Source organism: Rhinopithecus roxellana, chromosome 7, assembly GCF_007565055.1.
Source record: "Rhinopithecus roxellana isolate Shanxi Qingling chromosome 7, ASM756505v1, whole genome shotgun sequence".
NCBI lineage: Eukaryota > Metazoa > Chordata > Mammalia > Primates > Cercopithecidae > Rhinopithecus > Rhinopithecus roxellana.
In genome coordinates this window covers 20,187,037-20,259,125 of record NC_044555.1, presented here as the reverse complement: position 1 = coordinate 20,259,125, position 72,089 = coordinate 20,187,037, and the positions used below count along the sequence as shown (strand labels likewise).

The 72,089-nt window shown below is 39.4% G+C and overlaps 1 protein-coding gene across 5 annotated transcripts; it reads right to left on the bottom strand.

Annotated features, from left to right (window-relative positions):
• Positions 1-30,967: 30,967 nt before the first annotated feature.
• Positions 30,968-71,054, bottom strand: LOC104656747 (ras-related GTP-binding protein B). Of its 5 annotated transcripts, XM_030934517.1 has the most exons (11): positions 70,293-71,054; positions 69,358-69,391; positions 66,444-66,543; positions 61,335-61,418; positions 59,358-59,424; positions 56,920-57,142; positions 38,923-39,018; positions 36,608-36,730; positions 34,190-34,281; positions 32,796-32,911; positions 30,968-31,878 (listed from the first exon to the last, which is right to left on the bottom strand). In XM_030934517.1, exons 1-11 carry the CDS (start codon positions 70,382-70,384, stop codon positions 31,781-31,783), a joined length of 1,125 nt encoding a protein of 374 aa, XP_030790377.1. In that variant the 5' UTR covers positions 70,385-71,054; the 3' UTR covers positions 30,968-31,780. The 5 variants fall into 5 exon arrangements, with proteins under 5 accessions (XP_030790377.1, XP_030790376.1, XP_030790373.1 ...); XM_030934516.1 differs by lacking the exon at positions 61,335-61,418 and having other exon boundaries at positions 70,559-71,054; XM_030934512.1 differs by lacking the exon at positions 61,335-61,418 and having other exon boundaries at positions 31,350-31,878.
• Positions 71,055-72,089: the final 1,035 nt, after the last annotated feature.

The window sequence follows — 72,089 nt, the reverse complement described above, 5'->3', positions numbered from 1 at the left end:
CCTGTTTGCAGATGACATGATTGTATATTTAGAAAACCCCATCATCTCAGCCCAAAATCTGCTTAAGCTGATAAGCAACTTCAGCAAAGTCTCAGGATACAAAATTAATGTGCAAAAATCACAAGCATTCTTATACACCAGTAACAGACAAACAGAGAGCCAAATCATGAATGAACTTCCATTCACGATTGCTTCAAAGAGAATAAAATACCTAGGAATCCAACTTACAAGGGATGGAAAAGACCTCTTCAAGGTGAACTACAAACCACTGCTCAGTGAAATCAAAGAGGACACAAACAAATGGAAGAACATACCATGCTTATGGATAGGAAGAATCAATATCGTGAAAATGGCCATACTGCCCAAGGTAATTTATAGATTCAATGCCATCCCCATCAAGCTACCAATGAGTTTCTTCACAGAATTGGAAAAAACTGCTTTAAAGTTCATATGGAACCAAAAAAGAGCCCGCATTTCCAAAACAATCCTAAGTCAAAAGAACAAAGCCGGGGGCATCACGCTACCTGACTTCAAACTATACTACAAGGCTACAGTAACCAAAACAGCATGGTACTGGTACCAAAACAGAGATATAGACCAATGGAACAGAACAGAGTCCTCGGAAATAATACCACACATCTGCAGCCATCTGATCTTTGATAAACCTGAGAGAAACAAGAAATGGGGAAATGATTCCCTATTGAATAAATGGTGCTGGGAAAATTGGCTAGTCATAAGTAGAAAGCTGAAACTGGATCCTTTTCTTACTCCTTATACGAAAATTAATTCAAGATGGATTAGAGACATAAATGTTAGACCTAATAACATAAAAGTCCTAGAAGAAAATCTGGGTAATACCATTCAGGACATAGGCATGGACAAGGACTGCATGTCTAAAATACCAAAAGCAACAGCAACAAAAGCCAAAATTGACAAATGGGATCTAATTAAACTAAAGAGCTTCTGCACAGCAAAAGAAACTACCATCAGAGTGAACAGGCAACCTACAGAATGGGAGAAAACTTTTGCAATCTACTCATCTGACAAAGGGCTGATATTCAGAACCTACAAGGAACTCAAACAAATTTACAAGAAAAAAACAAACAACCCCATCAAAAAGTGGGCAAAGGATATGAACAGACATTTCTCAAAAGAAGGCATTCATCCAGCCAATAGACACACGAAAAAATGCTCATCATCACTCGCCATCAGAGAAATGCAAATCAAAACCACAATGAGATACCATCTCACACCAGTTAGAATGGAAATCATTAAAAAGTCAGGAAACAACAGGTGCTGGAGAGGATGTGGAGAAATAGGAACACTTTTACACTGTTGGTGGGATTGTAAACTAGTTCAACCATTTTGGAAAACAGTATGGCGATTCCTCAAGGATCTAGAACTAGAAGTACCATATGATCCAGCCATCCCATTACTGGATATATACCCAAAGGATTACAAGTCATGCTGCTATAAAGACACATGCACACCTATGTTTATTGTGGCACTGTTCACAATAGCAAAGACTTGGAATCAACCCAAATGTCCATCAGTGACAGACTGGATTTAGAAAATGTGACACATATACACCATGGAATACTATGCAGCCATAAAAAAGGATGAGTTTGAGTCCTTTGTAGGGACATGGATGCAGCTGGAAACCATCATTCTCAGCAAACTATCACAAGAACAGAAAACCAAACACCGCATGTTCTCACTCATAGGTGGGAACTGAAGAATTAGATCACTTGGACTCGGGAAGGGGAACATCACACACTGTGGCCTATCATGGGGAGGGGGGAGGGGGGAGGGATTGCATTGGGAGTTGTACCTGAGGTAAATGACGAGTTGATGGGTGCTGACGAGTTGATGGGTGCAGCACACCAACATGGCACAAGTATACATATGTAACAAACCTGCATGTTATGCACATGTACCCTAGAACTTAAAGTACAATAAAAAAAATAATAAAAATAAAATAAAAAAATAAAAAATAAAAATTAAATTAAACTAAAAAATCCCATTTCTTTTGGGAGGACCCAGGGAAATATAAGGATGCCAGTTACTGTACAAAGCCCATGATTGAGGATAGGTAGTAGGGGATGTGTTAGAAAAGTAAGAAATAAGACAGTCCTCTGCTTGAGGGAAGGATTCTGTCTTAAGATCTTGGAAATGTAATGGCCTAGATGATGACCTTCTTTGATGCTTCTCTTCAGAACAAAAGGCAGTACTATGAGAAAACCCTAGTCCAGGGGTTCAATAATTATGTTCAGGAGTACTCGAAGCACCTAGAGACCGAAACTGCAGCGGACTAATGAGGCCAGGATCTTGACATTCAGTGACTGTCTCCAGGAATGGGGTTGGGATGAGAAGTGACAAAAAGGCATTTCTGTAAAATATAGTCTTTACAAATTTTTGCTCACATACCCACCCTAAAACCAGAGCTCTCTACTTTAGCTATTAGATTTACCTGGGGAGCTATAAAAACTTCTGGTGCTCAGGCTGTAAAACATATCAATTCCATCAGAAACTCTGGAAGTGGGTCCCAGTCATTCATAAGTTTTGAAGCTCCCCAGGAAACTCCAAAGTGAACGCAAGGATGAGAATCATTACAAAAAAATTTGCAAACTATACAGGCCCTCATAGAATTTTAGGTCGACATCTAAAAATGTTTAAAATAATTTTAAATACTTGCAAAAGATATAATTTTGGGTGTGGTATAAATGTTGACATTTTAAAGTTGTTACTTCATGCTTTTGACTTTCACTAAGGGAACTAAATACCACAGAATATTTTCTTCCCATAAGTTATTGGCGTACAACTGGTATTTGTTTACATGAGTAAGTTCTTTAGTAGTAACTTGTGAGATTTTGGTGCACCCATCACCCGAGCAGTATACACTGCACATATTTGTAGTCTTATCCCTCACCCCGCTATCACTCTTCCCTCCAAGTCCCCAGAGTCCATTGTATCATTCTTATGCCTTTGTGTCCTCATAGCTTAGCTCCCACATTTCAATGAGAACATACAATGTTTGGTTTTCCATTCCTGAGTTACTTCACTTAGAATAATAGTCTCCAATCTCAGCCAGGTCACTGCAAATGCTGTTAATTCATTCCTTTTTATGGCTGAGTAGTATTCCATCATATATGTATCATATATGTATATATATATATATATATATATATATATATATATCACGGTTTATCTACTTGTTGATTGATGGGCATTTAGGTTGGTTCCACGATCTTGCAATTGTGAATTGTGCTGCTGTAAACATGTGTGTGCAAGTATCTTTTTCAAATAATGACTTCTTTTCCTCTGGGTAGATACCCAGTAGTGGGATTATTGGATCAAATGGTAGTTCTACTTTTAGTTCTTTAGGGAATCTCCACACTATCTTCCATAGTGGCTATACTAGCTTATGTTCCCACCAGCAGTGCAGAAGTGTTCCTGATCACCGCATCCACGACAACATCTAGTGTTTTTTGATTTTTTTATCATGGCCATTCTTGCAGGAGCAAGGTGGCATCACACTGTGGTTTTGATTTGCATTTCCCTGATCATTAGTGATGTTGAGCATTTTTCCATATGTTTATTGGCCATTTGCATATCTTCTTTTGAGAATTGTCTACTCATGTTCTTAGCCCACTTTTTGATGGGATTGTTTGCTTTTTTTCTTACTGATTTGAGTTCGTTGTAGATTCTGGATATGAGTCCTTTGTCAGATGTATAGATTGTGAAGATTTTCTCCTACTCTGTGAGTTGTCTGTTTACTTTGCTGATATTTCCTTTTGCCATGCAAATGCTTTTTAGTTTAATTAGATCCCAGCTATTTATTTTTGTTTTTATTGCATTTGCATTTGGGTTCTTGGTCATTAAATCCTTGCCTAGGCCAATGTTTTGAAGGGTTTTTCCAATGTTATCTTCTAGAATTTTTATAGTTTCCGGTCTTAGGTTTGAGTACTTAATCCATCTTGAGTTGGCTATTGTATAAGGTGAGAGATGAGCATCCAGTTTCATCCTCCTACGTGTTGCTAGAAAATTATCCCAGCACCATTTGTTGAAAAGGGTGTCCTTTCCCCAGTTTATGTTTTTGTTTGCTTTGTCGAAGATTAGTTGGCTGTAAGTATTTCAGTTTATTTCTGGATTCTCTATTCTGTTCCATTGGTCTATGTGCCTATTTTTATACCAGTACCATGCTGTTTTGGTGACTATGGCCTTATAGTGTAGTTTGAAATCAGGTAGTATGATGCCTCCAGATTTGTTCTTTTTGCTTAGTCTTGCTATGGCTATGTGGGCTCTTTTTTGCTTCCATGTGAATTTTAGAATTTTTTTTTCTAATTTTGTGAGGAATGATGGTTGTATTTTGATGGAGATTGCATTGAATTTGTAGATTACTTTTGGCAGTATGGTAATTTTCACAATACTGATTCTACCTATCCATGAGTATGGGATGTGTTTCCATTTGTTTGTGTCGTCTATGATTTCTTTCAGAAGAAACATTTTAAATAACACTATGGCTTATGGAGGTGTCATTGAATAGGCAGGCTCATGACCTTCTTATGTGTTGGTGGGGATATGATTTGCTTGGAAAGCAATTTAATACTAAATTTAAAGAGCTTTAAAAATGTTTCTATCCTTTGATCCAGCCATTTCACTTCAAGAAATCTGCACTAAGAAGGTACATTTAGATAGACAAAGATTTTTGTTCAAACAATGTTCATTTCTGTGTATTAAATTTCTGTGGTGGAACTGGAGGCCATCACCCTTAGCAAACTAATGCAGGAACAGAAAACCAAATACCACATGTTCTCACTTATAAGTGGGAGCTAAATGATGACAACACATGGACACAAAGAGGGGAACAAAAGACACTGGGGCCTACTTGAGGGTGGAGGGTTGGGGGAGGGAGTGGATCAGAAAAGGTAACTACTGAGTACTAGGCTTAGTACCCGGGTGATGAAATAATCTGTACAACCAACTCCTATGACACAAGTTTACCCATATAACAAACCCACATATGTACCCCTGAACCTAAAATAAAAGTAAAAAGAAATTAAGCTGCTTTTATATACAAATTGTCCATTTACCATGCCCCTCCTTAAGTGGGAGTGACCCCACAGCACTAAAAACTTCTTCTCTTGAGAAGCTGAACTGAGTAATACTAAAAGCCAATTAGATAAGCTGATACTTCAATAAAAGTTTCACTGCAGGCTACCAGGAAAATGCCTTATTTCTTTTAGCAGTAGACAATCCCTGCTAAAGAGGCCCCAGGCTATAGATGTGAGGGCAAGAGCCAGGAATGTGAGAGCCCTGTGCTACCAGCATACTCTGACGGATGGAGCTCCAAAGCACTGTGGGATGATAATAAATAACTTTCATAAGTACTTTTCTTGTGTTAACTCTTTTAATCCTCAAATTACTCTAGGAAGTAGGTACTGTTATTGTCTCCATTTTAAGATGAGGCTAAAACCAAGAGATGTGAAGTGACTTGCCAACATCACACATCTATTCAGCCTTAGGCACTCCATCCCCAGAGTCACTGTTCTTAACCATTTTCCTTCCTACATTTTTATGCCAAATAGCATAAGAGAAATAACGCAAGTTTTGGATTTGGAAGGATATGGTTTGGAATTTCACTTCATGGCTCTGTGACCTGGTGCAAGTTACTCTGCCTCTCTGAGCTTCTATTTTCTCATCTTTAAAATGGGAGATATTTAAGATCCCTATATCATAGGATTGTTGTGAAGATAAAATGAAATCACATATTTGCTTATGAAATAAATGTTAGTTCTCCTTCCCATCACTGCTCCTACTTAAATTACCCAGCACAGCCCCATTGAAGCAACCTATCAAGGTTTCCAGATGGGAGCCTTGTATTGTTTGCCCAGGGGAGTCAGGCTAAGGTCAGATCACCATTCTCCACACATAAGGCATAATCCATAGAATTTGTGTCTGGAATGAGAAATGTTACATGGCAATCACACTGACTCTTGACTGATCGCCACTCTCTCAGCCCACACTCCAGTTGCTTTTCTAGATCTTTCTATTTGGCAGTGAGAAGCTTGTCAGTCCTCTGAGCCAAAGCTAAGCCATCATATCCCCTGTGACCTGCACATACACATCCAGATGGCTGGTTGCTGCCTTAACTGACGACATTCCACCACAAAAGAAGTGAAAATGGCCTCTTCCTGCCTTAACTGATGACATTACCTTGTGAAATTCCTTTTCCTAACTCATCCTGGCTCAAAAGCTCCCCCACTGAGCACCTTGTGACCCCCCAGCCCTGCCCACCAGAGAACAACCCCCTTTGACTGTAATTTTCCTTTACCTACCCAAATCCTATAAAAAGGCCCCACCCCTATCTCCCTTCACTGACTCTCTTTTCGGACTCAGCCTGCCTGCACCCAGGTGAAATAAGCCATGTTGCTCACACAAAGCCTGTTTGGTAGTCTCTTCACACGGATGCCCATGACAAAGCTGGTCCCTGGTTCCAAGACAGTGGGAATGGAATAGAGGAGATCACTTCCTTGGTCAATTAGATGACAGCCTTTTAAAACACTTTGCCTCAGGATATTACTGAACATACTACAGTAATTCTATAATTACTGTGCAGTTATTATAAATGTGTGTATGAGTGTGTTTGTGTGCATTTGCTAAAGGGATTATAGACCTCTCTTACATGCAGATACACACCAAATATTGATCCCTATATACCTTGCCAGACACACTGAAAAGTATCTAAAAGGGAGTGGAACATGGTCATTAGGGATCCAGAAAAAAATATATAGAAAAGTGTTTTACTGAACTGCAGAGAGATCTAAAGATTTAGGCAGAATACCATAGCATATAAGTAGCAATGTTGGAATTTGAAACCATGATGCCTTGGCCCTCCAAGTGGCACACTGAGCTTGGGAACTGACACAGAAATGCATTTTCTTAGGTTCTCAGGTGATATTTACCTGTCCCTTGAATGGCCACAAGGTTTCTCCATTCTTGCTGAAAGGACTTAAAGGACAATCCTCAGCGGAAGCTATGAAAGTATAGTATCTTGCACCCCCCAAATCACCAAGGAAAATTCAAGCTGGAAAACTTCTTAGGGCAAACTCGCCTCCCATTCTATCCAAAGTCACTCCTCTGCTCACTGAGATAAATGCATATCTGGTTGTTTCCTTTGGAAAGGCTAATCAGAAACTCAAAAGAATGCAACCATTTGTGTCTCAACTGTGATCTGGAAGCACCCTCCCAGCTTCCAGTCTTTCTACCATTGCTTCAAGATGTCCCACCTTTCCAGACCAAATTAATATACTTCTTACATATACTGATTGATGTCTCATGTCTCCCTTAAGTGTAGAAAACCAAGCTGTGTCCCAACCACCTTGGGCACATGCCTCAGGATTCCCTGAGGCTGTGTCATGGGTATATCCTCAACCTTGGCAAAATAAACTTTCTAAGTTAACTGAGACCTGTCTCAGATTTTCTGGGTTCACAAAGCACAAAGCACTTGGTCAGAATGTCCAGGACTGCACAACATCCAAGAGCTGGGACCATCAGCACCTCCCTCTGTCTGAGCAAGCCCAAAGGGATAGCACAGAACGAAAAGAAGGCCCAGATCAGAACAGGTGACTTATCTGTAAGATCAGTTGGAAGCCTTGAAATGCGAAGTAATGTTGACACAGAGAGATCCTGGTGCTTTTTTAAAAAAAAGAGTAAGCCATGGCCTACTCCAAAAGACATAAGGAGCCAGTCTATCAGAACATATTCCCCTGCCCCAGCCCTTTCCTGACTGCTGTCTATTGGGACAGCTGTTTCTAACAGGTACTCAGTCTATTCTCTGCTTTCCTCCTGTACTTCATAAGTGCCTGCAGTTTTTCTAGTCACTTTGCTGAGGTTATCAATGAGTAAACCATATAATCCTTGTTTTAATAGCCTTCCAATCCTCACACAGTAAAATGTTTATGCATTACTAGGGCCAAGCCTCGACAACTTCCATCTGTCATATTTTTTATTCTGATTTTGGACATAATTTTTTGAAACTATCTGACAGAACACAAAAACCAGGACAGAACCAAAACTGAGAATGACAAACTGCAAAAGAACAAGATTAGGCAACAAATGGCTCTTCTAAATGAATAGGTTCTGTTTCTCCCTACAGGTTCAGCATCCCCCATGCTTCACAAAGTAGTCTGAGAATATGTCTGGTATTACTTATTCTCTGGCCAGGTTTGTCTAATTTCACTTTTTAAAGTCATGGAGGCATATATATTTGGATAAAGAATAAGGGTAAATCAGACTACACTTGAGTGCACAATAGAATACACAGCAGAAAATACAGACCACTAATTGTGCGTTGAACATTTATTGAAAGCCTACTACTTGCTAGGCACTATGTTAGTACTAAAGATACAACAGTAAGCAAACAGGCATAATTCCTGTACTTATCAAGCACAAAGATAAATGTAAGAGATAGATTTTAATCAAATAATCACATTAAATGAATGTATAATTATGTCACAGGTATGAATCTTATTCCACAAAGTTAGATACCTAAGAAATGTCATATATCTTTTATTTTCTTTAAATAAAAGAGCACCCCATCCCATGACCCATCCTATCAAACTGGTAGGAACATCAACACAAATCATTAGTAATGCACCTCATCTACATTCCATGCTCTCCTTCAGCATTGCATAAAGGTATAATACACCTTTAATTAATTAATTCAGCCTCCTAATGCACATTAACAAAGCCCCTGCTAGACTCTGTTCCATAATGGTAAACCTGTATGATCACTTGATATTAACATTTTAGGGAATGATCATGGATTTGTTTCCAGACTTGGAAAATCTGAGGTGCCTTGAAAATAATCCCAGTGGAGATATCATGTAAGCATTTGCACATATTACATAGGCAGTTGTAGAGATCATATAGGCATTTGGAAGGCTTAGCATATAATGGAATTTGAAGCATATAAACTTGTCCACGTAAACAGTATAGCTGAGAGAGGCCTTTCCTTTTTTGCAAAGGATACTGAGAAGAGCAGCCAAAGAGGTGGGGGCAACTATGCTATCAAGAAAGGGAACAGAGTGTTCCAAAAAGAAGTGAGTGCTCAGTTGGCTGAACAGGAACAGCTACGGTATGCAGCAGCTCCCAGCATGATCAACGCAGAAGATGGGTGATTTCTGCATTTCCAACTGAGGTACGTGGCTCATCTCATTGGGACTGGTTGGACAGTGGGTGCAGCCCAAGGACCGCAAGCCAAAGCAGGGCGGGGCATCATCTCATCCGGGAAGCACAAGGGGTCGGGGGATTTCCCTTTCCTAGCCAAGGGAAACCGTGACAGACTGTACTGGGAAAATTGGGACACTCCCACCTTAATACCATGCTTTTTCAATGGTCTTAACAAACAGCACATGAGGAGATTATTTCCTACACCTGGCTTACCAGCTCCCATACCCACGGAGCCTTGCTCACTGCTAGTGCAGCAGTCCAAGATGGAACTGTGAGGTGGCAGCCTGGCTGGGGGAGGGACATCCGCCATTGCTGAAGCTTGAGTAGGTAAACAAAGTAGCTGAGAAGCTGGAACTGGGTGGAGCCCATGGCAGCACAATGAGGCCTGCCTGCCTCTGTACACTCCACCTCTGGGGGCAGGGCATAGCTGAACAAAGGCAGCAGAAACTTCTGCAGACTTAAACGTCCCTGTCTGACAGCTCTGAAGAGAGCAGTGGTTATCCCAGCACAGTGTTTGAGCTCTGAGAATGGACAGACTGCCTCCTCAAGTGGGTCCCTGACCCCCATGTAGCCTAACTGGGAGACACTTCCCAGTAGGAGCTGACAGACACCTCATACAACCAGGTGCCCCTCTCAGACAAAGCTTACAGAGGAAGGATCAGGCAGCAATATTTGCTGTTCTTCAGCCTCCACGAGTGATACTCAGGCAAACAGGGTCTGGAATGGACCTCCAGCAAACTCCAGCAGACCTGCAGCAGAGGGACCTGACTGTTGGAAGGAAAACTAATAAACAGAAAGGAATAGCATCAACATCAACAAAAAGGTCATCTGTAGGTCACCATCATCAAAGACCAAAGGTAGATACAACCACAAAGATGGGGAGAAATCAGAGCAGAAAAACTGAAAATTCTAAAATTTTCTAAAATTCTAAAATTCTAAAAACCAGAGCGCCTCTTCTCCTCCAAAGAATAGCAGCTCCTTGGCAGCAACAGAAGAAAGTTGGACTGAGAATGACTTTGACAAGTTGACAGAAGTAGGCTTCAGAAGGTCGTAATAACAAACTTCTCTGAGCTAAAGGAAGATGTCCAAACCCATCGCAGGGAAGCTAAAAACCTTGAGAAAAGGTTAGACAATGGCTAACTAGAATAAACAGTGTACAGAAGACCTTAAATGACCAGATGGAACTGAAAACCATGGCACAAGAACTACACGATGCATACACAAGCTTCAGTAGCTGATTCAACCAAGTGGAAGAAAGGGTATGAATGACTGAAGATCAAATTAATGAAATGAAGTGAGAAGAGAAGTTTAGAGAAAAAAGAGTAAAAAGAAACGAACAAAACCTCCAAGAAATATGGGACTATGTGAAAAGAGCAAATCTACATTTGACTGGTGTACTGGAAAGTGACGGGGAGAATGGAACCAAGCTGGAAAACACTCTTCAGGATATTATCCAGGAGAACTTGTCCAACCTAGCAAGGCATGCCAACATTCACATTCAGGAAATACAGAGAATATCACAAAGATACTTCTCGAGAAGAGCAACCCCAAGACAACTAATTGTCAGATTCACCAAGTTTGCAACGAAGGAAAAAATGTTAAGGGCAGCCAGAGAGAAAGGTCAGGTTACCCACAAAGGGAAGCCCATCACACTAACAGCAGATCTCTCAGCAGAAACTCTACAAACCAGAAGAGAGAGGGGCCAATATTCAACATTCTTAAAGAAAAGAATTTTCAACCCAGAATTTCATATCCAGCCAAACTAAGCTTCATAAGTGAAGGAGAAATAAAATCCTTTACAGACAAGCAAATGCTGAGAGATTTTGTCACCATCTGGCCTGCCTTACAAGAGCTCCTGAAGGAAGCACTAAACATGGAAAGGGACAAGCAGTACCAGCCACTGAAAAACTTGCCAAACTGTAAAGACCATCAATGCTAGAAATAAACTGCATCAGCTAATGGGCAAAATAACCACTTAACATCATAATGATAGGATAAAATTCACACATAACAATATTAACCTTAAATGTAAATGGGATAAATGCCCCAATTAGAAGACACAGACTGGTAAATTGGATAAAGAGTCAAGACCCATCAGTCTGCTGTATTCAGGAGACCCATCTCACGTGCAGAGACACACATAGGCTCAAAATAAAGGGATGGAGGAAGATCTATCAAGGAAATGGAAAGCAAAAAAAAAAAGTAGGGATTGCAATCCCAGTCTGTGATAAAACAGACTTTAAACCAACAAAGATCAAAAGAGACAAAGAAGGCCATTACATAATGGGAAAGGGATCAATTCAACAAGAAGAGCTAACTATCCTAAATATATATGCACCCAATACAGGAGCATCCAGATTCATAAAGGAAGTCCTTAGATACCTACAAAGAGACTTAGACTACCACACAAAAATAATGGGAGACTTTAACACCCCACTGTCAATATTTGACAGATCAATGAGACAGAAGGTTAACAAGGATATCCAGGAACTGAACTCAGTTCAGCACCAAGCAGAACTAATAGACATCTATAGAACTCTCCACCCAAAATTAACAGAATATATACATTCTTCTCAGCAAGACATCATATTTATTCCACAACTGACCACACAGTTGGAAGTAAAGTACTCCTCAGCAAATGTAAAAGAACAGAAATCACAACAAACTATCTCTCAGACCACAGTGCAATCAAATTAGAACTCAGGATTAAGAAACTCACTCAAAACCACACAACTACATGGAAACTGAACAACCTGCTCCTGAATGACTACTGGGTACATACAGAAATGAAGGCCAAAATAAAGATGTTCTTTGAAACCAATGAGAACAAAGACACAACATACCAAAATCTCTGGGACACATTTAAAGCAGTGTGTAGAGGGAAATTTATGGCACTTAGTGCCCAAAAGAGAAAGCAGGAAAGATCTAAAATCAACACCCTAACATTACAATTAAAAGAACTAGAGAAGCAAAAGCAAACAAATTCAAAAGCTAGCAGAAGGCAAGAAATAACTAAGAGCAGAACTGAAAGAGACAGAGACACAAAAATCCCTTCAAAAAATCTATGAATCCAGGAGCTGGTTTTTTGAAAAGATCAACAAAATAGATAGACTGCTAGCAAGACTAATAACGAAGAAAAGAGAGAAGAATCAAATAGATGCAATAAAAAATGATAAAGGGGGTATCACAAATGATCCCACAGAAATACAAACTACCATCAGAGAATACTACTAACACCTCTGTGCAAATAAACTAGAAACTCTAGAAGAAATGGATGAATTCCCAGACACATACACCCTCCCGAGACTAAACCAGGAAGAAGTTGAATCCCTGAATAGACCAATAACAGGCTCTGAAGTTGAGGCAATAATTAATAGCCTACCAATCAAAAAAAGTCCAGGACCAGATGGATTCACAGCCAAATTCTAGCAGAGGTACAAAGAGGAGCTGGTATCATTCCTTCTGAAACTATTCCAATCAATAGAAAAAGAGGGAATCCTCCCTAACTCATTTTACGAGGCCAGTATCATCCTGACACCAAAGCCTGGCAGAGACACAACAAAAAAAGAGAATTTTAGTCCAATATCCCTCATGAACATCAATCCAAAAATCCTCAATAAAATATTGGCAAACCAAATCCAGCAGCACTTCAAAAAGCTTATCCACCATGATCCAGTCGGCTTCATCCCTGGGATGCAAGGCTGGTTCAACATATGCAAATCAGTAAACAATGCATCATATAAACAGATCCAAAGACAAAAACCTTCCAACCCAAATGTCCATCAGTGACAGACTGGATTAAGAAAATGTGGCACATATACACCATGGAATACTATGCAGCCATAAAAAAGGATGAGTTTGTGTCCTTTGTTGGGACATGGATGCAGCTGGAAACCATCATTCTCAGCAAACTATGGCAAGAACAGAAAACCAAACACCGCATGTTCTCACTCATAGGTGGGAACTGAACAATGAGATCACTTGGACTCGGTAAGGGGGACATCACACACCGGGGCCTATTATGGGGAGGTGGGAGGGGGGAGGGATTGCATTGGGAGTTATACCTGATGTAAATGACGAGTTGATGGGTGCTGACGAGTTAATGGGTGCAGCACACCAACATGGCACAAGTATACATATGTTACACACCTGCACGTTGTGCACATGTACCCTAGAACTTAAAGTATAATAATAATTTTTTAAAAAGACAAAAACCACATGATTATCTCAATAGATGCAGAAAAGGCCTTAGAGAAAATTCAACAGCCCTTCATGCTAAAAATTCTCAATGAACTAGGTAGTGATGGGATGTATCTCAAAATAATAATAGCTATTTATGACAAACCCACAGCCAATATCGTACTGAATGGGCAAAAACTGTAAGCATTACCTTTGAAAACTGGCACAAGATAGGGATGCCCTCTCTCACCACTCCTATTCAACATAGTGTTGGAAGTTCTGGCCAGGGCAATCAGGCAGAAGAAAGAAATAAAGGGTATTCAATTAGGAAAAGAGGAAGTCAAATTGTCCCTGTTTGTAGATGACATGATTGTATATTTAGAAAATGCCATCATCTCAGCCCAAAATCTCCATAAGCTGATAAGCAACTTCAGCAAAGTCTCAGGATACAAAATCAATGTGCAAAAATCACAAGCATTCCTATACACCAGTAACAGACAAACAGAGAACCAAATCATGAGTGAACTCCCATTCACAATTGCTTCAAAGAGAATAAAACACCTAGGAATCCAACTTACAAGGGAAGTGAAGGACCTCTTCAAAGAGAACTACAAACCACTGCTTGACAAAATAAAAGAGGACACAAACAAATGGAAGAACATTCCATGCTCATGGATAGGAAGAATCCATGCTCATGGATAGGAAGAATCAATATTATGAAAACAGCCATATTGCCCAAGGTAATTTGTGGATTCAAAGCCATCCCCATCAAGCTGCCAATGACTTTCTTCATAGAACTGGAAACAACTATTTTAAATTTCGTATGGAACCAAAAAAGAGCCCACATTGTCAAGACAATCCTACGCAACAAGAGCAGAGCTGGAGGCATCATGCTACCTGACTTCAAACTATATTACAAGGCTATAGTAACCAAAACATCATGGTACTGGTACCAAAACAGAGATAGAGACCAATGGGACAGAACAGAGGCCTCAGAAATAACACGACACATCTACAACCATCTGATCTTTGAAAAGCCTGACAAAAACAATAAATGGGGAAAGGATTCCCTATTTAATAAATGGTGCTGGGAAAACTGGCTAGCCATATGTAGAAAGCTGAAACTGAATCCCTTCCTTACATCTAATACAAAAATTAATTTAAGATGGATTAAAGACTTAAATGTTAGACCTGAAACCATAACAAACCCTGGAAGAAAACCTAGGCAATACCATTCAGGACATAGGCATGGGCAAGGACTTCATGTCTAAAACAGCAAAAGCAATGGCCACAAAAGAACAAAAGCCACAAATGAGATCTAATTAAACTGAAGAGCTTCTGCACACCACAAGAAACTGCCATCAGAGTGAACAGGCAACCTACAGAATGGGAGAAAGTTTTTGCAATCTACCCATTTGACAAAGGGCTAATATACAGAATCTACAAAGAACTTAAACAAATTTAAAAGAAAAAATCAAACAACCCTATCAAAAAGTGGGCAAAGGATCTGAACAGACACTTCTCAAAAGAAGACATTTACATGGCAAATAAACATAAAAAAAGTTCATCATCACTGGTCATCAGAGAAATGCAAATTAAAACCACAATGAGATACCATCTCACACCAGTTAGAATGGCAATCATTAAAAAGTCAGGAAACAACAGGTGCTGGAGAGGATGTGGAGAAATAGGAATGCTTTTACACTGTTGGTGGGAGTGTAAACTAGTTCAACCACTATGTGTGGTGATTCCTCAAGGATCTACAACTAGAAATACCATTTGACCCTGCAATTCCATCACTGGGTATATACACAAAGGATTATAAATCATGCTACTATAAAGACACATGCACACGTATGTTTATTGTGGCACTATTCACAATAGCAAAGACTTGGAACCAACCCAAATGTCCATCAATGATAGACTGCATTAAGAAAATGTCACACATATACACCCTGGAATACTATGCAGCCACAAACAAGGATGAGTTTATGTCCTTTGCAGGGACATGGATGAAGCTATAAATCATTCTCAGCATACAAAAACCAAACACCACATGTTCTCACTCATAGGTGGGAAATGAACAATGAGAACACTTGGACACAGGGTGGGGAACATCATACACTGGGGCCTTTCGTGGACTGGGGGAATGGGGGAGGGATAGCATTAGGAGAATTACCTAATATAAATGACAAATTAATGAGTACAACATACCAAGAATGCACATGTATACATATGTAACAAACTTGCATGTTGTGCACATGTACCCTACAAAGTATAAAAAAAAAACATTAAAAAAAAAGAAAGACCTCTGGGGACAGTGCACAGCTGAAGACCAACAGGGGAAGCAGCGGGGGCCGGTGCAGACGCGAACAACTCTGTCTGACAGTTTTGGGGAGAGCCGTGGATCTCCCAACGCGGAGGTTGAGATCTGAGAACGGACAGACTGCCTGCTCAGGTGGGTCCCTGACCCCTGAGTAGCCTATCTGGGAGACATCCCCCACTAGGGGCAGTCTGACACCCCACACCTCACAGGGTGGAGTACACCCCTGAGAGGAAACTTCCAAAGGAAGAATCAGACAGGTACACTCACTGTTCAGCAATATTCTATCTTCGGCAACCTCTGCTGCTGATACCCAGGCAAACAGGGTCTGGAGTGGACCTCAAGCAATCTCCAACAGACCAACAGACAGTCCTTCTGACTGTCAGAAGGAAAACTATCAAACAGGAAGGACACCTATACCAAAACGCCATCAGTACGTCACCATCATCAAAGACCAGAGACAGATAAAACCACAAAGATGGGGAAGAAGCAGGGCAGAAAAGCTGGAAATTCAAAAAATAAGAGCGCATCTCCCCCTTCAAAGGAGCGCAGCCCATCGCCAGCAATGGATCAAAGCTGGTCAGAGAATGACTTTGACGACATGAGAGAAGAAGGCTTCAGTCCATCAAACTTCTCAGAGCTAAAGGAGGAATTACGTACCCAGCGCAAAGAAACTAAAAGTCTTGAAAAAAGAGTGCAAGAATTGACAGCTAGACTAATTAATGCAGAGAAGATCATAAACGAAATGACAGAGATGAAAACCATGACACGAGAAATACGTGACAAATGCACAAGCTTCAATAACCGACTCGATCAACTGGAAGAAAGAGTATCAGCGATTGAGGATCAAATGAATGAAATGAAGCGAGAAGAGAAACCAAAAGAAAAAAGAATAAAAAGAAATGATCAAAGCCTGCAAGAAGTATGGGATTATGTAAAAAGACCAAATCTACGTCTGAATGGGGTGCCTGAAAGTGAGGGGGAAAATGGAACCAAGTTGGAAAACACTCTTCAGGATATCATCCAGGAGAACTTCCCCAACCTAGTAGGGCAGGCCAACATTCAAATTCAGGAAATACAGAGAACGCCACAAAGATACTCCTCCAGAAGAGCAACTCCAAGACACATAATTGCCAGATTCACCAAAGTTGAAAAGAAGGAAAAAATCTTAAGGGCAGCCAGAGAGAAAGGTCGGGTTACCCACAAAGGGAAGCCCATCAGACTAACAGCAGATCTCTCGGCAGAAACTCTACAAGCCAGAAGAGAGTGGGGGCCAATATTCAACGTGCTTAAAGAAAAGAATTTTCAACCCAGAATTTCATATCCAGCCAAACTAAGTTTCATAAGTGAAGGAGAAATAAAATCCTTTACAGATAAGCAAATGCTTAGAGATTTTGTCACCAGCAGGCCTGCCTTACAAGAGACCCTGAAGGAAGCCCTAAACATGGAAAGGAACAACCGGTACCAGCCATTGCAAAAACATGCCAAAATGTAAAGACCACCGAGGCTAGGAAGAAACTGCATCAACTAACGAGCAAAATAACCAGTTAATATCATAATGACAGGATCAAGTTCACACATAACAATATTAACCTTAAATGTAAATGGACTAAATGCTCCAATTAAAAGACACAGACTGGCAAACTGGATAAAGAGTCAAGACCCATCAGTCTGCTGTATTCAGGAGACCCATCTCACATGCAGAGACATACATAGGCTCAAAATAAAGGGATGGAGGAAGATCTACCAAGCAAATGGAGAACAAAAAAAAGCAGGGGTTGCAATCCTAGTCTCTGATAAAACAGACTTTATACCATCAAAGATCAAAAGAGACAAAGAAGGCCATTACATAATGGTAAAGGGATCAATTCAACAGGAAGAGCTAACTCTCCTAAATATATATGCACCCAATACAGGAGCACCCAGATTCATAAAGCAAGTCCTTAGAGACTTACAAAGAGACTTAGACTCCCATACAATAATAATGGGAGACTTCAACACTCCACTGTCAACATTAGACAGATCAACGAGACAGAAAGTTTACAAGGATATCCAGGAATTGAACTCATCTCTGCACCAAGCGGACCTAATAGACATCTATAGAACTCTCCACCCCAAATCAACAGAATATACATTCTTCTCAGCACCACATCACACTTATTCCAAAATTGACCACATAATTGGAAGTAAAGCACTCCTCAGCAAATGTAAAAGAACAGAAATTATAACAAACTGTGTCTCAGACCACAGTGCAATCAAACGAGAACTCAGGACTAAGAAACTCAATCAAAACCGCTCAACTACATGGAAACTGAACAACCTGCTCCTGAATGACTACTGGGTACATAACGAAATGAAAGCAGAAATAAAGATGTTCTTTGAAACCAATGAGAACAAAGATACAACATACCAGAATCTCTGGGACACATTTAAAGCAGTGTGTAGAGGGAAATTTATAGCACTAAATGCCCACAAGAGAAAGCAGGAAAGATCTAAAATTGACACTCTAACATCACAATTAAAAGAACTAGAGAGGCAAGAGCAAACACATTCAAAAGCTAGCAGAAGGCAAGAAATAACTAAGATCAGAGCCGAACTGAAGGAGATAGAGACACAAAAAACCCTCCAAAAAATCAATGAATCCAGGAGTTGGATTTTTGAAAAAATCAACAAAATTGACAGACCGCTAGCAAGACTAATGAAGAAAAGAGAGAGGAATCAAATAGACGCAATAAAAAATGATAAAGGGTATATCACCACCGACCCCACAGAAATACAAACAACCATCAGAGAATACTATAAACGCCTTTTCGCAAATCAACTAGAAAGTCTAGAAGAAATGGATAATTTCCTGGATACTTACACTCTCCCAAGACTAAACCAGGAAGAAGTGGAATCCCTGAATAGACCAATAGCAGGCTATGAAATTGAGGCAACAATTAATAGCCTACCCACCAAAAAAAGTCCAGGACCAGATGGATTCACAGCTGAATTCTACCAGAAGTACAAGGAGGAGCTGGTACCATTCCTTCTGAAACTATTCCAGTCAATAGAAAAAGAGGGAATCCTTCCTAACTCATTTTATGAGGCCAACATCATCCTGATACCAAAGCCTGGCAGAGACACAACAAAAAAGATAATTTTAGACCAATATCCCTGATGAACATCGATGCAAAAATTCTCAATAAAATACTGGCAAACTGGATTCAGCAGCACATCAAAAAGCTTATCCACCATGATCAAGTGGGCTTCATCCCTGGGATGCAAGGCTGGTTCAACATTCGCAAATCAATAAACGTAATCCAGCATATAAACAGAACCAAAGACAAGAACCACATGATTATCTCAATAGATGCAGAAAAGGCTTTTGATAAAATTCAACAGCCCTTCATGCTAAAAACGCTCAATAAATTCGGTATTGATGGAACGTACCTCAAAATAATAAGAGCGATTTATGACAAACCCACAGCTAATATCATTCCGAATGGGCAAAACCTGGAAAAATTCCCTTTGAAAACTGGCAGAAGACAGGGATGCCCTCTCTCACCACTCCTATTCAACATAGTCTTGGAAGTTCTGGCTAGGGCAATCAGGCAAGAGAAAGAAATCAAGGGTATCCAGTTAGGAAAAGAAGAAGTCAAATTGTCCCTGTTTGCAGATGACATGATTGTATATTTAGAAAACCCCATCGTCTCAGCCCAAAATCTCCTTAAGCTGATAAGCAACTTCAGCAAAGTCTCAGGATACAAAATTAATGTGCAAAAATCACAAGCATTCTTATACACCAGTAACAGACAAGCAGAGAGCCAAATCAGGAATGAACTTCCATTCACAATTGCTTCAAAGAGAATAAAATACCTAGGAATCCAGCTTACAAGGGATGGAAAGGACCTCTTCAAGGAGAACTACAAACCACTGCTCAGTGAAATCAAAGAGGACACAAACAAATGGAAGAACATACCATGCTCATGGATAGGAAGAATCAATATCGTGAAAATGGCCATACTGCCCAAGGTTATTTATAGATTCAATGCCATCCCCATCAAGCTACCAATGAGTTTCTTCACAGAATTGGAAAAAACTGCTTTCAAGTTCATATGGAACCAAAAAAGAGCCCGCATTGCCAAGACAATCCTAAGTCAAAAGGACAAAGCTGGAGGCGTCACGCTACCTGACTTCAAACTATACTACAAGGCTACAGTAACCAAAACAGCATGGTACTGGTACCAAAACAGAGATATAGACCAATGGAACAGAACAGAGTCCTCAGAAATAATACCACACATCTACAACCATCTGATCTTTGACAAACCTGAGAGAAACAAGAAATGGGGAAAGGATTCCCTATTGAATAAATGGTGCTGGGAAAATTGGCTAGCCATAAGTAGAAAGCTGAAACTAGATCCTTTCCTTACCCCTTATACGAAGATTAATTCAAGATGGATTAGAGACTTAAATGTTAGACCTAATACCATAAAAACCCTAGAAGAAAATCTAGGTAGTACCATTCAGGACATAGGCATGGGCAAGGACTTCATGTCTAAAGCACCAAAAGCAACGGCAGCAAAAGCCAAAATTGACAAATGGGATCTAATTAAACTAAAGAGCTTTTGCACAGCAAAAGAAACTACCATCAGAGTGAACAGGCAACCTACAGAATGGGAGAAAATTTTTGCAATCTACTCATCTGACAAAGGGCTAATATCCAGAATCTACAAAGAACTCAAACAAATATACAAGAAAAAAAACAAACAACCCCATCAAAAAGTGGGCAAAGGATATGAACAGACTTTTCTCAAAAGAAGACATTCATACAGCCAACAGACACATGAAAAAATGCTCATCATCACTCGCCATCAGAGAAATGCAAATCAAAACCACAATGAGATACCATCTCACACCAGTTAGAATGGCAATCATTAAGAAGTCAGGAAACAACAGTTGTTGGAGAGGATGTGGAGAAATAGGAACACTTTTACACTGTTGGTGGGATTGTAAACTAGTTCAACCATTATGGAAAACAGTATGGCAATTCCTCAAGGATCTAGAACTAGATGAACCATATGACCCAGCCATCCCACTACTGGGTATATACCGAAAGGATTATAAATTAGTCTACTACAAAGACACATGCACACGTATGTTTATTGCGGCACTATTCACAATAGCAAAGACTTGGAATCAACCCAAATGTCCATCTGTGACAGACTGGATTAAGAAAATGTGGCACATATACACCATGGAATACTATGCAGCCATAAAAAACGATGAGTTTGCATCCTTTGTAGGGACATGGATGCAGCTGGAAACCATCATTCTTAGCAAACTATCACAAGAAGAGAAAACCAAACACCGCATGTTCTCACTCATAGGTGGGAACTGAACAATGAGATCACTTGGACTCGGGAAGGGGAACATCACACACTGGGGCCTATCATGGGCAGGGGGGAGGAGGGAGGGATTGCACTGGGGAGTTATACATGATATAAATGATGAATTGATGGGTGCTGACGAGTTGATGTGTGCAGCACACCAACATGGCATAAGTATTCATATGTAACAAACCTGCACGTTATGCACATGTACCCTAGAACTTAAAGTATAATAAATAAAAAAAAAAAAAAAAAAAAAAACCTATACTGCATATTATGTTTATAAAAAATAAAAAAAGAAAGAAAAAAAAGAAAAAGTGAATGCTCACCAGAGCCAGATATTGCTTTAATAGTCAAAGAAGATGAATACCAAAACGTGTCCATTGAATTTCATGGTATGGATGTCATTGGTGATCTTAACAAGAGCTATTTTGGTGGAATGGTGAGGACAGAAGCCAGAATGGAGTAGGTAGAGGAATGAATGAGAGTTGAGGAAACAGAATTGTTTTTTAATAAAACTATAAATAAGCTAGCAACTTAATAACAACGGCTTTTAAAAATAATTATGCAAGTTATCTTTTGATCTTTTTCAGTGTATACACTTAGGTGTAATTAGTATTTTCAACTCCCTGAAAGTCTTAGACTTAGTAACTGGTCATTTTCCTCTGGTACAAATTTGAATTATACAAAATCAAGTCACCCTCCCCTCTTGAAAATAACCAGCATCCCTAATCTTTTTTTTTTCTCTGTACTTGTTGTTACATAGGCAGCACTCTTATCAAGTGAGAAAAAGAATTCTTTGTGAAAAACAGTTATCAAGGAAACTTAACAAAATTGAAAGGGATTAACTTGTGTTGTGAGACAAAGCATAGGAAATACATAACTCAACAGAAATGAATCCAGAAAATAGCCAGGCACTTAAATCAACATTCTCACTTTTACAGTTCTAGAATTTTTAAGATTTCTGATGACACCCCCTCATAAATGCCAAGAGTCAGTTAAGCATATCTCCATTTATCAACTCAATTCATAGACATAATTATAAGCAGCAGCTTGTGGCAAAATCTATTTTCCTACAACAACATCCATTCTTCCCTTGCTCCTTAGTAACAAAACATTATTTCATTTGGGGAGGCAATGTACCTAAGTAAAAGATGGCAGCCGGGCACAGTGGCTTACTCCTGTAATCCCAATACTCTGACAAGCTGAGGCAGGTGGATCACTTGAAGTCAGGAGTTTGAGACCAGCCTGGCCGACATAGTGAAACCCCACCTCTACTAAAATACAAAAATTAGCTGGGTGTGGTGGCGCGTGCCTGTAGTCCCAGCTACTTCAGAGGCTGAGGCATGAGAATCGCTTGAACCCAGGAGGCAAAGGTTGCAGTGAGCCGAGACTGCGCCACTGCACTCCAGCCTGGGCGACAGAGTGAGACTCCGTCTCAATAAATACATAAATAAAATAAAAGATGACATTTCTGAATCTCCCTTGTAGGTACATATGATCATGTCACTAGATTCTGGACAGTGAGATATGAATGAGTGCTGTATGTGGTTTTCAGGAAGTCTGCTAAAATATTCTGTTAGCTGAAATGTGGATGTGATGGCTCGAGTTTAAATAGCCATATTGGACCATGAGGTAACATTTTAAAGATAACAAAGCAACAAGCTAGAAGGAGCCTGAGTCTCTGATTTTACCATACAGCCAAGTCTTAGAGGATCTATCTCCAAACTTCTATTATTTGAGGAAAAAAAAAAGTCTTATTTAAGCTACTCCATTTTGGGTTTAATCCTAGACAATATGATACTCTACTGTATTCCATTAAGTTGCTGCATTGGATGTACATCTTTAATCCACTGTTAGGTATTTGAAATGTTCCTATTGTTTGCTATTATTTATAATGCAGCATTAGTCACATTTTTAAAAATTTCCCTCTAAAACCACATATACTTTGGGTATTTTCTTAGGATATCTTGCCAAAAAGGAATCATCACCACATCAAAGGGTAAGAAAAATTTTGTAATATTATTTTTGCCAGATCCCTTGTCAGCAAGGACCGATTTGGAGCTTTCAGCAATATGCAAAGTATATTTCAGCAATATGCTGACAATAGCCCTGTCATTTTTTGCATTTGAATGGTACATAATAGTACCTTAAAATGTATTTTTGATAGCTGCACAGGCAATGCATTTTTTTCTACTTCAGGATCTACTTTGTGTATCGCCTCATGCATTCTCCCCTACTTGAAAGGAAGCTCCCTAATGAGGCTGAAGCAAAGCCAGTGAATCTTTGACTTCCCTAGTATATTAGTTTTTATTTCTGTGTAACAAATTACACTAAAACTGAATGGCTTAAAACAATAAGCATTTATCATTTCACAGTTTCTGCAGGTCAAGAAACTAGGTGAGGCTTAGCTGAGTGTCTCTGCCTCAAGGATTCAAGACCTCTTACAATCTGGCAATCAAGGTGTTGGCTGGGGCTCTGGTCTCATCTGAAGGTTATACTGAGGGAGGATCTGCTTCCAAGCTCACTTATGTGGTTACTGGAGGAATTCAACAACCTTGTGAGCTACCGGACCGAGGGTCTCAGCTTCTTGCTAGTTGTTGGTCAGAGGCCATCCTCAGTTCCTCAGTTCTTAACGTTGAACATGCAAGAAAAGGTAAGCTAGACAGAAGCCAGAGTCTTTTTGTAACCTAATCTAAGTGACATCTCATCATTTTTGCAAAATTCTGTTTGTCATAAGAGAGTCACTAAATCCAGTCTACACTTAAGGGGAAGGGAAAACACAAATGCATGGAGACTGCCTATCACAACTACTGAGGGTCCTGGAGTAAGCATTTGTTTTAATTTGTAAACTGTCAAGTAAAATTTGGATATTAAACAGAGGTGACCATTTAGATTGTTTACCTACTCTAACTTTTACGTGTGTCATACATTATTTGTCCTTTTGGTGTTTTTTTTCTATATAGCTAAATTTACTTTAATAAATATATTTATTATATATTTTAAATAACCACTCTGTTATAACAATTTTAAGTTGAAATTTCTACTTGATGATCATGTGGAATACTTGCAATGTGTGGTTTGCCAAGTCTATTTAGAATGACTGATGTTCATAAGTTATGATCAGCCTGAAATTTTCATTTGTGGTAAAGTTATTTTGGGGTTTGGGGATCAAACCTTATTTGTCTCATCAAGCTAGACAGCACAGCATCCTTTTCTGTATTTTGAAATAGTACAATACAGGATTAACTCTTCTTGAAACAGCTGGAAAAAATTCATCAGGGTCTATTTGTGACACAAAGAGATGTGGAATTCCTTAGTAACATTTTCATATAATCTTTATTTGCTAATGATTATTCATATTCTCCAGCTGCAATGTCCAACATGGCAGCCACTAGTCACATCTGGCTATGTTCATTTAACTTTAATTAAAATTAAATAAAAAATTATTTGCTTAGTTTTGTTAGCCACATTTCAAGTGTTCAATAGCCACATGTGCTGAGTGGCTACCATAGTGAACAGCACAGATTAGAAAATTTCCATTTCCATCATCACAGAGACCTCTATTGGACAGTGCTGTCTTAGAGCAAGTTTGTATGGAAGGTATAGGTAAGGCTGGCTTGGAATCAGAACCGGGTTTAAGTGCGAACTACGTTCTTCACTAATTTGTGACACTGGATAAATCACAACCCTGTTGATGCTCACTTGCCTTATCTATAAAACTGTCCTACTACCTTTCATATCCATTTCATAAGATTCTTGGGAAGAACAACAAAGACAATGTATGAGAAACTAATGTGAGAACCATAAAATATATTCACAAGACAGAATTATAAGTTTAGAGAGATTTTTGATTAAAGTACAAATTGATCTCTTCATACAAAATAAAGAAATAACAATACCCATTTCATAGGGCTGCTGTGACAGTTAAGTGAGTGAATACATGTAAGAACAATTAGATCTTATGCCTGGCACGTCTTATCAGATCAGTAAATATTATTTGCTATTCTTGTTGTAGGCATTCAGCCACTCAATATTAAGGACATATACAGGCCTGAAAGTAAGCTTAAGGAGTTATCCATTTCAATCCCTCACTTTTTCAGAAAATGGCAATATAGTTTTGCATTGCTTAATGATGATATGTTCTGGGAAATGGGTCGTTAGACAATTGTGTTATTGTGCAAACATCATAGAGTATACTTATACAAACCTAGGTGGTATAGCCTAGTACACACCTAGGCTATGTAATATAGCCTATCACTCCTAGGCTACAAACCTGTACAGCATGTGACTGTACTCAATATTGTAGGCAATTATAACACAATGGCAGGTAATGTGTCATGCTACAGTGTTAGATGGCTACAATGCCACTAGGCAATAGGAATTTTTCAGCTCCATTGTAGTCTTAGGAAGCTACCATCATATATGTGATCTGTTTAACCAAAATGTCATTATGTGGCGCATGACTGTATATGTTCAAGAGTCTGAGATTCTACATCAGCTATCTATTCTAATGCTTGTGGCAAGCTATTTCCTCCTTTCTTTATAAATTTTAAATAACTATTTAATTATTTTCTTTATCTACACTCACCGTTGAGTTGATCTCATCCAATGTCAAAACTAAATTTGAATCTGTAGCTCAACCTCTCCTCTGAGTTTGACACTCATGCATCACACTCATATTCATACTCATACTCAGCAACTCCATCTGTGTATTACAGGTATCTCAAGCTTACCATACCATGTGCAAAACTCCCAACCCTTGTTTTCTTCCTTAAGCCAGGTTCTCCCTCAACATTCTCAGTTTCAGGCAGCTTCATTAATCCAGTTGCTCAAGCCAAAAACGTTGAAGTTATCTGATTCCTCTTTCTCCTACACACTTCATTAAGAAATCCTGTTGATGTGACATTAGAAACTTAGCAAGAATCCTACCACTTCTCATCACTTCCTCTGGTACCATTCTGACCCAAGCCAAGCCACCATCATCTCTCACTTATTACTTTAATAGTTGTATTAGTCAAGGTTCTCCAGAGGGACAGAAACAACAGGAGATACACACACATACACACACGTACTCCCCTGTGTATATGTGTGTATGTGTATACACACATACATATGCTCCCTCGTGTGTGTATATATGCTCCCCCCACACACGGGGGAGCACATTAGGGAAAATTGGCTCACACAGTTACAAGGTGAAGTCCCACAATAGGCTATCTGCAAGGTGGGGAAAGAGAGAAGCCAGTAGCATGGCTCAGTCTAAGTCTGAAAGCCTCAAAACCAGGGAAGCTGACAGTGCAGCCCTCAGCCTGAGGCCAAAGGGCCAAGAGCCCCCTGGGAAGCTGCTGGTGCAAGTTCTAGAGTCCAAAGGCCAAAGAACCAGGAGTCTGATGTCCCAGGGCAGGAGGAAAGGAAGCCAAGCATCGGGCATAGCATGGGAAGCAAGAGAACAAGCAGACTCAGTAAACAAGCTGCTTTTATCCCCCTTCTTCCGCCTGCTTTGTTCCAGCAGTACTGGCAGCCAACTGGATGGTGCCCCCCCAACACTGAAGGTGTCTTCCTCTCCCAGTCCACTGACTCAAGTGTCAATCTCCCCTGGCAACACCCTCACAGACACACCCAGAAACAATACTTTACCAGATATCTAGGCATCCCTCAATCCAGTCAAGTTGATACCTAATATTACATAACACAATAGCGTCTTCACTGGTCTCCCTGCTTTTACTCTTATCTCCAAATTGTCTATTCTTTAGCTGTGATCTTTTTTAAAAAGTAAGTCTGATCACATCACCCCTCTGCTCAAAACTTTCTAGTGGCTTTCCCATCTTACTGATAGTAAACACAAATATCCTTACAATTGCTTAAAGGGTCCTACACAGTCTTCTCTCCCACCCCATGTCTATCTAATTCCTCACCTTAATCTCCTATTCTTCTTACCACTCTTACCTCCACATTGGCCTTGCTGCTGCCTCTCTAATATTCTGAGAATCCTCCCACCTCAGGGACTTTGCACTTGCTGTTTTCTCTGCCTAAAATGTCTTTTTTTTTTTTTTAAACGTGCTATACACATGGCTCTCTCTCACATTTTATTCAGTTCTTTGTTCAGATGTCATCTCATGTTAGAGGCTATCTCTGATCTCCCTAACTAAATAAATCCCTGTTTTAGTTTCTCTGATGGTTAATTTTACATGTTGACTTGACTAGGCTGCAAGGTGCCCAGATTAAATATCTAGTGAAATATTATTTTAGGTGTGTCTGTCAGGGTGTTTTTAGATGAGACTAACATTTGAATGGGTAGACTGAGTAAAGCAATTGCCCTCTCTAATGTGGGTGGGCCTCATCCAATCAGCTGAAGGCCTGAATAAACAAAAAGGCTGACTCTCCCATTACTAAGAGGGAATTTCTCCTGCCTGACTGCCTTGAGCCAGGACATCAGTCTTTTCCTGCATTCAGACTTGAACTGAAACACTGGTTCTTTCTGAGTCTCAAGCCTACTAGCTTTTGAACTGGAACTTATATTATCAGTTCTCCTGGTTCTCTGGCCATTGGACTCAGACTGTAACTACATCATTGGCTCTCCTGGGTCTTTAACTTGCTGACTGCAGATCTTTGGACTTCTCAGCCTCCAGAATCATGTCAGCCAATTTCTAATACATTTTTACACACACACACACACACACACACACACACACACACACACATACACATACATACACCCTATTGGTTCTGTTTCTCTGGAGAACCCTGATTAATATAGTTTCCTATTGCTTCTCTAACAAATTACCACAAACATAGTGGCTTAAAACAATAAAAATTTATTATGTTATAGTTCTGGATGTCAGAAGTCTGATGTGGGTTTCACTGGGCTAAAATCCAAATGTCAGCAGGGCTCTGTTTCTTTCTTGAGACTCTAGGTAAGAATCAGTTTCCTTGCCTTTTCCAGCTTCTAGTGTGATTGCTCACATTTCTTGGCTCATGGCCCCCTACCTCCATCTTCAAAGCAAAGAACAGCAAATTGAGTCTTTCTCACAGCAAGTCATTCTGACACTGACTCTCTTACCTCCCTCTTCCACATTTAAAGGGCCCTTATGATTACATTAGGCCATTTGGATAAACCTGGATGATCTCCTTATGTTGGGGGCAGTTGATTAGTAACCTAAATTCCATCTGCAACCTGACTTCCTCATTGCCATGCAACATATTCATAGGTCCAGAGATTAGGATGTAATCCTCCATGGGGCCATTATTCTGCATGCCCCAGCCCCTTCCCACATTACTGCTTAAGTTTTCTTCATATATCTGTCTTTCCTAATATATTATGTTTACTTAATTGGTTGTCTGTCTCCTCTTCCTAGAATATGAACTCCATGAGTACAAGGGCTTTATTTTGTTCACTCTCATATCCTGGGCTTCAAAAACAGTGTCTGAAACATAGTAAGTATTGAAAAAATATCTTTTGACTAAATTAATGAGGCCAGAAATTTTATTAGTGAGGGCTACAGGAGGGCCCTAACCACTTCTTGCTTTATATAATGAAGAGTCAGGAATTTGAGCAGGAAATATTAAACTCCCTATACAAGGCACTGTTGGGAGAGACCTAAAAATGTTGTAAAGTTACACACTTTCTCCCTCCTATTTTTATTAATAAATGGCCCCAGAGAAGTAGAGGCTATAACTGCTTACAGTACCCAATTCAGGGACAAAACTTCTAAATATTAAAAAACTGTTTAGGTTTGACCTAAATCCTTCAAGCTGGAGGGGTTTTTGCTTTGTTTTCCTGGTGACTGCTTTGTACTGCCTACTGTGGTAAGGCTTCCTATGCTCCAGTAAAACCAGGAGTAAGATAGGTTCACGAGCGTTTGCTTTACTATTTCAAAGTAGCCAAATAGTGGTAGTCTCACAGTGAGGTACCACATCTGGGTACACCTCATACTCTCCACTCTGAATAGGCCCTTACATTCAGGAAGGCCATATAACTTCAAGGTTAAGATTAAGTACATGAGCTCCGGAGTTACACTGAATTCAAATCCCAGCTTTGCCATTACTACAATAACTATTAGCAAGTTTCTTATTCTCTCTGAGACCAGTTTCCCCATCTTCAAAATGGAGACAGTGATAGTACTTATGCCATGGGGTTCTTGTGAAGATTAACTGAGATAATCCTTATAAAGCACTGACACTTGGTAAGTACTCAACTAAAGGATAGCACCGTTTTCATTTGGCAATCCACCTAACTTTTCTTGGTATCCTATTGAGTTAGCAAATAAAGCTGGATGAAACTGCAACAAGCTAGGTCATCCCGATACAAATCAGTACCCGTAGTCTCTTTATACTAGCAAGGGTTTCCACATGAACATATTACTTATGAAACACAAGCTTCCCAGGCATTGCTTTTGTCTACAACAGTGCTTCTCAAACTTACAGATCACTTTGAGAATCAGTGGTTTAAAACATATATATCATACTTGGTATAATGCCTTCACTTCATTATTGCCAAAGTGGCGAACACATGTTTTTCCCATACTTGTTTCCATGTCTACATTTCCTCTTTTCTTCCCTAAAGCAGTGGTTTCAAAAGTGTAGTCCCTGGACCAGCAGGATCAGCATCATCTGGCAATGTGTGAGGAGTGTAGATTCATGAGCCTCACCCCAGACCTGCTGAATCTGACACTTTTGGGGTGGGGCAGCAATCTGTTTTAATAAGCCCCCGTCCAAGTGATTCTGATGCATGCTCAAGTTTGAGACCCACTGCCCTATCCTACTGACATAGTTAACACGGCCTATCAAAAGCATTATTTCATTGTATCATTTCATTTCATCTCTAATTTTGATTTCTATTCTCCATCTGTTTCTGTGTGCATGCCTTCACCATCCACCTGATTCCACTTCTGTTTCAAAGTGACTGCATCTTTGGATAAATATATATCTCAAAACTCTTTTGCCTTCAGTGACAAAGACAGCTATCTGGCCATCACCATAAGAAGGATTAAGTCTAATCAGAACCTCATTTCTCTAAACTTTTAAAACATCCATGTCCAAGTTATAACTATAATCTGAGCAGGGATTGAATGAACTAAGGGAAAATAGGATAAAGATATAACTTTATGATTTTTCTGGGCTCATCTAATTTAATGTCTCTATATGTATCAATATCTATCCACCTTAAAAAGAACACATTCAAGTAGTGTGAATGTCTGATTTAGAAGTGAATCCCACTTCGTTACTAGTCACAGAATACACCCCTGTTCAATGACTCTTCTCACTTTCCTGAACTCTTTTCATTTTCCTAGATGCTAATAGGATAAAGACTCTAGAATACTTAAATCTCTCCTTCTGCAGAAGATTAACACAGCTGTTGATAGAAATACTCCCATAAAATTGTTTTATAAGTTGAGAATTGTAGTCTACATAACGCAGGTCACATAGCAAAAAAAAAAAAAAAAAAAAAGAATATGTTTTTTGCTGCTCAGTGAAAACTCTACTTACCCCTCAACTGGGACTATTAAACTAAGGTGAAAAAAGGTGAGAGACCAGTGGTTTAGAAGAAGTTCCTTTATGACATGGAGAAGGAGAAATGGGATGAGTCTACTGTCAACGGTGCTCTAGATTCCCTAAATGGTTCTGTCTTCTATTTTCCTGCAAATGGAAACTGAAAAAGTTAGGGCTTTGTGATATCAAACTCCATTTCTCACAGTTCACCGTGCTTCATTTTTTCCTTAGGGGACAAAATTAAAGCCAACTGCCAGCTTGAAAAAGGTTTTAATACTGCTTGATAGAATAATGAAGGTACATCTCATTAGGTGTTATGGAAATTACACCTAATTAACCACTCCTGGACCTCATAAATCCTATTTCCCCCCCACTTTTTATGCATTCCTTCTCCAGCTGCATCCTGAATAGACTTTCAATACACTTCAGGCATGGATTACTAACAGAGTTTCCCCAGCTGCCATCAGTCAGTACATATGGTCTAGCTTAACTTTCTTTCAAAATTGCTTTCACATAATTCCCTTGCTCAAAGGCCCACAGTGCTTTCCTATATCCTATCACATTTAGATGTCTTATATCTGAATTCTTCTGGCTCACTTTAAGGCCATAATCTGGCTACATTCTTCCCATCCAACTTTATTTTGTGCCTTCCCAACCAGAAGTTCCCCTTCACCTAGGATAACTGTGAAATTCCTTTACTGTTTCTTAGGACAAAGTTGAAGAAACAGGGAAAAGAAAAATAGACACTGAAATCCCTAACAGCAAAAGTTTATTTACAATTGAAGTTAAGGAATATTTTTAATGCATGCTGAGAAAACAGTAATACTCCAAACTTACAGGTTACTTACTGTCTGATAAGGAATACAAGATGATGCTGAGAAAGGCTTTGGCAAACACAACTATTGGAACCAGGTTGCCAGTACATTTAAACACTATTAGAACCTTGTTATCAGAAAACTTACATATCACCTACTTTTATGTAACACCAACTTCATGAACAATTCATCTTCTAACTCCTCAATGGCTATTTAAGTTAATAGCATTCAAGGTTTAACATTAAGACTAGGGAGTAGAGAAGAAATACAGAAGCAATAAGCATCACAACATTTCAGAGCCTACATATATGAATACAACATTAATTAGGAAAGTTTTAATTTTTGTGTGAAACAACATTCATCAATGTTTAGCGCATGAGAAGACACTGCTTTGGTCCATCCACTCTTTCCAGCTTTTCAAAGTGTTTCCTGGCATTGCGGATGTTGATCAGAGTAGCTGCAGAAGCTGAGGGTGGGGGCGGAAACACCCAACAGAATTAAGTATGGGCAGCGAAAGGAATGTCTGACTAGTAAAACAAATAAACAAAAGAGAGCCAAATCCCTCAATGTATGTCAGAGACCATACAGGAATAGGAGGTCCCAAGTTATCAAGGTTTAATTTTTCTGAATAAGCAGAAGATTTATTCATATTCTAAACACAAAATTTCAAAAATAAATTTCCAAAATCTTTCGGTTTGGAGCTAACAACATAAAACCCAAAAATTTATGTTATATTTTAATATTAACTTAAAGTAGCAAAAGCCAATGGATGAGAGATTAAACTCTGGCACCATCCTGAAAAATACTGCAAGAACCTTTATTTCAATGGTTGTGACAGTCATGGTTATTATGGTATGGAAGCATCAAACACCCCTTCATGCCCATAACAGAAATATGAGAATATGGTACATAGGAATACGCAATGACATATAAAATAGTTTGTCATTTAATAGTTTAAGAGCTTAGATTGACTAGTCTTTTAAAAATCTATACCAGATGCAGCATAAATCATGTATTTGGGTTCTCTTTTCTTTAAAATGCTTGGATTTAGTGACTTGCTTTTTGAAGTTCCCATGAAGAAAAACGTAATACCCTGGAGGCTAAATTATTTTTAAGCTTTAAAAATAAGTCTATTAAATAAAAACTATTTACCACTAGTACTAAAATAGTTTTTTTTTAGTTGTGGTAAAGTATACATAACACAAAGTTTATCATTTAAATTATTTTTAAGCATACAGTTCATTGGGATTAAGTGCCCTCACATTGTTGTGTAACCATCTCCACTATAAAACAGCTTTTAAGTATCTAATAAGGTACTACCTCTGGGACAATTGTTTAAAGAATATGTGGCTTTGAAGCTAGGTCAGCTAAGTTTAAACTTACGAATAGAGGGATCAGACATCACAACCATCACATAAGTGTTGGATGTAAAGATGTCAATGAAAGCAGCGAAGTTAGAGTTCCTGACTTCCATACTCTGGAAAGAGGCAGCCAGCTTGCTATAGGAAAAAGAAGAAAAGTGGTTAAAGAATGAAATAATAACACTGTAACAAGCTCTTATCATTTACGTTAAACATCTTTTTTATAGCATTATACCTCAATTCACCACTTCATTAAGATTGTTAATCACTAACTCTATTTTTTCCAAGGAAACTCTTATACTGAATTTAACATGTTTTGAAAAGTAACTGGGACAAAAGTGGGCTAGGACTTGATTTTTAAAATTTTTTCAATTTCAATTTATTTTTTTATGAGTCAGAGTCTCGCTCTGTCACCCAGGCTGGAGTGCAGTGGTGCCATCATGGTTCACGGCAGCCTTGAAATCCTGGCTCAAGTCTTAGTCTCCTGCCTAAGCCTCCCAAGTAGCTGCGACTACAGAGGTGCATACCACCACATCTGCCTAAAGCACTTGAAACTGACTGTGAAATGAAAATTGGCTTAGACCTAGATCCATGTTTAAAATCATTTTCAGAAGACTTCTTCAACATTTAATAAGCATCTTAAGTTGAAATTTCCTTATCACTGAGATTAAAGCCTATATCTTTTCAGTGTTACATTTAAATCCAAGAAATGATCTTTTTTCTTTGAAAACAAATAAGGCAACTATACTTGCTTGTCATTGGCTATTTCTTCTTCAAAATGTTAGCATAAACATTCCAGAAAGTCTCAAAGTGTGCTAAGGCATAGAGAGTAAGCTTACTCCTGCTGTTCTGGAATCAAACTTTTATCAGGGTAAGGATTTTGATTATTAAATCTTTGCTAAATTATGGTGTTCAGCCATTCCTTTTTCCTAGATTCACAATGCTATGATTCAAATTTTATTTAACAATGGCTGACACAACATGATTAAATACTTCTAGACTGTCTTTTCTGTACCATTTCTGAATCAGTACCTCACTATTTTAATTCAGTTAAATAGTAAATACTTAAAGTAGTAGTTTTAGACTAAATTTTGGTATTCAGTAAGGCAAATGCTCCTTCCTCCTTCTTTTTCAAAACTCTCTTGGATATTCTGTTTCTTCCCAAATAGTATCAATCATCTCAAAAGGATACTCTGGTTGGATATTTTTCATATGCTTCTGTACCAGCTGAGTTTTCATTAAAGGACAAGGACCTGCACTTCAGTCAACTGGAGGCCCCTTAGAATTTAGCTTTCTCTTTGAGTGAAGGAACTATTCTGAATATAGAAGTACAGTTAACTATAGTTACTTGAACTTCTAAAAAATGACAATAATTTTTTCAAGAGATAAACAGATCATTCATACAAGATCTCTTACCTGCAGCTCAGCTTGAACTGCTTAATAATGTTGCTTATTTTCTCAAATCTATGGGCATCACGCTGCTCTTTACACTGATAGTGAGAAATTACCTATGAAAAAGAATATTGTCCTTTGAATCCATGCAAAATAGTCATATCATCCTCTGCTACTCCTCAGAGCTGACATTTGTCAGTCCCTTGGTCACTGGTTTTTAGGGTAGACTTGGCACCTGGCTTATTGTCTCTTTTCCTCTGTCCTATATCTTACCAGCATTCTGTGTGATTTCAGCGTCCATTCAGATGGCCCATCTAGTACCGTTTGGTTATAATTTTATTAAATCATTTATGTTCACTGCTATTTTGGTTCACTGCTATTTTTTCTAACTTTAATCACTAAATATTCATTTTATTTCAATATTTCACATGATGGTCTTCGATTTTTAAAAAGTACAAATCAAAAAGAAAAACATAAAAATTCCTAGCTGTTCTTGAGGTACACTTCATGTGTTTAATTTTAATAAAGCCCAAGCTAACCAAATAGCTTTTGGAATTATATTTTAAAAGCTTAGCTGGTTGATTCCAATCCCTGAGGACAATTTACAAATGAACTTATGCAGGATGGACATCCACACCAGCTGAAAATACTTTTTCTAACTTTTTCAGATTTTAATAAAACCACACAAGTATTACCTATAGGCTGAATATACAGATGCAGAGTGTCTAGTAGGAAGCAAAACTGAGTCACTCACCAGAAGAAAACTCACAGGGAAATTCCATGAGACAATGTGAAAATTTCAAAACATAATTTCTATACCAGTGGAAGAACAAATCCCCCTTGCTTGACTTCACCCCGCTCAGTGAAAATGTTCAGTCACATCTAAACTTGGTCTCAAGAGAAACAAAAACTACCTGTTACTATTAGTGAGGAACAGGGAGCTTATATTAGGTTAACCTCTACAACTATGTGTGGCAGACATAGTAGGGGAATACTGCTGAAGTAGGTTTCGGTCCTGCCACGTACATCAAGACAGAATAGCTTTCTTGCTCATTGTTACTCACACTAGCAGGAAAAACAGGCTCAGGGTAGCACAATTCCAAGCAAGTGACCTCTGTCAGTGGGCTGACAGAAAGATACTCTAATTAGGACTCCTTGCCCCAACTATACCAAATACTCTTGGGGTTACAAATAATATTTCCACAAAGGAAGAGGGAAAAATTGTACTTTAGATTCTCTGCCCTGTTGCTATAGTAGTAAAAGGAATCAATATTTAATAGTTTGCCAGCTAAATGCCAAGGCTTGCTAGGTGCTCAATGTTCCTGTGTCCCATTTTCATCTGCACAATAAATCTATGATCTAGATATCTGTAGAAGGAAAACAAGCCCCTAGAGATTAAATATTGTTTCTAAAATCACCAAGCATTGGCAGGGCCCAGAAACAAATTATTTACTGGTAAAGGCTCTTAGAGTTACATTTACCAAGGCTAATTAGCAATTACTTATGCAGTGTGTTGTGACATCTTAAATTAGTTTCTGTTATTGCTATTTTTAAAATGTATTTACAAATACAATACTGGTTTTTGCATCCCCCTTTCAGGGTTATACAAACAGTAGGCTCTAATGTAGTTGCTAAGCTCAATTTACAAGAAAAATAGAAATACCAACTTGCCTCTTTCCCTCTCCACTTCTTCATGTGAACTCCTAATTATGTCACTGAGATGACCATAATGTCTCTTCTACATTAAAAGTTTTCAATGAGTCTTTTAGAGAAAAGGATAGGATGTGAGTTTTCTCAAAAGGAAAATATGCCACATTTCATAATAAAAGTCCACAGGAAATAGGAATCCTTTAACATAAATCAACAGTTATTAGCATAAATAATCTGAACTCTCTCTCTTTTTTTTTGAGACAGAGTTTCGCTCTTGTTGCCCAGGCTGGAGTGCAGTGGCACCATCTCGGCTCACCACAACCTCCACCTCCCGAGTTCAAGCGATTCTCCTGCCTCAGCCTCCTGAATAGCTGGGATTACAGGCATGTGCCACCACACCTGGCTAATTTTGTATTTTTTAGTAGAGATGGGGATTTTCCATGTTGGTCAGGCTGGTCTCAAACTCCCGACCTCAGGTGATCCACCCTCCTCGGCCTCCCAAAGTGATGGGATTACAGGTGTGAGCCACCACACCCAGCCAACAATCTGAACTCACTAGTAAGAAATACCTGCAAAAATCTAAGTTTCATTAACTTCTAAAGAGCTACACACCAAAGGGCTTCCTTCTTTCAGGTCACTTGCTGACAATACTATTTTATAAATAAGGCTGTACATGCTGAAGTTGACAAGAGGGAAAAAGGTTCTTCCTGAAAGTAGTGACATGCTGTTCTCTGTTGCTGAAAACAAAGAAGGTACAGTGTGAAGTACATCTGCAAAGCAGAAAGTTCTTACCAGAAAAGTAGCTCTCTCAAACAGAAGTACTTCATCAGCTTCGATAATTTCAGCAAAATTTCTTAGGTTCATTTCCAGCTGCTGAACATTGGGAATCAGCTGATAAACTATGCTGGACCAAGCCTAACAGAACAGAAACACAGTGTACTATTATTAACAGCTAGTCAGTCCCAGACCTTTGAAATTAGTAAGCACATTATAACATGTGGACAGCAAAATATGATGATAATCCAGTCCCAAACAAATACTGACATTAAATCTGATATAACACAAATGAAATGAGAAAATGAAGCTAACATCTGATTTTTATCCTTGAGTTGAATTTTTTTTTAAGTTCAAACACTTTTGTAAAATGCTGGAGAAACTTATTTCCATTGATAATTGAAAGCAAACAAATATTTAATGCCATCATGTTGCCTTAGGAAAAAAGTTGAAAAATATGATCTACTCTGTTAAAAAGCTCCTAATCTAGTCACAAATATTTAAGCCCAACAGTGTAGATTTCTCTAAAGATCAGAACCTAATTATGCTATATTTAACATATACCTAAGAATCAATTTAATGAAAGTAGCAGAGCCACATAGACAAATGGCCCCTCCCCTCAATAGAATAATATACCATTAAAAGAGAAACTAGTGGCATTATCATTCCCAAAGGTTTGTTGTTATCTGCATAAATTATTGATCCAATTTAATTCAAAATGGTCTACGGTGTTTTTGCCTAAAACTGACTTCATCCAGGAGTATGACTAATGTAAGCAGTTGAAATTAACCACACTCTCCCTCTATTCTTATAGGCTCTTTTATTTGTATTTTCATTATAATACTTCCTTCACTTTCACTCCAATTTGTCTGGTAAGGTGTACTTTGTTCTTCTCTCCCCTACAAGAGGGCAGGAACCTGGTCTTAGTCATTTGTGTATCCAACAGCATCAAGCAGGTATGTAATGAGTGCTTGTTGAATAAAACTTAATATAAAAATTTAAGTCAGCTCTATGCAACATTGATGTAAGAGACAGAAGTGCCATGTCTCTGTTCCAATTAGTTTTATCACTTAAGCATGAGGGTTCAGGTTCCAAGTTCCCAGGTCGGTGTTAATGTCACTGCTGAATTTACCTTGGAGAAGGCACCAAAGCTAACCACAGCAGAGACATTGTCACTCACAGCAGTGTTGTGATTAGCCAATTGTCTTTGGTCGTGTTATGTATTGCCATCCTTCACACCGCAGTTGGTTCTTATCAGTGCGTCATGTCCATCCTTATTCACGGTTACCTGTTCTATGGGAATAAGGCTTTGAGAGAAATTCGGCCCATATTAATCTAGAACAGTATTTCCTAGACAGGTATCTCAAAATGATGTTATTAGAGTGAGGCTAGGTCAACATAATATTGGGGAAAATGAATTAGTTAAAAAAAAAAAAAAGCAATGGCTATTTTAAAGTCCAATGGTTTTTCTCCTTGCCACGTCAGGTTTCTGTGCTTCTGGTTGTAGATACTTGTCAGATGCCGATGATACTGAGGCTCTAGCTACCAGTGACAGAGAAGGGTGCTTTCCTACCCAGAGTCAGACTTGTCAATGGATACCAGAAGCAGTCTGAAGGAAAGGGCTAACTACAGGAGGATCCAAAAGGACCTAGTCCTTCAAATAACCAGATCAGTAAGAGAAAGGGAGGAATCAGAATAAGGAGCCTATGTGCCAATAAGGTAATTTCAGCTTCATCCATAACAAAGCTATTGTTGTAACCTCCATAAGTGTAAGCAGTGTGGTATCCATTCCAGAAATGGGAACAGTACTTCTGGTTGAAAGAATGCTCGTCTCCAATTTGGCATGAAAGTTGAAGCTATTATACCATATGCTAGGCATAACATGTCTGATTCTAAGACTCCTTCTCCAATCTCTCTCCTAAATATTGTCATTTTATTGCCATCCAAACTTAGGCAGACTAGCTTATATCATGTAGAAGTACCTGAATACTAGATACAACTCCAATCAGCACTGAGACCACAACAGGTCAAAATGGATGATGGCCAGTAAGTGAAACCTCTGCTATCACAAAGACCAGTACCAAATTAATCATCACCAAACTGGCTAATTCAGTGTGACTCAGTAGCTATGTCGACCCAATCTAAGATCAAAACCCAAGTTTCTTAATGTTAAGTTTGATATTCTTCAAACAATTTGTTGCAGATTATTTTTCTTTTTAGTACAACAAATCTAGATGGCTATGAAATAGTTTTAAATCTTTTAGTTTTGTTAATATCCTTCTAGGTTTTTTTTCATGCTCTTAAAATGAGGGAACTCAGGGAGACATACACACCTTATAGAGGGTTTCATCCCAGATAGATGTTCGGAAACAAGAACATTCCAATGGGCGAGACAAACGCCTCAAATCTTCTTCTCGCTCTTTAAAAATCTAAATTAAAAAGCCCAACATACTGATCAACATATAATAGTTCTCATCTTTCAAGCTAAGATGTAGTTATTTTATCATATTTTAACCAGGAGCTTTTTGTTCCTTTCTAAGAGGAATTTTAAGTATGTCTATTTCACAAACTAGGATGGCAGAAATTGTTTCAGGTCAGGTCTAAAAGTGCAATAGCTAGAATTCTTCAGGCCTATCCTGCTTATGCTGAATACTCACTATGAGCACTATGTTTATAAATAAAGCTTATCATACAGAGGAGTCTTAATAAAATACATCGAACACTCCAAATCACCAAATCTGGGTCATTTTAAGATAGTTATACACGTACCAAGAATATATAAATGAAAATATTTTAACCCTTGTATATAGCTTTCTCAGACACATATATACATATGGAAAAATATATATATAAACATATATACACAGATATTTTCCCAGGAGTCAGTGGATTATTGTTAAATATGTACATACACACTGTGATGGCTAATTTTATGTGTCAAGTTAGCTAGGCCATGATACCCAGACATTTGGTTAAACACCAATCTGTATGTTGTTGCAAAGGCAGTTTTTAGTTAAGATTAACATTTGAATCAGTAGACTCTGAGTAGTTTATTCTGTATAATGTGGGTGGGCCTCATCTAATCAGATGAAGGCCTTAAGAGAAAAAACCTGACATTTCCCCAAGAAAAAAGAATTTTGCTTCCAGATTGCTTTCTGACCTGAACCACAAAATTAACTCCACATTAACCCTTCCACAGGTCTCCAGTCTGCCAGTCTGCCCTGCAAATTTTGGACTTGCTAGTCTCTACAATTAGTTGAGAAAGTTCCTTAAAATCAATCTCAATCTTTCTCAATCTCTCTCTCTAAACACACACACACACACACGTACAGACATATGTATGTATGTATGTATGTATACGTATATTCACATATTCCATTAATTCTGTTATTCTGGAGAACCCTAACACAGACTTCAGTACTGAGAGTGATTCTAGAGAATAATCTTGAGGATGAGTTTTCTAAATTGGTTCTGGGGTTGGTTCTCTAATCTGATTAGATTTAAAGGCCCTAATGACTCTCTTTCCAGTAGAAAAGAGGGTACTGATAATCTATAGTGTGATGTGGCAGCAGAGATACACAAAATACCACCACTGGATATTCCTAATAAAATATTTTAAGAGGCAAGGTTCCAGGTGACCACATATAAAATTTTGAACATTTTTGTCAAAATAACAAATATGAGATTGGCTGGCTGATCCTAAGTGTGCTGAGCAAAGGAGAGAAAGGATGAGCTCAGAGATCTGAATTATCAGTATAAGTACTTTATAAATGACCAGAAAGTTTCTATGACTGCCCTGAAAAAAAAAACTCTTAACCCCTATAGCTGCAGAGCTGAGACTGATGAAAACCAAACTCAGAATCTCATCCTTTAAGTGGATGAATTACAATGTAAACTGAATTCACAACCTCACAGGGCATCTGCTAATAAAGTGAGGGCACTGACCAAGAAGAAGTAGGATTCTAAAATTTGGAATGGAGGTTATTTGGGAAGATCCTAATGAAGCTGGCAAAATTGAACCCTTAAATTATCAGTCTTCTTTGCCAGTAGAAGCAGCCACTCATCCGTATCTCAGATTAACTCTATTTGGCCTGAGAAAACTGCAATGGTCTCCTCTGAGGTATCTGCCATTCAAGACACTCCTGATTCACCCCCACTACCCCTCTTGCTTCTAGACTTATAACTAGTTCAAGTCTCAGCAGGCTCCTAAAGGTGAGGTGTGAAGTATGACCCATGAGGAATTATGCTATACTCCAAAGAACTACATAATTTCTCCAATTTACAAACAAAAACCAAGGAAATATGTATGGGAATAGATTCTAAAGGTATGGGATAACAGTAGAAAAAATATAAAGTTGAATCAGGCTAAATTTACTGATAGGAGCTCATTAAGCAGAGGTTCCACACTTAATGTTGCAGCCCATGGGGTAAGAAAGAGCTTTAACAGTTTGGACGGTTGGATGAAACATGGACCAAAAGGTGGCCTAAACGACATGAAGTTAAAATGCCAGAACTGATGTGGTGTACTCTAGAAGAAGAGATCCATAAAAAAAGAGACTTTAGGGACACTGTAATGTTCAAGTATTAACCGATTTATTTAAAGCCTACTCACCAAACCTGCGAGGTTCCAGAAGACACACCTTTCTTTCATCATGACTATGAAAAATAAATTTGTGAGGGCAGCCCCAGCTTCTTTCCCCAGTTATATGATCATTCTTCTCTGCAGGCTAGAACTTTCAGTGGGAACTGCTGCCACTGAATTGGGAAACCTAAATGCAATGGGAGTAGTTGGATCCTATAATGGCAGGAACCAAGTGGGGGCACTTAATCACCAAAGACAAGGTGGGCACAGTACCATAACTGAAGCAGAGTCAAAGCATTAATCAGAATAGTCTGACTCGTAGAGACCTATGGTGTTGGCTAGTTATCATGATGTTCCTAGAAGTGAAATGGATGGGAAGTCTACTAAATTTTTACTTGATCTGTATACGTGGAAGAATTCTAGGTCAAGTGATAAAAAATTTAATTTGAATTATTAAATTGGAGAGTCACCACTTCTCAATCAATACCCAGACTTGTACCAGTTTACAAACCCAGACCCCTTGAATGAAGGGGAGCCTGGGTCCCCTTGAGGAAGGACACTGCCAAGTATTTATACTGTTAATCTTCCTCCCAGCCTCCTGTAAATGGACCTATGTGGCCTTTTACCAGGGTGACTGTGTGTTAGGGAAAAGGAAATAATCTACTACTGAGCATTAGCTCTGAATTGACCCTAATTCCAGGGAGACCTAAAATGTAACTGTGATCCAGCAGTCAAAGTAGGGCCTTATAAAGATTAAGTAATCAATGGAGTTTTAGCTCAGGTCTGTCTCATGTAGACCCAGTGGGTCCTTGCAACCTTCTTGTGGGTTATTTTTCCTGTTCCAGAGTACATAATTCAAACAGACATGCTCAAAAACTGGCAGAATCCCTCATTGGTCCCTGGACCTGTGTAGTGTAGGCTGTTGTGGTGGAAAAGCCAGGTGGAACCCATTAGAATGACCTCTACCTAGATAAATGGTAACCAAAAGCAATATTGCATATTCTTGGAGGGATTGCAGAGGTTAATGCCACCATCAGACTTGAAAGATCCAGAGTTGGTGATTACCACCACATCCTCCTTCAAATCTCCTATTCAGCCTGGGTAGAAGAAAGATGACTCCTGGACAGTGGATTGTCATAAACTTAACTAGATGGTGACTACAATTGTAGCTGCTGTGCCAAATGTGGTTTCATTGCTTGAGCAAATTAACATATCCCCTGGTACCTGTATGCAGCTAGTTTTCTAACAAATGCTCTTTTCTCCATACCTGTCTTTATTAAGGTCCACCATAAGTACACTGTAAGTTGTTTGCTTTCAACGGGCAAGGCCAGCAATACACTTCACTGTCCTGCTGCAGGGGTATATCAGCTCTCTAGTCCTATGTCATAATTTGCTTCACAAGAATCTTGACCACCCTTTTATAAGATATTAGGCTGATCCATTACATTGATGACATTATGCTGATGGGACCTAATGAGCGAGAAGCAACAACTACATTAGACGTACTGGTAAGATAGCTGCATGTCAGGGGACAGGAAATCTGACAAAAATTCAGGGGCCTTCTACCTCAGTGAAATTTTTTTTTTTTTAATTATTATTATACTTTAAGTTCTAGGGTACATGTGCATAACATGCAGGTTTGTTACATATGTATACTTGTGCCATGTTGGTGTGCTGCACCCATCAACTCGTCAGCACCCATCAACTCGTCATTTATATCAGTTACAACTCCCAATGCAATCCCTGCCCCCTCCCACCTCCCCATAATAGGCCCCGATGTGTGATGTTCCCCTTCCTGAGTCAAAGTGATCTCATTCTTCAGTTCCCACCTATGAGTGAGAACATGCGGTGTTTGGTTTTCTGTTCTTGTGATAGTTTGCTGAGAATGATGGTTTCCAGCTGCATCCATGTCCCTACAAAGGACGCAAACTCATCCTTTTTTATGGCTGCATAGTATTCCATGGTGTATATGTGCCACATTTTCTTAATCCAGTCTGTCACAGATGGACATTTGGGTTGATTCCAAGTCTTTGCTATTGTGAACAGTGCCACAATAAACATACATGTGCATGTGTCTTTATAGCAGCATGATTTATAATCCTTTGGGTATATACCCAGTAATGGGATGGCTGGGTCATATGGTACTTCTAGTTCTAGATCCTTGAGGAATCGCCATACTGTTTTCCATAATGGTTGAACTAGTTTACAATCCCACCAAGAGTGTAAAAGTGTTCCTATTTCTCCACATCCTCTCCAGCACCTGTTGTTTCCTGACTTTTTAATGATTGCCATTCTAACTGGTGTGAGATGGTATCTCATTGTGGTTTTGATTTGCATTTCTCTGATGGCGAGTGATGATGAGCATTTTTTCATGTGTCTGTTGGCTGTATGAATGTCTTCTTTTGAGAAATGTCTGTTCATATCCTTTGCCACTTTTTGATGGGGTTGTTTGTTTTTTTTCTTGTAAATTTGTTTGAGTTCTTTGTAGGTTCTGGATATTAGCCCTTTGTCAGATGAGTAGACTGAAAAATTTTCTCCCATTCTGTAGGTTGCCTGTTCACTCTGATGGTAGTTTCTTTTGCTGTGCAGAAGCTCTTTAGTTTAATTAGATTCCATTTGTCAATTTTGGCTTTTGTTGCCATTGCTTTTGGTGCTTTAGACATGAAGTCCTTGCCCATGCCTATGTCCTGAATGGTATTACCTAGGTTTTCTTCTAGGTTTTTATGGTATTAGGTCTAACATTTAAGTCTCTAATCCATCTTGAATTAATTTTCGTATAAGGAGTAAGGAAAGGATCCAATTTCAGCTTTCTACTTATGGCTAGCCAATTTTCCCAGCACCATTTATTAAATAGAGAATCCTTTCCCCATTTCTTGTTTCTCTCAGGTTTGTCAAAGATCAGATGGCTGTAGATGTGTGGTATTATTTCTGCTCAGTGAAATTTTGAGGGGTGCAGTGGTATGGAGAGATATCCCTCCTAAGGTGAACGATAAGTTGTTGCATCTGGCCCCTCCTACAACCCAGAAAGAGGCACGACATCTAGTAAGCCTCTTTGAATTTTGGAGGCAACACAGTCTTCATTTGGCTGTGTTATTCTGGCCCATTTACCAAGTGACCCAAAAACCTGATAGTTTTGAGTAGTTCCCAGAACAGAAGGTTCAGGCTGCTATTCAAGCTGCTTTCCACTTGGGTCATACGATCCAGCACATCCAATGGTGCTTGAAGTGTCAATGGCAGACAGGGATGCCATTTGGAGTCACTGGCAAGGCCTCATACGTGAATTGCAGTACATGCCTTCAGCATATTGAAGCAAACCCCAGCTGTTGTTCACAGATAACTATACCCCTTTTGGGAAACAGTTCTTGGTTTGCTATTAGGTCTTAGTATAGACTGAGCACTTAATCATGGGCCACTAAGTTACCATGAGACCTGAGCTACCGATCATGAACCGGGTATTATTTGACCTACCAAGCCATAAAGTTGTGCATACACAGTAGGACTCCATCACTAAATTAAAGTGGTATATATGAGATCAGGCTCAAGTAGGCCTTGGATGAACAAGTAAGGAACATGGCCACAGTCCCCATTCCTGCTATACTACCCTTTTTTTTTTTTTTTTTTTTTTTTTTTTTTGAGTCACTCTGTCACTCAAGCTGGAGTGCAGTGGCACAGTCTCAGCTCACTGAAACTTCCACCTCCCAGGTTCAAGCGATTCTTGTGCCTCAGCCTCCTGAGTAGCTCGGACTACAGGCGCATGGCACACACCACCACACCTGGCTAATTAGTGTATTTTTAGTAGAAATGGGGTTTTGCCATGTTGGCCAGGCTGGTCTTGAATTTCTCACCTCAAGTGATTTGCCCACCTCGGCCTCCCAAAGAGCTGGGATTACAGGCATGAGCCACCACGCCAGGCCTATACTACCCTCTCTTTTCCAGCCTGCAACTATGGCCTTATGGGGAGTTCCCCACAATCAGCTGACAGAGAAAGAAAACTCAGGACTGGTTTACAGATAGTTCTGCATGATACACAGGCGCCATCTGGAAGTGGACAACTGCAATACTACAGCCCCTTTATGAGACAGCCCTAAAAGAAAGTGGTAAAGGGAAATCCTCCCAATGGGCAGAACTTTGACCACCTGGTTGTTCATTTTGCTAGGAAGAAGAAATGGCCATACATACAATTAGTTACCAATTCATGAGCTGTGGCCACTGGTTTGCTGGATGGTCAAGGACTTGGAAGGAACATGACTGGAAAACTGGTGACAAAAAGGTCTGTGGAAGAGGTATATAAACAGATCTTTCTGAATGGGTGAAAAATGTGAAGATATTTGTGTCTCATATGAATGCCACCAAAGAATGACTTCAGCAGAAGAGAATTTTAATAACCAAGTGGATAGGATGACCTGTTCACCCTCTTTCTCCAACCATGCAGGTAACTGCCCAATGAGCTCATGAATAAAGTAGCCATGGTGGCAGGGTTGTTATGTATGGGCTCAGCATCATGGACTTCCACTCACTGAGGCTGATATGACTACAGCCATGACTGAGTGTTCAATCTGTTAGCAACAGAGACCAACACTGAGTCCCTGATAATGGCACTATCTCCCAAACTGATCAGCTAAGTACCTGGTGGCAGGCTGATTACACTCATCTGCTCCCATCATGGAAGGGACATGATTACTGAATTACACATTCTGGATAGGGATTTGCCTTCCCTGCATGCATTTCTTCTGCCAAAACTACCATACATGGATTTACAGAATGCCTCATCCACCATCACAGTATTGTACGCAGCATTGCTTCTGATCAAGGAACTCACTTCACAGCAAATAAAGTGAGGCAATGGGCTCATCCTCATGAAATTCACTGGTCTTACCATGTTCCCCACCATCCTAAAGCAGCTGGCTTGACAGAATGGCAGAATGGCCTTTTTGTTTTGTTTTAATTAGAGATGCATCTCACTATGTTCCTAGGCTGGATTTCAACGAGGCTACGCAATTTTGCCTTACCTTCCCCCAAGGAGATAGGACTACAAGCATGAGCCATCATACCTGGTTCGAATGGCCTTTTGAAGACGCACAGTGCCAACTATGTTGCAATACTTTGCAGAGCTAGGCAAGGTTCTCTAGGAGGCTGTATGTGCTCTGAATCAGCGTCCAGTAAATGGTGCTTTTTATTTCATAGTGAGGATTCATGGGGTGGAAACTGTGCCACCACTCACTCCAGTGACCCACTAGCAAAATTTTTGTTTCTTGCCCCTGTAACCTTATGCTCTGCTAGCCTAGAGGTCTCGGTTCCAAAGGCAGAAATGTGTATACCAGGAGACACAGTGATTCCACTGAACTGGAAGTTAAGACTGCCAACCAGCCACCTTGGGTCCCTCAAGCCTCTGAATCAACAGGCAATGAAGGAAGTTACTATGCTGACTGGACTGACTGATCCTGACTACCATGGGGAACCTGGATTGCTCCTCCACAACAGAGGTAAGAAAGAAGATTATTTCTGTAATATAGGAGAGCTCTTAGGATGTCTCTTAGTAATACCATGTTCTGTAATTAAACTCAATGGAAAATGACAATGCCCAATTCAGGAAGGTCCACTAATGGTTTTTGGGTCACCCCACCAGAGAATACAACAAGCTGAGGTGATTGCTGTGGGCAAAGGTAATCTGGAACTGAATAAGGCAGTTATAAATACCAGCTAAAAATCACATGACCAGATATACAAATGAGAATTGCAATTGTCAAGAGTACTTCATCTTGATTTTGTTATGAACATCTATGTATATAAAGTAAATGTCTACTTTTTCCCTTTTAATCCCTTATCATGAACATATCATATGATATATCATAATATTTAAGTATTGTTAACTTTACATTATAATGTAAAAGAAGAGTAAACATTAGTCAGTAACTTTACATCCTCTTCTGGGAAAATGATTAGTGCATTTTTGGTTGTATGCAGGATTACTGTATCATGTTAAGTGGAAGTATGACCTCGTTATTGTTTTTATTTGAAGATTAAGTATGGTTTCAGTAGATGTGTATGAGTGCCAAGTTGACGAGGGGTGTGACTAGTTTTATGTGTTAACTTGGCTAGGCCACAGTATCCAGACATTTAGTCAAACAGCAGTCTAGATATCACTGTGAAGGTATTTTTCAGATGAGATTAACATTTAAATCAGGAGACATTGGGTAAAGATTACAACCTATAACGTAAGTGGGACTTATTTAATCAGTTGAAGGTCTTAAAATAAATACCCCTCTCTCTGCGTGTGTGTCTCTTTCTGTCTTTCTACACATGGGCGCATGTGTGAGTGCAAGCGCACACATAAACACAAACACACACACACAATTAGTTCTGTTTCCCTGGAGAACTCTAAGATACACACATTGTTGAAATTTGCCATTTGATATTGGAATACATTCTTAAGTAAATGTGGTTATGTGAGACATCATTTTAATGTCCATTTCTCGCTTTATGTTTTTTTGCTAATGACTTATTACTTGCTGTTTATTTTATATTTATTTTAGACTATGGAAATGATGTTAAACAAAAAGCAAATTTGAGCGATTTTCTTATTCGAGTTCAAATGGGTCATAAAGCAGCGGAGACAACTCAATATCAACAATGCATTTGGCTCAGAAACTGCTAACGAACGTATGGTGCAATGGTGGTTCAAGAGATTTTGCAAAGGACCACGAGCCTTGAAGATGAAGAGCGTAGTGCTAGCCATCAGAAGCTGACAACAATCAATTGAGAGCAATCATCAAAGCTGATCATCTTACAACTACACGAGAAGTTGCCAAAGAAATCAACGTCGACCATTCTATGGTTGTTCAGCATTTGAAGCAAATTGGAAAGGTAAAAAAGCTCAACAGGTTTGCTCATGAGCTGAGAAAAAAAAAAAAAAATCATTATTTTGAAGTGTTGTCTTCTCTTATTCCATGCAACAACAACAAATGATTCTCTCGGTTGGATTGTGGTGTGCACCAAAAAGTGGATTTTATATGGCAATTGGTGACAATTGGCTCAGTGGATGGACTAAGAAGCTCCAAAGCACTTCCCAAAGCCAAACTTGCACAAAAAAACTCATGGTCACTGTTGGTCTGCTGCCGGTCTGATCCACTACAGCTTTCTGAATCGCCGGGGAACCATTACATATGATAAATACACTCAGCAAATCAATGAGATGCACCAAAAACTGCAACACCTGCTGCCAGCACCAGTCACAGAAAGGGCCCAGTTCTCCATGACAACACCCGACTGCACATTGCACAACCAACACTTCAAAAGTAGAAGGAATTGGGCTACGAAGTTTTGCCTCATTCATCATATTCACCTTAACCTCTTGCCAACCAACTACCACTTCAAGCATCTTGACAACCTTTTGCAGGGAAAACACTTCCACAGCCAGCACGATGCAGAAAATGCTTTCCAAGAGTTTGTCGAATCCCGAAGCACGAATTTTTGTGCTACAGGAATAAAATGTGTTTCTTGTTGGCAAAAATGTGCTAATTGTAATGGTTCCTATTTTCATTAAGAAAGATGTGTTTGAGCCTAGTTATGATTTAAAATTCATGGTTCAAAATCACAATTAATTTTGCAGCAACCTTAGCTGAAATGGATATTTAGGGAAGTACACTAACCATTTTACCTAAAACTTCTAAGTCTATATTTTTAATAAAATAAAGAACATACTTTTCTTAATTAAGCTTAAAGTATCTTGAAGAATATTAATCTATCTTTGGAAATCTTTATATACGCATTTAGAAAATAATAAGATGATTAATCAAAATTACAAGTGATTTTTTTTTTCCAAGATGATAGACTGAAGGCTTTGTTAGCGGGCCTCACCTGCTTGGAAACAGCAGAGTGGTGTGTAGAGATTCACAGTGTAAACTTTTATCCAAGAAGGAACACAGGAACTCAATAGAAAACCTGAAAGAAACTTCAGACACTTTGAAAGAAGTGGTGGGCAGCAACCTACACCATGAGCCAGGCAGACCACTGTGAGTCTCCAGAGCATGAAAGGGGGAGAGAATGTCTCCTCGATACACATTCCTACTGAGGAGCTGAGCAAGCCAGGCCACAGGGGAGCACCTGAACCCTACCCAGCACTGGAGTTGATCTGGTGAGCAGTAGGAAGTATATGAAAAACAGCAGTACTTTGCATGTACCCTGAAACCCCAGTGGGGACAGAAGGAAACCATTCCTGATAGAGGAACCTTACAGCTGACTCAGGCAGTGGTCACAGGATGCGAGAAGCTCCCAACTGAGATTTGCACTCTAATCTCTCGAATGGGGACAAATTCCCTTGGCCAGAACCGAGGGGCGAGTGGGAAGTATGCTCTTGCCACAGGAGCAGCAGCCAAGTGTCCCAGCTTCATGAACAAACAGGGAGAGGTGAGGCCTGAAAGGCGTGGTTTCTGTCTCAGGCAGCAGGAAGGCTTATGGCCTGGGGCAGTTTTGCATTCTGAACACAGACTGCCTGGGACCCAGCTAGCCGTTGCCAGCAGAAGACTTTGGGTGTGAGACCCACCTTGTCAAGAGTGAGGGAGTTGGGTGGGTCTCACTGACATCTGCTACTCCTCCCAATGTGGATTCTTTTGGGCAGCAGAGTCAGTTGTGCTTCTCTCTGGAACATTACCCTAGTGGCCAGGGAACTGCCTTCCAAGCCCCATTGGGACCACTGCTTGTGCTTACACACGAGGAGCCAGAATGCAAATCTGTTTGACCCAGCCCAAACCTGGGTTTGCCCCTCCACCTGCCTTGGTAGCATAACACAACAGACAGGGACTTTTGGGAGTTTCATGGCCTTGCCCATCGCCTGAGACACAAGTACTTCCCCTGGGTATCATAAGCCAGGCACAAATCCCATGGCCACCATAGCAATTAGCTCTCTCCTGCAAACACCACCTCCTGGCTAGAGACCAATTGGTGCAGCCCATTACAACATCTGCTGACACAATAACACACCACTTGAGAAGGAGAAAACTTCTGCATGACCTCAGCTAACATCATTTACCCACACCATCCCAGCTAATCAGGAGGTCTTGAGCCTATTCATCTGCCCAGTACATTACTACTATAGCTGGGATTTGAGAAAGCCATCACAGTAATGCTATTTTTAGCCAGGGAAATCTTTCAGAGTCTATGTAATTCCCCTGCTACCCTTATCATAGCTTGTGCTTACACCTGCTGCTGGGAGACCAGAGGGCAGGGCAGCTTGGTCCAGATCCACCCAACATTGTCCCCCTCTGAAGCTCAGAGCAGAGCCTAAGCCACTGCACATCCTGCAGACCTATCCACAGCCTGAGGCATCAGAAAGCTTCTCCACCTGGCTGATAAGAAGCATCAGTGACCAGTTCTCCTCAGAAGGAAGAACGAAAATTACAGGTGAATAATCGTAGCCCAAATGGAATGTTAAACGGAGAGTGCTGGAGCTTATCAGAGAGTTCACTGGAAGAATCTGTGACACACCAAAAAAGAAAAAAGAAAGTAACAAGAAGCTGGCAGAGATCAAACCCTGAGAGATTTAGTAATCTGTGGACAGGGGAGATGGGAGTGCTCTTGGCCTCTCTGGCCCTTGCAGCAGACTGCTGGTATCCAAGCTCAAAGAGGGCTTCTCTGCACTCGTGAGCACAAGTACCAGAGTGAGCTGTGATTTAGGGACTCCTCAAGGGCATTACCTTCCTAGCACAAGGTCCCTTCACTTTTCCTCTGGACCTGAGCTATAGCAGTGGGTGCCATGCTGGATGTGCACCCATTGTGAGACTTTGTTTTGCTCAGGGACCTTCAATCCTTGTGTCTTCACATCACTGGATGCTTTGCACATATTCCCCCAGCAACAGCTTAGAGTGTGGAAGCCCACAAGGTGGCTAGACCAGATGAGCAGCAGGATTCACAGCAGTCTGGCCCTCAGGGACTGCCACAGTGCTATGGGAGCAGGGAGTGCACCACATCAAGGGAGCACCCTGTGGGACAAAAGAAACCAGACTGCAGGCCTTGAGTCCCAGAAGTTTCCACTTGGGGGAAGTTTCCTTCAGCTGAGGCACAGGTGCAAGGCCATGCTCAGTGGTGAAAAACTGCAGTTCTACCCCAGCAGTCAGGCAGCTCTGGGGCTCACGAAGGGACCTAGAGAAGGAAACTTCTCCCCCTTGCCCAGCACTTGCAGATACAGGTGGGGCTTCTCTTCCAGGAACTCAGCATGAGTGTGCCTATAGACAGTCTTTCTGGAGCACTTCAGGGTAACTACGTCTCCACAAGAGGAGTGCCTTCTGGGTTCAGGCTTGCATAAGAAGTAAAGTCACAACCCCTCTTTACACGGAATGTCAGCATTCCTGCAGATGGACAGAGGTGCTTGTCTGATCTGAATATCCAGAACACTGGGACAAGGGCATGATGGGGAAGCAGATGGCTTTCCTGCTGGCCTGGGAGAGGAGCTGAGATGGCTCCTTTCTGTACCCCTGCAAAGACCTCAGTACATTTCAGAGAGCTCCCCCAGCCAGCTCAGTCAAGGCTGGGCCGTCTACCCACAAACGGGGTACTGCATATACCCACCTGCTTCAGCTGCAGCTGGTTTTCACCTGTGGGTACGTGTACTAGCATAAAGGCTGAACTATTCAATGGCAGAGGTCTCATGAAGCTTATCTCATTCCCCAGTGGTATGCACTTTGTTATTTTTTCCCCAGTATACTTTTCACAAAAATAACAAAATATACACCATGGGGAAATGAGATAAGCTTCATGAGACCTCTGCCATACTGGCCCATGGGAGACAGTAAGCCTTCTCACATGCCCAGCACACTGCTACTATAACCAGCAGCTAAGAAAGCCATTGCACAAAGATTCTCTACAACCAAAGAGCTCATACACAGTCTTTGACACTGAAAGCACCCAGAGCCAAAGCTAGGTGACCATACACTACACCCATTAAAGTCACATCATCAAGGGGAGAAAAAAATTTAAAAACCCGGTAAAATCAGAAATAAATTTAAAAATAATAAGAGGAAATTATCTACCCAAATGAGAAGGAACCAGAAAAATGATTCTGGTAACGTGCAAAAACAGAGTTCTACAACAACCCCAAAAAGATCACACGAACTCTCCAGTGATGGATCCAAACCAAAATGAAATATTTGAAATATCAGATAAAGAATTCAAAATGTTAATTATTAGGTTGCTAAATGATATCTAAGAGAAAGTTAAAAACCAACATAAAGAAATAACTGGACCAAGTAGAAGAAGAATTTCAGAGCTTGAAGACAAGTCTTTCAAATTAACACAATCAGATAAAAAATTTTTTAAAGGAATTAAAAGAAATGAACAAAGTCTCCAGTAAATATGGGTTTAGGTATAAAACATCCAAATCTAAGAATCACAGGTGTTCCTGAGGGAGAAGAAAAAGCAAAAAACTTGGAAAACCCATTTGAGGAAATATTTGAGGAAAATTTTCCTGGTCTTGCTAGAAATTTAGACATCCAAATACAAGCAGCTCAAATAACTCACAGGAGATTCATTATAAAAAGGACATTACCAAATCATCAGGCTATCTAAAGTCAACATGAAGGAAATAATTCTAAGAAGAGTGAGACAAAAGTATTGGATAACTTATAAAGGAAAACCTATCAGACTAACAGCAGACTTCTCAGCAGAAATATTACAAGCCAAAAGGGATTGAGTCCTATCTTTAGTCTCCTCAAATGGAATAACTGTCAGCCAAGAATTCTGTATCTATCAAAACCAAGTTTCATAAATGAAAGAGAAATGAAGTCTCTCCCAGACAAGCAAATGCTGATGGAATTTATCTCCACTAGACCAGAACTATAAGAAATGCAAAAGGAGTTCTAAATATCAAAATGAAAGATCATATGCACCAGTATAAAAACACTTGAATGTAAAAATTTCACAGGACTTATAAAACTGTACCACATTGAAGAAAATCAAGCAACTAGGTAGCAGCATGATGACTGCAACAGTACATCACATGTCAATATTAACATTGAACGTAAATGGTCTAAATGTGCCACTTAAAAGATATAGATGGACAGAATGGAAAAAAAACACAAACCAAATATCTGCTGTCTGCAAGATACCCAGTTAACTTGTAAAGATGCTTATAGACTTAAAGTAAATGGGTAGGAAAAATATTCCATGTTAATGGAAACCAAAAGTGAGTGGGAATAACTATTCTTAGATAAAACAGACTTTAAATCAACAACAGTAAAAAAGACAAAAAATGTCATTATACAATGATAAAGAAATCAATTCAACAAGAAGATATAACAACCCAAAATATATGCACGCCTAACTCCAGAGCTCCCAGATTCATAAAACAGAAACTACTGCACCTAAGAAAAAGAGATAGAAAGCAATACAATTATAATGGAGGACTACAACACCCCATGGACAGCACTGGATAGATCATTGTGATGGAAAGTCAACAAACAAACACTGGACTTAAGCTGGACTCTAGAACAAGTGGATTTAACAGACATTTACAGAAAATTCTACCCCAAAACTGCAGAATATACATTCTTATTGTCAGCACATGGTACTTTTTCAAGATAGATCATATGCCAGGCCACAAAACAAGACTTAATAAATTTTAAAAAATCAAAATCATATCAAGTATCGAATCAACCCAAAGCAGAATAAAACCAGAAATCATTTCCAAGAGGAACTCTCAAAACCATACAAATATATGGAAATTAAATAGTCGACTCTTGAATGATCTTTGGGTCAAAAATAAAATCAAGATGGAGATTAAAAATGTTTTTGAAATGAGTGAAAATGCTGACACAAGTTATCAAAATTTCCAGGGTATAGCAAAAGCAGTGCTAAGATAAAAGTTTATTGCACTAAATGCCTACATCAAAAGGACAAAAAGATCACAAATTTACAACCTAACATCACAACTCAATGAACTGGAGAAACAAGAACAAGCCAAACCCAAAGCTAGCAGAAGAAAAGAAATAACAAAGGTTAGAGTAGAACTCAAGAAAATTGAAAATAAATTAAAAAAATACAATGGTCAATGAAACAAAAAGTTGGTTCTTTGAACAGATAAACTAAATTAATAAACCACTAGCTAGATAAAGTAAGAAAAGAAGATTCAAATAAGCTCTATCAGAAATGAAAATGGAAACATCATCTGATAACACAGAAATACAAAGGATGACTGAGACTACTATGAACACTTCTATGCACTCAAAGTACAAAATCTAGAGGAAATGGATAAATTCTTGGAAATACACGACCACACAAGCTTGAATCAGGAAAAAAAAATAGAAATCCTGAACAGAGCACTAACAATTAGTGAGACTGAATCAGTTAAAAAAAAAAAAAAAAAAAAAAAAAAAAAAAAAAAAAAAGCCCAAAATCTCCTAACCAAAAAATCAAAACAAAACAAACAAACAAACGAAACACCCAGTACCAGATGGATTCATAGCCAAATTCTATGAGACAAAGAACTGATGCCAATCCAACTGAAACTGCCCCAAAAGACTGACAATAAGGGAATCCTCCTTAACTCATTCTACAAAGCCAGTGTCATCCTGATACCAAAGCCACAAAAGGACATAAAAAAAGAAAGCTACAAATCAATATACTCAATGAACATAAATGCAAAAATCTTCAACTACATTATTAGCAAACCTATTCTACCAGCACATCAAAGAGATCATTCACCAAGATCAAGTCGATTTCATCCCAGGGATGCAAGCATGGTTCAATATACACAAGTCAATAAATGTGATTCACTATATAAACATAATTAGAAACAAAAACCATATGATCATCTTAATAGATGCAGAAAAAGCATTCAATAAAACACAGCATCTCTTTATGATAAAAAACCTCCAACAAACTAGGTACAGAAGAAACATACCTCAAAATATTAAGAGCCTTTTATGAGAAACCCACAGCCAACATCAAAATGAATGGAGAAAAGTTTAAAGCATTCCCCTTAAGACAATTATACTCACTTTCACCACTTCTATTCAACATAGTACTAGAAGTCCTAGCCAGAGCAATCAGGCAAGAGAAAGAAATAAAGGGGATCTACATTGAAATAAGGAAGTCAAACTATCTCTTGTTTATAACTCAGGAATGGAAAACCAAATACTGCACATTCTCGCTTGTAAGTGGGAGCTAAGCTATGGGTACACAAAGGCATACAGAGTGGTATAATGGACACTGGAGACACAGAAACGGGGAGGTTGTGGGGGGTGAGGGAAGAAAAATTATCTATTGGGTATAATGTACACTATTCAAGTGATGAATGCACTAAATGCCCAGACTTGACCATAGTACAATTCATCCATGTAACCAAAAACCACACATAACCATAAAGCTACTGAAATAATAAATAAAAATACTATAAAAACACAAAATTACGAGTGAATAAAACACTTCTAAATGTTTAAAGGAGCTCGTTTATTGGAATGCTGTAAGTTTTTCTACTGCAATTTTGGCTAGGAAATAAAGTGATTTTTAAAAGCAAACAAGAATAAAACAGCAAGCACAGTAACAAGGCCCTCACAAACTCAAGACCCAAGTTACACACATGATTTTATGCTGAATTAAAACCATATTAATTAGGTATTAAATACTAATTAATACTTAATGACAGAAGTTGAGGAAGAGCTAAAAAGACTACTAAATAATCAAAAGCAGTTTTCTGAGTCAAATATGGAACCCTTCAAATAGTTTTGAAAGCCTGTAAGCTAACCTATAAATATCAAAACACTAGAAGAGTGGAGGCAATCCTGTAACTAGTCATATAAAGAAGTATTCCTTACCAGTGCAATTACCAAAACATCCTTTCATTAAAGGATTTCCTTAGATTCTTATACTCCAACTCAAAGAGTAACTGTATTCCTGTATATGACCAGCATATCCCAAAACTGCTTTCCTTAGTTTCATACCCTTAGAAATAGAGAAGGATCTTCTCTTTCAGCATAGACCTTAAAATCCAATCCTCTTATTTTATATTGAGCAAACTAGACAGACTATATTGAAGCTAGACTATATGACTTGCCAATCCTGTAGTCTCACAGCTAAGCAGGAGTTTACCCATGTTACTATGTCTTTCTATAATGGGCCTTTGAGCCTTCTTGGGGCTATTTTGGTTTGTGGATAGCTATCTATATTTGTTTTTTTGTAGGGGAATGAAGACTGGTTATCTCCTACTACACTATCTTGGTGACATCACCTGCTACTGTGCCTTCTCTGGTTTAAATTTGTGTGTACTAACTCCCATGTCAGAAAGAGAAATTTACTATATCAGTGCAATTATGAGGGACCTGGCATAGTGCCTAACACACTGTGGTTGGCACTTGAACTGGTATATATCAGTTTCCTAAGTCAATCTAATGAAATCAGCAACCTCTCTTCATCTCACTCCTAGTGGGTCTTAACCTTGACACTACCTCCCTGCTTTGAAGGACAATAAAACTGGGGCAGCAAATATATTTTAAAAATAAATAAATGCTGCTTAGTGAGATCACTTGGACAGATTTCTTGCCTAATTCTGAAAATTATTTACTAATAAATAATATATTTCCCTTATCATTGAAAATGTGTTTAAAAGAGTGTTTTGTTAAAACAAATGACAAAACTTCATTTGAAAACTTCTGCTGACCTTTTATTCCTGAAAAAAATGGTACAAATTAACCTATATCTCTACAAAATAAGTTTGCAAAGCATGTCAAGCATTTGGTACAGCACTTTTTCTGTTTCTTACCAGGTCCCGTTGATCCTCCTGTACCAGATCCATTTTGTGTACCAAGCAAAATATTTTGGCATCTGGAGAGTTCTGCAGAATGGCCTCCAGGCATGATTGGTAATAGTGCATGTCCTTTTCCAGTTCGCGGCTCTCCACATCAAAGACATAAATCAGAACCTCCACATTTCGGAAGATGTTGTCCCGTTGGCTAGTAAAATAATTTTCCATGAAGGTGTCTTGCCTGGTAGAAAAAAATATATATAGTAAGCAAATCCTCAGTTCAATCACTCCTCCTTATGACCTATTTTTGTTGGCTTGATCAATGTGAAAGATAACCTTAAGGCTTCAGTCTAAAGGGCAAATCATAACAAATAAGTCTGACCTTACCTTCTTACCTCTTGAAGCACAACTTGAGCCAACAAAAGAAGTTTGCAAAGCATGTCAACCATTTGGTGCAGCTCCTTTTCTGTTTCCTACCAGGTCCCACTGATTCTCCTGTACCAGATCCATTTCTCTGCCCCTCTTCTTATATTCTAAACACACTGACTTTTTCTCAATTCCTCAAGTGACACATGGTTTATCCACTATGTAGCCTTTACACATGCTGTTCACTCTGTCTCAGATGCTACCCCCTACCTCTTCATCTAATTAACTCCTGCTTGTCTCTTTAGATTTCAGTTCAATCCATATTTCCTCACAGAAACTGCCCATGGCCTCCTGACAGGTCAATCCACTAAGCATAGGCTCTTATATCAATATATTCCTCTTACTTCTAACACTTACCACAAGTTATTACACTTGTTTGTGAGTTTTTCATTAATACCATTCACTTCCCTAGATAGCAAGTTCCATGTATGTTACTATTCTTCATTGTTTCCCAGCTTCTAACAGTGTTAAGTACTCAATGAAAATTTGCTGAATGAATAACTCAATAGTCAAATATTCTAAACTACATTAAAATGACTCCAATGATAACTTTTTTTTTTTTTTTTTTTTTTTTTTTTTTTTTTTTTTTTTTTTTGAGACGGAGTCTCGCTCTGTCGCCCAGGCTGGAGTGCAGTGGCCGGATCTCAGCTCAATGCAAGCTCCACCTCCCGGGTTTACGCCATTCTCCTGCCTCAGCCTCCCGAGTAACTGGGACTACAGGTGCCCGCCACCTCGCCCGGCTAGTTTTTTGTATTTTTTTGTAGATGTTGCTCTCTGCTCCTTAGGCTAAGTGCTGCTTTCCAGGAAGCTCTCAATTATCACTTGGCCAGCAGAAAACAGTAGCATCCGGTAGTAGGAGAAAAAAATCAGGAACCTAGGTTCTAGTCCTGCGCTTTGCTATTAATTAGCTGTGTGAACTCAGCAGAATCATAATCTTCCCGGGCCTCAGCTGCCTTATCTGTAAAAACGAAGATCACATCTTAGTGCCTAAAGCAAGGGACTTGGGACTAATGTCTTAACACGGATTAGAAAATTAGAACCAATGATAATGAGGAAGGATTTGTATGGAGATAGGTGCTAGGATGTTAAGTGATCCATCTGCTATCAGGAATGGAGTCATTTTCTTATAGAGTATTTAGCTATTGAATTATTCTTTCAACACATATTCACTGAGCACCCACTCTATGGCTGGCTCTATGCTAAGAGCAGGGATACACTGAGCTAACAATATCTATGCATTTTGTGAGGCACTCTGCTATGCAACTTTGTATAAATCATCTTAATCATCAAAACAACCCTATGAGCTGGTACCATTGCCTTCACTACTGTACAGATGAAGAAACTGTGGCTCAGAGAGTTTAAATGATTTGCCCAAGACAACACAGCTAACAGAGCTGAGGTGCAAACCCCAATCTGACTCCAAAACCTATGCTCCTATCCACTGTGCAGTGCACACTGCTCCTTCAGCACAGAGATGCAATGGCCATAGGGTAGGGAGCAACATCAGCATACATCCATAGTGTGTATACATTTGTGATGGAATATGTGGTGAATACTTTGCTCATAAGAGGAAGAGCTAACTCCTACTCTTCCAAAAAGTAGGTAACTTAGCTAGAGAATGTGTGCTCAGTGTCTGATCTACAGTATTGAGACTGCCTGGAGAAAATTATTGACGTATTATTACTAAGAACAAAGTAGTATGGTGTGACAGCTAAGAGCTCAGCACTGGTGTCAGGATGCCTGAGACAGAAACCTAATTTATTCCTCCACAAAAGGGGATAATCTATCCCAAACTACAGATACCTAGATAGAGCTTGGATTAGTGCTATTTAAACATGTCACATACAGAGGGCATTTTCACAATTCCATAAAAGTCAGAGATGTTTATTGAATCAAGTGTCAATTTTGAAGTAATTTCTATCCAATCTATTACAAATGATAGTTACTCTAGGTGTATTCACCATGCTGATATGCTAGATGCCATGATTACTGACATCAACTTCACAAACAAGTAAGCAGATGGTACTTACCCACCACAATCCCACAGGTTCAATACCAGGTTTCCCAGAAATCGAACATGAGAATGTTCTACATCAACTGGAAGACAAATATGACAGATCTAGTAATTATAGCAGGTGAAGTGAAATTCAAACTAAGCAAAGCACTAACCCATGAAATTTAGAAGGACCAAAGTGGAGTGAAATGCTCAAAGCCACAACAAGAAGGTGATTTTCAGCTGAGTAGTGTGGTTTAGTGGCAAGGTGGGCACCTAAACTACCCTGAGCTACAGAATTGGCTCTCATGTAAGTCATTTTACTTTTTAGTAGTTTAATACTTAGAGCAGAAACAATCTCCAATTACAATACTTATGTTAAAATTTCAACATGTAATAGATATACACCACTTAATCAGTCTTCCCTGTCCCACCTGCCCCCACCAACCTCACACACACAAATTTTAAAAAAAAGTAGCAAAAAACAAACATAACACATAACCAAATGAACTCCTGCTATTGATTTCCTTTCCAGTTAATGACCCTAACTTTTTCCCACTTTTGACTCTTCTATCCACATTCAATACATTGCTAGTCCTTTGTAATCTCTCTCAATTCCATTCCTTATTTTATAACCCACCACAAACACTAAGGAAGCCCCTTATCATCTCATGTCTACACTACTACAATAGCTCCATAACTGACCTCCCCACCAAAAAGCCTTACTCACTTTTACTTCATCCTACAGGCTACTGCCAGGCTCATCTTCTTAACACTACTTTGAACATGTCACTCCCCATTCAAAACACTTTCAATGGCTCCTCCATGCCTATGGGGAGGCATTCAAGGTCCTTCACAATTTGGCTTCCAGTCTACTTATACATTCCCCAATGATCCACATTAATAAAGCCTTTCACTCCAGCCCAATTTGGTTTATTCACAGTCCTCCCAAACCCCACTACCTCCCCAACCCCCAAAATACTTTACACCAGGGGTCGCAAACTTGCTAACAGGGGCCAGGCCAGTAAACGTATATGAGCAAAGTTGGCCACATATGGAGGGTAAACATCTACCCAATGGGATAGTAGAGTGAGCAGCAGTTACTCAGCTCTGGTTCCTTTGCCATGCAGGAATGGGGGCTCTGGGTTACCAGATCTTTAAGTTTTTCAGCAGTAGTGGGAAATCCATATTTTTCTGAAAACTTTTACATGTTGATAACTAATTCCCATTTTTAGAAAACATCACATGGGCCAAACAAAACACATCTACAGGTCTTATCCAGGATACAGGCTGCCTGTTTGCGACCTCTGAGTTACACTTCCCTCCCCTCTATTCTTCACCTACTCTGTTCATCTGCCTGGAAAGCCCTCCCCATCTTTCTTTCAAAATATATTCATCTTTTAAGAGCCAGCCTAAATCCCACCTCCTCTAAAAGCCCTGCCTGGCTACCCCCACTTACCGTCATCTATCCCTCTGAATTCATTCAAACATTTATTAAGCATCTACTCTCTGCCAGGCACTAAAAATCCCAAGGAGTAATAATGAAAGATTTTATCCTGAAAATTTATCAAAGTCTAGGAATTATAATCTATACAATTTGTGATAATCACACAGTGATATTTCCCCTACGACTATCTCAAAGCTGTTGCTTAAATTGACTGCTATCTAACTTTTGTGCAATTTTATCTTCTTATAAACTACATTGTAAGCAGCAGAGCATTATTTTAAAAAGCACGGGCTTTGGAGTCGAACAAATCTTCATTCAAATATCATGGCTCTACCTCTCTGTGTGACCTTGGGCAAGTCACTTAAGCTCTGAGTATTACTTTCCTCTTCTAGTAAAAAAGAAAGGCGGGGGGGGGGCGGGGGCGCGGGGCATAGCATTGACCTCACAGGATTACTATGAGGATTCAATGAATTATCATACATAAAGTGCCTGGCACGTAGTAGGTGCTCAAACTACTTCCCTTCTCCCCTTTACTTCCCCCTCCTTGGAAAAGGAATCATATCTTACATGTCTTTGTATTTCCAACAGAGTCTACGAGAGAGTAGGTGCTCAAACTGCTATTAATTTGAAGACTATGTATACGGTCTAGTACTAAAAAAAAATGGAAAGAAGTGCTACTGAGAAAGGGAAAGACAATAACAAAAGAAGTGACAGGATTCAGTGACTGTTTAGACATGGGGCACATGGGATAGAAATCAGGTTTCTACTCCCATATCATAGAAATTATTCTCATCAAGTGACCAATGGCCCCATAACCAAATCCAATGGACCTTTTAGTCCTTGTCTTACTTTCTGCAGCATGACACTGTTGACTACTCTCTTCTCAAAAAATTCTCTTCTCTTGGTCTCTGATATCATATCTACAACTTCTCTGGCAGATCCTCCCTTACAATTCCTGTTCTTCTTTCTGTCCCTTAAATGTTGGAGTCCTTCAGGACTCCATCCTTGGCCACCTTCCCCAAGGCAAGGTAGTCTATTCGTATTATTTTATTTGCCATTTGGACACTGATGACTCAGAAACAGGTATCTCTAGGACAGATTTCTCTCCTACCTTTCTGACATATATTACAAATCTCCATTTGAATAAACCACAAGTATCCCAAACTCAATGTATCCAAGTATATGTAGCTCATCATCTCCCCTTTCTTCCTACAAATCTATTCCTCTTTCAGTCTTCTCTATCTCAGTGAATTCAACCAGTTGCCTAAGCCAAAATCTCAGTTTCATCCTTCAGTCCACTTTTTTCCTCATCATTCTCCCTAAATCTACCAGAAAGTCTGGCTGACTCTATCTCTTAAATAGATCTCAAATCCATTTGCTTCTCACCATATCCACTATCACCACCCTAGCCCAAATCAAGCCCCCATCATCTCTCACCTAGTCTACTAAAATAGTTTCCTAACTTATCAACCTCTTTCTAACCTTGCCTCCCTCCAATCTATCCTCCATATTATAGATAGAGTGATCTCTCACGAAAATGCAGATTTTCATTCTTCTTTAAACAGAAAAAAACCATGTATCTCTGCATATGCAAAATTGTATACACCCAGAAAAGAAAGGGCCAGAAGGATAACCTCAAAACTACTAATTGTGGTTGTCCCTAGGAAGCAGGCCTGAGAGGGAGAAAAGAGGCTTTTTACACGTCTGTAATGTTTGAATTTTTCACAAGTACTACTTTTGTAATTAAAACTGAAAATTAAAAATATAAAATATAAATCTGCTCATGTTGCTTTTTTTTTTTTAACATTTTCCCTAATCCCTGGGACCTGTAAAATATCGCTCTTCTGTTTAAAACTCTCTCTACCCTCAGGTCCTACTACCTAACTTGGCTTACAAGGCATTTTATGATCTAACCACCCACTTCCTGCTTCCCTCTTTAGTCTCATGTCTTCCATATATGGCTCTCTGGCTCTCCTAGTCTTCCTACCCTATTATCACAAGAACAACTAAAATGAACCAAGAACAGAGCTTTGGGGAATGACACACACTTACGGGGCAGAAAGAAGAAAATACTATGATAAAGATTTTTTTTTTAAGGAGAGATAGGATGGTTAAAGATAATGGAAGAAAACCAGGGTAACAGAGCATTAAATAAAAGCCAAGGGAACAGAGAATTTTGAGAAGGTAGGAAATCTTGGAGCCGTCAACAGTGTTTGAGACTAAAATACTTCATAATCAATCTTATTGACAAGTTTACTGTTCCAACAAATTCATTTTAGCAGCCCCCTAATAAATTAATAATATCACCATCATGTACTCTTACTTCAAATTTCAAAACACAGTAGGCTCTAAGTTTAACAAAATAAAACTGGACTATTTTCAGCAATGAGAAACTAGAAAAACACTAAAACATTAAAATCAATGTAATATTTTAAAAGTACTCTTACTACTTTTAAAGAAAATCAGCAACTACATAAAGAGGACTATCAAGTAAAAAGTAATGCACTATATATGTATTTTGAACTTGTCTATAAGTTTAGCAGTAGAACCCAGGTATTTCTTTAGCAATGACAAACTAGCTAATGATGATACCCTAAAACATAGTATTTTAAAGTATACTTTCACTACCTGTAAGGAGATACAGTGATTACTAACAAAGTATTAGTAATAAAGGTCCTGCTTGAGATATTCTTAAGGACAAGAGCTCTGTCCTGTTCTCTGTGCCTCCTACATAGAAAGTTCCAGAAAAGTACTTGCTAAATAAATGATTTGCCTTAATGTATAGGGTTCATATAATTCGCAAAATTCTGTTCACAATAAGGCTGCTAGGTTATATCAAAACTATTTCAAACAGTTTGAATAGCTCTGAAATGTTGGTTGCAAGACTGTTATCTGGATTCAGGGTAATAAGTCAATTCTGATCAGCTATATAAAAACAGCAACAGCAACTGGACTAGAAAAAGGTGCTTCAACAAAGTGTACAGAATTTAAAACAGAAATAAAAATACGTCTGCCAGGAATTGTTAGGAGAGGGTAAGCTAGATAGAATGTGGCATAAGGAATAAGGGAAGAGCATAGATTGACATTCCAGCTCTGATACTTCCTAGCTTAGTGATATTAACTTCTAAGTTGTACCTCCTTCTTTATTCCCTATAAAAATGAAGTTAACATGAGAACTAAAGTAAATAAAACAGCACACAAAAGCCTGACAAATAACAGTTGTTCAGTAACCATTAGCTTCCTCTAATCTACTGAAACCATAAGGGTAATTAGGCCCAGATATTTAACTTGAAAGGAAAAAAAAAAGTTTTAATCTATCAAATCAAGACAGAGAGAAGTTTGGACAGGTAGACTTTCCAGAGGCCAGAGATACAGATGTCAATTATAGAGGCATGACAGGCCATGGGACATTATCCTGACCAAAACTTTTGACCAATGACTTAGATGAAAACTAGATGAGATATTCATCAAATGTACAAACTCCATGGAGTTAGGAAAGATAGCTAATATATCAGATAAGAGAATAAGTAGCTAAAATGAAAATAGGATCCAATCCCTTTTTTTATGGATGAGAAAAAAGGGATTGGACTTGTTCTGAATTTCACAGTTAACAAACAAAGGGTACAGGAACATATCATGGGCTAAAACAAACAAAACTAAATAATTTAATAGAAGTAAGCATTTATTCTTTGGTTTAAAATATTAATTGCCCAAAAGCCAGAAGGGCATGTGTTTTAACAATAACATATTTGAAAGGGAATTTGAATATATTTGAAAGGGTTTTTTGGTAAGACTCTTCATAACGAAAGTTACTCCAAAAAAGGAGGATACATGTTAGACCATGCTAACAGCAATGTAATGTCCAGAATAAGAGTTGTGATAGGCCCACTCTGCCCTGATCAGACTCCACCTGCATCCAAGTGTCAGTACCATAAGAAAAATGTAGACAAGTTTGAACAAGTCCTTAAAAATGTTTCAAAATATGTCAAATGAGAAATAGATGGAAGAGCTGGACATTTTTAACTTAAGAAAGACATGATTTGTGAGGCAAGATGGCCGGGCATGGTGGCTCACACCTGTAGTCCCAGCACTTTGGGAGGCCGAGGCGGGAGGATCACCTGAGGTCAGGAGTTCGAGACTAGCTTGGCCAACATGGTGAAACCCCATCTCTACTAAAAATAAAAAAAATTAGCTGGATGTGGTGGTACACAGCTGTAGTCCCAGCTACTTGGGAGGCTGATTCAGGAGAATCCCTTGAGAATCCCTGATTCAGGAGAATCCAAGAGGAGGAGGTTGCAGTGAGCTGAGATCATGCCACTGCACTCCAGCCTGGATGATAGAGCAAGACTCTGTCTCCAAAGAGAAAAAAAAAAAAAAAAAAAAAAAGATTTGTGAGGCAAGAGATAGCTAGGACAAACTGAGACAATGACTATCCTCAAATTTTTGTAGAGGCTTAAGAGAACAGAAAGAGAACAAGCTAACAGAAAAAAAAAGAAAAGAAAAAAAAAGAAAGAGGCCAGGCATGGTGGCTCACACCTGTAATCCTAGCACTTCGAGAAGCAGAGGCAAGCAGATCACTTGAGGTCAGGAGTTAGAGATCAGCCTGGCCAACACAGTGAAACCTTGTCTCTGGTAAAAATATAAAATTAGCTGGGCATAGTTGTGGGTGCCTGTAATTCCAGCTACTCGTGAGGCTGAGGCACAAGAATCACTTGAACCCAGGAGGTAAGACTGCACCACTGCACTCCAGACTGGGCAAGAGAGTGCAAGACTCCATCTTAAACAACAACAACAAAAAATACATTCAAGAAACAGCTTTCTAGGCATCAAAGCTGCCCCAATTATGAGAGTCTACACTTACACTCCAAGCACCATAAGAACAGAAATGAGGTTTCCTTCTCCTTTATTTCCTAGGGTCTGAAACATACTGTGTTTTTAAAATGCTGTTGTTTTTGAAACTTCAGGAACTGTATAGAGTAGTGGGTGGCCTGTCCCTAAAAATCAAGGACCAAGCAGAATCCAGAAATGCTTGAATGCTGCAGAAGGAAATGGCAGTACAACCCAGAGACAGAAGGGCTCTCCCAGGATCCTACATTCACTGTCCATGGCAGCCCAATTAGTACATACTAACACTCAAACTATAAAAGGCAACAACATATTCCCTAAATCAGAACCAAAACTCTAATGAGATCATCTATGTGTACCCAGGAAAAGAAGCAGCAGAGTACAGATCAAGTTAACCTCTTTCCTTCCCACCACCGTAATTTACCTTTTAACGAAGACAAGGTGTAACTACTGCTTTTAAAAAATCTTAGGATATTTTACTCTTACGCTTGTTAATACCTATGAATTTCCCTTTGTATAAGAGTTAAAAACAGTCTCCCCACAAGACGAACAAACAATGCTTGTTTAAGAAATAGCAGGATAAACCAAAAGCTGGATAAGGGCAATTCACTTCATAAACAACCTAGAAAGAAAAGAACCTCCCTGAAGAGAGCAAGCAGCAGTAACTGGAATTAGGCCATACCTCTTTGAGAACCAATGCAAAAAGGGTAAACATGCTCCATAACAAATCCCCCAACCTTTCTGCATCCTCAAGCTACTGCAAACAAGTGTGTTATGCAGATTATTAAGAGTTAAGATCACCTGACTTTACGATAAGATAAAACATCTTACTTGTTGCGCCAAGGCGACGTGTGTCTCTGGCAATATAATTTGCAAAGATAATAGACCTCATGCTGGTCTTACCAGATCCACTTTTACCCATCAACAGCACCTAAGGACAAAGTAGGGAAAAGCAAAGGAAAAAAGTTAGCAATCTAGAGCAAATCAAGTCTAAAGGGATCTATTTCTCTCCTAGATTTGATATTTTCCTGAACTGACAGTACCAACAACCTGGTGTGGATACTCACAACTAACTAAACTCTTCCCAACCAAGGGTGAATGCAGAGATACTTAGAATTCCAGAAGCCAGACACTTACCTGTCACAGGACACACATCCTTTAGGTGACAGAATTACACTGAATCTATGCTATTAAGATGCACTGTTAATATGTTCAGTAACACGTTAGAAAAATACCACGTTTAGAAGAAACTAAACCCTGTTCTATCATAACCCAATGTTTTGTTAACTGAATTACCTAGCAGAGAATTGCAATATAACTGAAAGTTCTTCCTCCTTCTGCTCAAGGTCAATCTTTCCACCTCTGCCTTTGATCTCATCCCTTCCACTTACCACTATGCTCTTGTTCCATTTATTACTGTCCCTCCTTTTTCTTTTCAAAAGCTTCCCATGGCCTGCAGGATGAAATCCTTAGACTACATATAAGACCCTCCTTGATCTAGTCTATCTACTTCTCATCCCTCATCTCCTGTCCCTCTTAGCCTGAAAGTTTTAGCTTACAGCCACACTTAATTGAACTGCTGGTAGTCCCTCTGATTGCTCCCAACCCTCTGGAAGGTCCTGCATCTGTGCCATTGTTTCACGCAGTACTCTCTGCCAGTAAACTATCCATTCTCTTTCCTCCTTCAGCTAAATTGCAGTTACCCTTCAAGACTTGGTTCAGTGATCATTTTTGCAAGAAAATATTCTGAGTCCAATGCTCTAGGCTGACTTAAGTGTCTTACCTCTGTCCTCCCATGGCACTGTTATTTTATTGCAAAGACTATAATGCACTGCAGTTACTTATTTTGGGGGGGTCTGTCCCTCTCTCAGAAGACTCTGAGCTCTGGAAGGGGAGAGAGAGTCCCCTCATACCTCCAGTGCCTAACATATAACAGATGCTCCAAGTATGTACATCAAAAGAACAAGCAAGTTATCAAAAAAATATATAAAGCAAGAGAGTATCTGACAGTGAGAATTGTCCAAGGGCAAGGGTAGCCTCATGAAGGTAATCAGCCTTCCTGTCAATGTCAGCATCTCACACAAAGAGCACTTGTCAAAGATGTTGTATACTCTTGTACTAAAAGGGAATTTAGTAAAGTGACTTTTGAGAGTCCTTTCAAATCTAGAATTTATGAAATATAGTTCCAATTACCTTGCTTTCCTTTTCTTTCTTTCTTTTTATTTTTTTGAGACCAAGCCTCGCTCTATCATCCAGGCTGGAGTGCAGTGGCATGATCTCAGCTCACTGCAACCTCTGCCTCCCAGGTTCAAGTGATTCTCATGCCTCAGCCACCCCACCTCAGCCACCATCCCATGCCTGGGATTCCAGGCATGCACCATCATGTCCAGCTAATTTTTTTTGTATATTTAGTACAGACAGGGTTTTGCCATGTTGGCTAGGCTGGTCTTGAACTCCTGGCCTCAAGTGATGCGCCTGCCTCAGTCTCCCACAATGCAGGGATTACAGGCATGAACCACCGTGCTCAGCCTTACCTTGCTTTTCAAATGAAGGGAATCTATATTCTACCTTCAATCCCAAGATATTTTATTAAAATTTTTAATTACAAATATAAGGAGTATTGATGAAAATATACTACACTCAGGCTTGATTTAATCTAACAATTTTAGCTACATAACTTTATCTCACTATGGAAATGTCACTGCTGAGCCAGTCTGAAGTTGCCACAAAAAGTTTGCTTTTGTTCTTTAAAATTTTAATTGAAAAACAATAACTTTATATTTAGGAGGTACAATGCGATGTTTTGATACATGTATACAATGCAGAATGATTAAATCAAGCTAATTTTTGTTCTTAATCATGTAGAAATTTCTGGTATTTTTAGGCATTCTTGATGAAAGCAACTTCAGACAGGCTCATCAAGAACATTCCCTTAGCAAACTGTAGTTACAGAACTGAATTATTAGATGAAGCTAAGGCAAAATATGGTACATTTCCTTCAGTTATTAATTTATACAATGTACCTCTTTTAATTGCCTATGAAAGACTTGCCAAGGCTAATCATGTTAGGTACTGATCTAAGTGTTCTACAGGCATTTACTAACTTAAACGTCACAACAATCCTATGATACAGTTAATAGTATTACTACCATTTTACAAATTAGGAAACTGAAGCCCCAAAAGGTTAAGAAATTAGCTTGAGCTGCACTCTTAGCAATTCTGCCTAAACCCCAACGTAGGGCACAGTACTATGACAGCACAAAGGAAGGTGTGTCCAATTCCATCTGAAGAACTCACATAAGACCTTATAGTGGTAACATTTGAGTTAGATTAAAAATAAATGTGCAGACAGAGGCCTGTATGGTGTGTGGTATATGGCTTACACACAGTGCAGATTAATTTGTAAATCTGGAGAACAATAAATTCTGTATGGCTGCGATAGGGTGCATAAGTGTGGCAGAGGGTTTGGTCAGGAACAGATTTTTAAAGGACCATGAAATCATTTAGATTTTATTCCATGGGCTTAAAGAAGTTACTAAAGGTTCTTAAGTATGTAGATGACTCAGTCAGATTTTCATATTAGAAAAATTAAACCAGATAGCATACAAGGGGAAAAGAGTCAGAGAGACCACATAGAAGTCTCCTGCAATAGTCCAGAAAAGATGGTGTATATATATCACAAACTTCCTGAATATCAACTTCTTACCTTTACCTTCATGGTTTTGACGTATCTAACACGTCTTACCTTTTTCTTCATGGCTGTATTTGGTAGCACCCACCTGCAGATATAAACCAAAAAACAGTTTCTATGATCCAATTCCCTTAGAAATTGAAATTAATGAAATATAAATAAACATGAAGATACAAAAGAGCATGTTTAGTACAACAGCTGAGTACAGCTGTGTGGGACCTGAGATGAATAGAGGCCCCATTTTCCTAAATTATAAAACTGTGTGTATGCTCCCTATCTCCTAAGTAGAAGTTCAAGAGAGAACTTCTAGGAAGATGTATTTAGGAATACAAATGAGTCATTAAAATTCAAGATTCAATTTTTCATCATCTTAAATGAATCAAAACAATGCAGCTGCTTTAATCAAACAATATCTTCTATTTCTAAAAAATAGAGTATATTTATATCCTGTATTTGAGGACTGAATATTGAATATCCTCTATTTATAAAAAGCATTCAGCCTCCTAATTTTAAAATCTGAAAGTATCTTTTTAACCCTTCAGCTGTCCTTCCAAGCCCTATTTCACTCATCACAGGCACAAAGTAGACACAAGTCTCAAATTCAGGTACAAATTAGCACAGAAAGCACCCTCAAGCCACTGGTCTCTGACCTGGAAATGCAAATCTTCTTCCTAGTCTTTCCATCCCCAACCTGGTGACAGCAAATCTCCTTTACTGATAATTCAAAGCAACTCAGAACTGCTTTAATTAGAACACTCCCGCAGCACCACCACCAGGAGTATCAGCCCCTTCCCAAGGGTTGTTTCTGCCCAGTTAGCACCAATTCGCTTTCCAGTTTATCCTATCGTCCAAAGCATAATACCAATCAACATTACTGGTAAATCAGAGCAATTGATCACGGAGGGGTGGGGAGAAGTGTTCTAATTCACAATACTCCCTTCGATTTGAACACCCCCACTTCCAGGTTTGACATAATACCCTTCACCCACCCAAGCGATCCTTCCGGTTCCCCTAGTGGTGGATCCATTCTCGGCCCCAGATTTTCTTTCTCCATCGTTTTCTCAGAGTCAGATTCTTCCATTGAGCAACAAGTCCTTTCCAGTCCCTTCCAAATCTTCAGTAGTCTTTAGGGTTTTTTGTTGTTTGTTTTCTTTTTCGCCCCTCAACCGCCTATTCTCATTGCCTATGGCCCTCAGGCTTGCTCTATTCTTGCCTCCGCCTCTGTCCACTGGGGGGCCGCTTTCCCGACAGTTACCTTTATCTCCCCAAACCTGGCCTCAAGGCACAGCCGAGCTGGCTAGCTCTAAGGCCAAGTGATTCCGTGGTACAAAGTAAGAGTTGGAGAATGACAGGAAAAGAGAGGTGGGTTGGGGTTCGTCCCGAGTTTGGGCCTCAGGCCCCAAGGTCTGGCAACCCAAAGGTAACTTCACCCGCAAAGAGGTGAGGACCGCGAAGGCGGAGGAGGCAGAAAGAGCTGACCGGTGCAGCAGGCACTAAGCGGTGAACGCTTCAGCTGGTTCGTTGCTTCGGAGCCCGGCCGCTCGGAGAGTCCGCCAGCGGAGGCGGTAGTTACGACCTAACCGCCCGCCCTTCAGGAACCCAGGTATCTCACCGCAGCAACCCCACTGCAGGCCAGGATCACGTGGGCATCTGCCCTAAACCCGAGGTCTGTCACGTGACTGCCGCTACCAAAGGGATGGGTGGGCTGGGAAGAATACCATAGAGACAGCTCCGGGAAAGCCAGAGTGCCGTCTGTCATCGTCACGTGGCCTTGGCTCAGGCTCCGCGCCTCCGGCGGGGTAGGGCGCTGGGAGCCTTCAGCCTGTTTAATGTGGGTGAGCCTGGCACCACTCATCCGCTATGGAGAATTAAAGGAGCCGGTAACAATTTCAGTGCCTCTGAGCTTCTCTCTTTTACTGCTGGTTACCCGTAATGGTTTTTGACGGGGAAGACTGAGGTTTTTGACGGGGAAGTCTTTGCCTTCCTGCTTTTTATTGTTAATTCTTGCAATCAAGTTTGTAATTAAATGATTAATACATCCAAAGCGCTAAGAACTCTGTCTTCCACATAGCAAGTGCTGTATAAATTATCGTTATTGCTAAAACCAGGGATTCGTCAGGAATTTTAACACACGCATTCATCTTCCCACTTGTTTAAAACAGGAAGTACAGGAAATACCATAGTAAGAAGTCAATAAATAAAGTCTAGGGCTGGGGGTGGTGGGTCATGCCTTTAATCCCAGCATTTTGAGAGGCTGAGGAGGGAGGATCACTTGAGGCCAGGAGGTCAAGACCAACCTGGCCAACATAGCGAGACCCCATCTATAAATAAGTAAAGTCTAGAATTGATAACAGAAAGACTACCGGTAGGGGTATGCACACCAGGAAAAATGCCCAAAGGGGTTCAAAGATGTTGCTTTTGGAGAGTGGGGTAGGGGACAGGATGTGATATGTCAGGGGACTATTATTTTTTATCTGAAGCCCTTCTGTGCTATATATATTTCTATAATGTATAAATGATATATAATAAGATAATATGACAATTATATTTAATATAATCAATGTTATAGATGCTATTTTAATACATGTGTAGTTTGTTAATTATATTATTTATAATTAATATATATGATATACTACATGTATTATTTATACAAAACTGTGTACATATATTACTTTGAGAAGAAAAAATGGGAAGGAAGGAAGAGAAGGGTACTATTATTGAAATTGCCTTTGCAAAAACTGTAACTGAGGAAATTATGACAGTGAAAGAGATCAGACCTAACTGAT

What these genes read in the sequence shown, in the direction of transcription:
- LOC104656747 (XM_030934517.1), bottom strand. Translation starts at nt 70,384, where the DNA reads ATGGAAGAATCTGACTCTGAGAAAACGATGGAGAAAGAAAATCTGGGG. An exon ending in GGGATGAAACCCTCTATAAG is followed by an intron (nt 36,731 to 38,922) that starts GTGTGTATGTCT and finishes CTGTTCTGTTAG; the next exon opens with GCTTGGTCCAGCATAGTTTA. An exon ending in CAGTTCAAGCTGAGCTGCAG is followed by an intron (nt 32,912 to 34,189) that starts GTAAGAGATCTT and finishes TTTTTCCTATAG; the next exon opens with CAAGCTGGCTGCCTCTTTCC.